This window comes from Nomascus leucogenys, chromosome 22a (assembly GCF_006542625.1).
Source record: "Nomascus leucogenys isolate Asia chromosome 22a, Asia_NLE_v1, whole genome shotgun sequence".
Classification (NCBI taxonomy): Eukaryota; Metazoa; Chordata; class Mammalia; order Primates; family Hylobatidae; genus Nomascus; species Nomascus leucogenys.
This window is the reverse complement of record NC_044402.1, coordinates 30,419,460-30,482,633: the sequence shown is the minus strand read 5'-3', so window position 1 is coordinate 30,482,633 and position 63,174 is coordinate 30,419,460. Positions and strand designations below refer to the sequence as shown.

Sequence of the window (63,174 nt, the reverse complement as noted above, 5' to 3'; positions counted from 1 at the left end):
TTTACGTATTATCCCACATTATTATGTATTATCCTGTGTATTATGTATTATCCTAACATTCCCATTTTACAGAAACAGAGGTACCTAAGTAACCTGCTTAATGTGACAGACCTAGTAAGAGGCAGCTGGGAAGTTGAACCCAGAAATCTGAAAAAGCAGGATGTGATGGGGCTAAGAGAAAGCCATGTGCCTAGCCGGGCGTGGTGGCTCACACCTGTAATCCCAGCACTTTGGGAGGCCGAGGTGGGCCGATCACTTGAAGCCTGGAGTTCGAGTTCAGCCTGGCCAACATGGTGAAACCCCGTGTCCACTAAAAATACAAAAATTAGCCGGGTGTGCAGACACCTGTAATCCCAGCTACTTGGGACGCTGAGGCACGAGAATTGCTTGAACTGGGGAGGCGGAGGTTGCGGTGAGCCAAGATCATGCCACTGCACTCGAGCCTGGGCAACACAGTGAGAACCCGTCTCAAATAAATACATAAAAATAAATTGTGTCATATGGATTTGTGAAAAGTTCCTACTTTAAGAGAGCTTCCATGTAACAGAAAACCACCAGGCAATTAAAACAGTTTCTATTAGGGCTATTAAAGTGCAAGATTCTAGAGAGGCATTTATGAGTGGCATCTGTGCAAGCCAAACTTGCTGTGTGAGTGTAGGAATATACAAAATGTTAAGTCTAAACAAAGTAGAGAGATCATTCCAGGTAGAGGCCATTCCATCTACATCCTCCTATTAATTAGAAGGCACTTTGAGGATAGGTATTGCCTCTTGTTTATCTAGATAAACTCCATAGTTTGGCTTAAATCTGTTAATTCTATTAACTGTTAATTCTGTTGTTCTCGGTTAACTCTGTTAAACAGAAAAGATGCTCAATAAATTGTTTCTCAGTTGAATGGGAAAAAAACACTTAAAATTGGGAATGCTGACTTTCAAAGAGGCTGAATAGATTTCAGCCTAAGCTTAAAAATTCGTTTTTTTCTGGCACCTTTGCAACAAGGAACTAGTTTTCTGTAACTTGGTTGGCCTGAAACTGAATTGTTCTAATGATAATGCATAGATACTACAAGCCTAGAAGAAACATGTCCTATTACAGAGCAGAGACATTCCTGCTGAATTCTTCATTATATTGGATATAACTGAAACTAATTGTCTTACCTTTGAATATTTATAAGTTCAAAAATAGTCAACATTTATTCTAATGGTATAACTTTTTTTTTTTTTTTTTTTTGGAGACAGTCTCACTCTGTCACCCAGGCTGGAGTGCAGTGGCATGATCTCAGCTCACTGCAACCTCCACCTCCCAAGTTCAAGTGATTCTCATGCCTCAGTCTCCTGAGTAGTTGGGATTACAAGCATCTGCCACCACGCCCAGCTAATTTTTGTATTTATAGTAGAGAGGGTATTCTGCCATGTTGGCCAGGCTGGTCTCGAACTCCTGACCTCAAGTGATTGGCCTGCTAAAGTGTTGGGATTACAGGCGTGAGCCACTGCACCTGGCCAAGGTGTAAAATTTTAAAGTGCCTTTGGTTGAAACCAAACTATTTTCACATTTTACTTTAACAAGTAAATGGTTCGAATGCTATTTTGCAGAAGTTTCCAATTTGTGAATGGCAAATTCCCAGGGGCTGTAGAGTCACTGTCAAGATGAAAGAATCTACCAAAGACCAACCCAAGTTTATACCCTTCACTGTCTGCCACAGTAACCATTAGCTACATATAGCTACTGAACACTTGAATTGTGGCTAGTCTAATTTTAAGCTATAGATGTGGTATAGCTTGAAATGCACACTGGATTTTCAAGATTTTATATGAAAAATGGAATGCAAAACATCTTATTAACCATTTTTATATTAACTATATGTTGAAATAATATTTTGCGTATATGAGGTTAAATATACTACTAAAAATAATTTTCGGCTGGGCACGGTGGCTCATGCCTATAATCCCAGCACTTTGGGAGGCCGAGGTGAGCAGACCACAAGGTCAGGAGTTCGAGACCATCCTGGCCAACATGGTGAAAACCCAGTCTCTACTAAAAATACAAAAATTACCTGGGCGTGGTGGCGTGTGCCTGTAATCCCAGCTACTCGGGAGGCTGGAGAATCGGCAAATTTTACCTGTTTTTTTACTTCTTTAATGTGATACTAGAAAATTTAAAATTATACATGCAGCTCAACATTTTATGAGACATCACTGCAACAGACTGAATAAATGATTTATAAAGCATGTATTGGGCCAGGTGTGCTGGCTCACGCCTGTAATCCCAGCACTTTGGGAGGCTGAGGTGGGTGGATCACGAGGTTGGGAGTTTGAGACCAGCCTGGCCAACATGATGAAACTCCATCTCTACTAAAAATACAAAATTAGCTGGGCGTGCTGGTACATGCCTGTATTCCCAGCTACTCGGGAGGCTGAGGCAGGAGAATTGCTTGAACCCGGAAGGCGGAGGTTGTGGTGAGCTGAGATCACGCCATTGTACTCCAGCCTGGGCAACAAGAGTGAAACTCCGTCTCAAAAAAAAAAAAAAGAAAAGAAAAAAAATTATACTCAAATAATGGGAACCACTACTTTACACATTATGGATTCATAATAAAATTTATTTGAGGGAGAATGGAGATAAGAGGATAAATAGGCCAGCCAGTGAGTGTGCAAAGCACTTCATATTGGCTTTTGGAAAGAAGCTTTGTGAAAAATGTTCAACTGTAAGTGAAAGGAGAGGAGAAAAGACGTTTACCTCCTGGAGTGGGGTTTTGCATTGGATATGATAGGCCTAAAAAGTGAGTCCTGAGGGTTCATATATTGGGGGGGGGTCTTTTAGGAATGAAAGGCAAGGGAGATGGCTCTCTGTAGGAGTGATTCTACGTAGTTGCAATTTTAATTGCAAAAACTGCAATTACTTTTGTGCGAACCTAATAGTAACAGTTTCCAAAAGACAAAGAGAATAAAATGCCTAGTTTACAGAACCATATTTGGTCTGAGGATGCATAATTAAGGATTCTTAATTTATATATATATATAAAATTTACATATATTACATACAAAAAATATGATAATCTTTTACTAGCTCATATAAACTATCGATCTGCAGTAACTGAAGGATAACAATAACAATATGTTTTCTCTAATTCATCAGGTATAATTTGCCATAATTTAAAACAGAGAAATATGGAAGAATTATCACCAATCCAGACATAGAAGTACTCAAGAGTAACAGAACATACACCTAAAATGGTTTCTGCTAGCCTTTATTTGAGAAAATTTACACAAAAATCCCCAATCCAACATTTACAAGTGAATCTGTATAAATCCCATATGCCTCTTTCCCAAACAAACCGAGAAATGGCTTTATGACAGGGGTCCATGACAATGGTATAACAAGGCTTACTTAAATTGCATCATTCTCATTTATATTATACAGACCATTTTGGATAATATGCTCAAAAATGGAGGAAAGCACATAACACCCCTGATTTTAAAGCTTATTTGCTCTTGTATCAGTCTTTTGTCAAAGGCAAATACTTTTACTTTTTAGATAAAACCAAAGTGTAATATCAATTAACTTTTAAACCAAAAGCACAAAATGTCCCAGTTGATAGTTTTGGCATGAGTAAAGGGAAGGGACATGAAAGAATGTCAACTCCTACAAAGCTTAAGTTTGGGGTCACATTTGGGAACAAAAGCATCAATGAAATAAAATATTCTCTTCTCCTATCTTCTTGACGTTTTGTCACATCAGAAGAACATAACTAACAGAGCAGCTTTCATTGCTCCTAAAAAGGGGAAAGGCACCAGTCAGAAATAGGAAAGAAAATCTTGTTAGGCTAACGGTACATGATAGAAATTTCACATTTAAAAGTTTAAAGATGGAGTCTGGGCATGGTGGCTCACGCGTGTAATCCCAGCACTTTGGGAGGCTGAGGCAGGCAGATCACTTGAGGTCAGGAGTTCGAGACCAACCTGGCCAATATGGTGAAACACTGCCTCTACTAAAAATATAAAAATTAGCCAGGCGTGGTGGTGTGCGCCTATATTCCTAGCTACTCAGGAGGCTGAGGCAGGAGAATTGCTTGAACCCAGGAGGTGAAGGTTGCAGCGAGCCGAGAGAGCGCCATTGCACTCCAGCCTGGGCGTTGCAGCAAGACTCCGTTCCCGAAAAAAAAAAAAAAAAAGTTTAAGGATGTATCTTAACCCACATATTATTTTCTCTACTTGGATGCATCCTCTGTAACTTAGTATATGTAATACTATAGATAGACTTTCTCAACATTTGCTGCCTATGCTAAGGATCTCAGCCAGGTTCTCAGAAGCAGTACCTACCAATTCTCAACAGCAGATGGCAATGTTGTACAAGTTAACGACAGAACTACTTTTATGCCACAGGAGAGGAAGACACAAGGAGTCAAAAGGGGGGAAAAAAAAAAGTTTGGGTTCATAGTAGCAGGAACATTAACAGAATAGCCTGAGATTTTAACAGCATAACTCATTCCCTCTTCCACCTTTGTACTTTATCGAGGTCAACACATCAGGGTTTTCTAACAATTCCAGTATTCTGTTTCTTTACTGTAAGATACATGTAATTCTTGCCACTGTGATTAAACAAGCCCTGTAATAGCAGGGTTAAAAAGAGATTACAGAAAGGATAAACTCCTACCTACTTTCTTGGGAGATGTGGGAAAGATTTCAAGTCACAGCATTTTTCATAACTGTTTATAAACATGGTCATTTATATCCACATTTTCTCTTATTTACATTAGTTTTGGCCCTTAGGCACCTCATACTCCTACAGTGATTATTGGCTTTGCTTCATAACATGTATTTTTAAGTATTTACTCTCTTAATGGCCCTCAGTGTCTATTTTATACATCATATCTCTTAATTCTCTACATGGAACACTGAAGGACAGGAATTAAGTAAGTGACTGGCCATGCAAGAGTTGGAAATTTTACTTATTTTTGCTTGGTAGAAGTTATGTTAAAAATTCAAACAACCACATATCTAACAGAGGAATTTCATCTAGGATATATAAAAAAACTCTCAAAACTCAATAGTAAAAAGAACAAATGACCTAAATAGAAAATAGACAAAAGACACGAACAGACATTTCACCAGAGGATATATAGATGGCAAATTAGCAAACGAAAAGATACTGAACATCATTAGCCATTGGAAATGCAAATTAAAACCACATGTGGTATCATTACACACATCTATGTGAATGGTTAAGATAAAAAATAGTAGTAATACCAAACGCTGGTGAGGATATGAAGAAACTGGATCAATCATACATTACTGTATGAATTGTATGAGTGGCTGTACGTAAAAAGTACAGCCACTCTGGAAAAAGAGTAGGGTAGTTTCTTACAAAAATATACGTGTTCACCATACAACCCAACAGTTACCCTTCTGAGCATTTATCCCAGAAAATGAAAATGTATGTTCACATAAAAACCTGTACATGAATGTTCACAGCAGCTTTATTAGGGCAAAAAACTGAAAACAACTCTTATGTCCTTTAGTGGGTGAATGGTTAAGCAAACTGTGGTACATCCATACCATGGAATACTACTCAGCAATCAAAAGGAACTGCCCAGACTTCACCACAATGCAATATATGCATGTAAGAAATCTGTACTTATACCCCTTAAATATATAAAACATTTTTAAAAGAAAAAAAGGAAGAAACTATTCATACATGCAACAACTTGGATGGATTTCAAGGGAATTATGCTGAATGAAAAAAGATCAGCCTCATAAGATTACATTCTGTATGATTCCATTCATACAACATTCTTGCAATGACAAAATTACAGAGATGGAGGACAGAACAGTGGTAGCCACAGGTTGGGGTGAGGTTGTAAGAAAGGGATGTGGCTGTGGCTGTAAAAGGGCAGGGCAAGGGATCCATGTGACAGAACTGTTCTGTCTCTTGTGATGGTGGTCACATGAATCTACACGTGATAATACTGCATAGAATTAAATACACATACACGAAAAAAATTCAAGCAGTTAAGCACAAATATTTTAATTGTCTAAAATGACATTTTCTTTTAAGAGTTATCTGCAGTTCAAAGCTCACTTTTATGAGGTGTCACATCCATCACCATTTTAAGACATAAAATCATGAAAAGATATCACCAGAAGCTACGTAAACATTTCAGCTAAGGGTAAAGAGAAAGTGAAGGGTGTTTTCACAAGGAAATTGAAAGAGGGCAATCCAAGTGAAGTCAACATGGTCACACAAAAATCTTGGTAAAAGAACTAGAATGGAAGCCCAAGCTGCTGAGCAAGTGAGAGAAGAAAAGAAAGCATAGTCCAAACAGATCACACAAGGGAACCCAGGACAAATGCTGACTTTGGCATTATCTAGGTAACCCCTATTTTTTTGTCATAGGTGACTCTAATAATAGACCTATTGTTGCAAAACCAGTCAAAATCCTACCAAATTAAAAAGAAGTCCCTCATTGACTTTTTGGGTGTAGGTGATACCCCATGTCCTCCCACACCAAAAGAGATCAGTTCTGGCAAGAAAGCTCCAACGTGCCTTGATGGTGCTGTTGGTAGGATGCCTTAGGCCAGGCACATCCCAGCGATGTTCTGCTGGCTGAGGTACAAGGTGGGAGGAGAATATGCCTCATTCATTACTCAATCAACTTCTTGGCCTTGAAGAAGCGTCGCAGGTAGAAGACCTGCCAGGTAGCTAGTCCAATGAGACAGAACATTGAAAAGATGCTGAAGTATAGGACCCGAGTGTTTGTTGACTCTAAAAAAAAAACAAAAGCATTGTAAACATAATGAAGTGAGCCTCCTCAGGGGGCTAAACAATGGCAGGGGAGGGGGGTAAAGGCAATTAATTAACTTCACTCTGTCCCTAGGTCTAAGAGTAGGATTTCAGATAATTTTTTTTTTTTTTAAGTTCATTATCCTGGCTGGGCATGGTGTAATCCCAGCCCGTAATCCCAGCACTCTGGGAGGCTGAGGCAGGCAGATCATGAAGTCAGGAGATCGAGACCATCCTGGCTAACTCTGTCTCTACTAAAAATACGAAAAATTAGCCAGGCATGGTGGCATGCGCCTATAGTCCCAGCTACTTGGGAGGCTGAGGCAGGAGAATCGCTTGAACCCAGGAGGCGGAGGTTGCAGTGAGCCGAGATCGCACCACCGTACTCCAGCCTGAGTGACAGAGCAAGACTACATCTCAAAAATAAGTAAATAAAAATAAAAGTTCATTATCCTATATATAAATGTTGAAAATTACAAAGATTGGTGCCATCAGTTTGATATGGGTATAGACTAATTGAGGATGCTGTCACCTGCCTATCACATTAGGAGTTTCTACTCTCTTGAAAATCTAACAAGGCTCATTTACCTTTAGCAGCAACAACTGCGAAGCAAGCAATTTCCCCTCCATATACCCGCCTTGGCAAAACTGAGAAAAGGGTACACCAGAATTGAAAGTTTGGAGACTGTCTCATTTATGGGTCACTTAAGAAGTAAGAGTCGCCTTCCCCCTCACCGTTGGTATCACGCATCTCCTCTTCTCTCTTCTTCATGTAGGCAAAATCATTAACAATAGATTCTGAAAGGTCTTCTAGGCGTCGCAGCTCTACCTCTAATGGTTTGAGCTTCTCAACTTTTGCAATCTGGAAAAGAATGGAATATTTTCAGCTCTCTGAAAACATCGCTTCAGTCAAGAACATAAAGAAGGCAACAGAGGAGTCTTTTTTAAAGTTTCACCAGATTTAAATTCTCTCCTATCAATCATCCTAACATATTTTAAAATTTGGGCTTCTTTCTTTCCCCATAGACTATATCTTTGCATTTCAGACCTTTTTTGATACTTTAATTTTGACTAAAATCTCTTTAGAAGTAATATAATAACCGTAGGCTATAAAGTAAGATATACTATTGTCTCAAGATTTTTTACTTTTTTTTTGAGACAGGGTCTTACTCTGTTGCCCAGGCTGGAGTGCAGTGGCACAGTCTTGGCTCACTGCAGGCTCGACCTCCTGGGCTCAGGCAATCCTCTCGCCTCAGCATCCCAAGTAGCTGGGACCACAGTCATGCACCGCCACACCCAGCTAATTTTTGTACTTTTTCTAGAGATGGGGGTTTTGCCATGTTGCCCAGGCTGGTCTCGAACTCCTAAGCTCAAGCAATCTGTCCGCCTTGGCCCCGCAAAGTGTTGGGACTACAAGTGTGAGCCACCATGCCCAGCTGATTTTTGACTTTAGTAAAGCACTTTACTTTGCACTTCCACTCATGTCTAAGAAGTAAACTATTGTTAATACAATAAATGTGAGAGTCATATTAGGTCAAACCTGGTTTTAGAAGAAAAACCACTAAATTCATTAAACCTTTGACAGTACATAGGAATGTGAGCATATGTTATTATAGCATTAAAGTAATAATTCAAAATACACAATTAGAGAATTCTGGTTCATATAAATCCTACAACTTTAAGGTTTAGTATCAGAGCTCAGATGTGAGAAAACTGCACTGAATTTTTTATGTATTTTTTTTCTTTTAGAATGACACAGCCAGTTATCAAAAGAAATCTACAAGGAATTCCCTGTATGCTGAGGAATAAAGGATGTGAGAAAGAAATTAACTGTCTTCTGCTCTCAAGTTAGACCCCTAAGAAAACTCTTGAGTATCTAATAACTAGAGGCATCTATCACACCAGCAAAGATGTCATTATTGTTTTTTTATCAGTCTTAGATTATGCTTTGCTTTAAAATGGGATACACCACCAGAGCTTTCCAGATCTTTTTTTTTTTGAGATGGAGTCTTGCTCTGTTGCCAGGCTAGAGTGCAGTGGTGTGATTTTGGCTCACTGCAACCTCCGCCTCCTGGGTTCAAGTGATTCTCCTGGGTTCAAGCCTCCTAAGTAGCTGGGACTACAGGTGCGCACCACCACACCCAGCTAATTTTTCGTATTTTTAGTAGAGATGGGGTTTCACCATGTTGGCCAGGATGGTCTTGATTTCTTGACCTTGTGATCCACCTGCCTCGGCCTCCCAAAGTGTTGAGATTACAGGCGTGAGCCACCATGCCCAGCCAGCTTTCCAGATCTTAAAACTTTTACATACAGTTGCTCTTAAAGTTTCCACATAGAGAATTATTTAATAATTCTGTTTCTGGCCGGGTGCGGTGGCTCACACCTGTAATCCCAGCACTTTGGGAGGCCGAGGCGGGCGGATCATGAGGTCAGGAGATTGAGACCATTCTGGCTAACAAGGTGAAACCCCGTCTACTAAAAATAAAAAACAATTAGCCGGGCGTGGTGGCGGGTGCCTGTAGTCCCAGCTACTCTGGAGGCTGAGGCAGGAGAATGGCGTGAACCCAGGAGGCAGAGCTTGCAGTGAGCTGAGATTGTGCCACTGCACTCCAGCCTGGGCAACAGAGTGAGACTCCATCTCAAAAAAAAAAAAAAAAAAATTCTCTTTCTTTTTTTTTTTTTTTTTTTTTAGGATGGAGTCTCACTCTGTTGCCCAGGCTGGAACAGTGGTATGATCTTGGCTCACTGCAACCTCTGCCTCCCATGTTCAAAAAAATCCTCCCACCTAAGCCTCCCGAGTAGCTGGGATTACAGGTGTGCACCACCACACCCGGCTAATTTTTATATGTTCAGTAGAGATGAGAGTTCACCACGTTGGCCAGGCTGGTCTTGAACTCCTGACCTCAGGTCATCCATCCACCTCGACCTCCCAAAGTGCTGGGATTACAGGCGTGAGCCACTGCACCTGGCCTTAATAATTCTGTTTATATATCTGCTTCTTTACTCCCTATTTACTGTACATTCCCTATGGCCCACTTTTTTTTCTCTCCTTTGTTCAATTCATTGTCCTTGTTCTTTCTCTTTGTGAAATGTTAACAGCAGTTAACAAGGGATGAATAGGAGGCATTTATTTTATGTTTTCTTATTATATTCCTCACTAAATGTGTGATGAACAAAAGCTATTTAAAATAAAACAAACTGCTGTTAAGATTGGGATGTAAAAATTGAGTTTATATTTAAGGTCCATAAAAATATGGTGATAGACTTGCGATGATACACCTACGTTTTCTCTCACCAGATGCACATTTTCTTGCATTTGTAAAATGTTGGCTAGAGTTAACGGTGTGACTGGTAACTGCGGAACAGCTTCTGGGTGTAAGATTTAACCAATAGTTAATGCACAGAGCTAACTTTCCTAGGTGAATGGCCAAATGCCAGGTTTTGTCATTAACCCAGAATATATATCTGTTCATTAATCTCATATAGAGCTGCAGAACAAAAATTCCCCAAGAAAAATACAGGAGCTATACAAGCTGAAACTTAGTCTAACATCTTCCCTCCTGCTCTATACTTCCCTACTCAGAGCTTCCTAAATGAGACAGTATAAAGGAAATGGCATGATACTTCTTAGAGATAAATTATTTAAAGTTCCCTAAATAGAAACTTGCAAAAGAAACTGGAAGTGAAACTATGGCTGTGCCTCTGCCAGCTGAAAACGATATTAAAAAAAATTACTTTAAAGTCTATTGAATCCCACAGCCTCTGCTTTTTTTTTGTTGTTGTTGTCGTTGTTAAAAGACAATAGTCCAGAGACCTAAAACCCGAAAAACAATGATGGAATTAAACCTGGTACTGAAGATGGCATTTGTAGATTACAGCCCCCCACAAGCTGTTCCCAATCCCTTTCCAGTAATAAAACTTATTTTTTAGTGCACAACCAACACATAAATATATTCTTTTGCTAAAAATTTAAACTATCCAGAAGCAAACAGAATATAAACCAGAAGTCTACCTTCATGGTTCCTCAATTCCCACATTGCTTTCCAGAGGTAATGACGCTTATAAACCTGATGTATATCTTTCCACACCTTTTCTTCTGAGACACTATGCTTTTGTATGTAAATGTACACAGAAAAATATAACTTAAAATATATTTATAAATGGCATACTACACACATTGTTCTACAGCTTTTTTCCATTTAATAAGCTCTCTCCAAAAATGTCAGTGCTTATCAATTCATCTTATTCTTCTTAACTGCTACATAGCATTCCACACAGCTAGTATTCCACATTGTTTAGTTAATCATTCAATCCCCAACCCGTTTTCTAGTACAGGTGCTACTTCAGACTCTACACCTCTATTCATAACCAAACAGTCAAATTCCTATCTTCAAAGTTGATTTTATTTCCTCAACAAAATCTCTGCTGAGGCCAAGCGTGGTGGCTCACACTTGTTATCTCAATACTTTGAGAGGCTGAGGCAGGAGGATCACTTGAGCCTGGGAGGTCAAGGCTGCAGTGAGCCAAGATCATGCCACTATACTCCATCCTGGGAGACAAACTGAGACTCCGACTCAAAAAAAAAAAAAAAAATCTGTTGAATCCCATCTTGCTTCCAGAAAATTATTTTCAGACCTTCATTAGTGGGATGAAGGTCTCATTTTGGTCTCATTTCCTAAAAGCCATTTTTGCCTAATAATTACCTTCACTCATGATACTAATTTAAAATCTAGAAATCTTAAATCTCAAGAGACTAAAACAGTACTGAAATCTAGCTTGCCATTTCAAACACCTAGTACACCATGGATACTCAATAGTAAAATACAACAATCATGGATATATTTCTATGTTGAATCTAAACCTAGAAATCCAAATAATATTTGAAGGAAATCAAAGAACAAAAATCTTTTCAAACCACCAAAATCTGACGGACTTAACAATTAAATGCTATTAAGGAAAGTAATTCCGCCTTCCTCCATGTGAGAACACAGTGAGAAAGCAGTATGCACTCAGAAGAGGGCCCTCACCAGAACCTGATCACACTGGCACCCTGACCTTGAACTTCCTAGACTCCAGAACTATGAGAAATAAATTTCTGTTGTTTATTCTTTTTGAGATGGAGTCTTGCTCCGTCACCCAGATTCTCCTGCCACAGCCTTCCAAGTAGCTGGGATTACAGGCACCTGCCACCACGCCCAGCTAATTTTTGTATTTTTAGTAGAGACAGGGTTTCACCATGTTGGTCAGGCTGGTCTCAAACTCCTGACCTCATGATCCGCCCTCCTCGGCCTCCCAAAGTGCTGGGATTACAGGCGTGAGCCACTGCACCTGGCCTGTTTATTTTTACGAAAGAAAAAAATTAGCCAGGTGTGGTGGCTCATGAATCCTTTGAACCTGGGAGAACCTGGCACGAGAATCCTTTGAACCTGGGAGGCAGAGGTTGCAGTGAGCTGAGACGGCACTGCTGCACTCCAGCCTGGGCTGGGTGGACTCTGTCTCAAAAAAAATAAATAAATAGATAAAGAAGAAGTAGTCAGTGGTTAAAAACAAACAAACAAAAAAAAACCCTTCACTGCAGGCTGGGCACAGTGGCTCATGCCAGTAATACCAGCACTTTGGGAAGCCAAGGCAGGTGGATTGCTTGAGACCAGGCTGGGCAACACAGCAAGACCCCATCTCTATTACAAAGTAGTAATAATAATAAAGAAAAAAAACTTTATTGCAAGAATATATAACAATAGACTTTTATTACCAGCTTAAAACAAATATAAAAAGTTTCTTGATTTTTTTTAAACATTTTAAGGCCTTAACGTTTTTTTCTGAGTTCTTATTATGTGCAAGGTACCAAGGTAAGTTATGATCTTAAGCTCTCACAGCTTACATAGTAAGTTATAACCATAATATATGGCTTTATGTAGTAACTTCTATAACAAAGATACACATTAAAAACAGAGTTCTAGTTGGGAGGACAAAGTGAAGCTTAACAGGAAGTGGGTGAGCTGGGTCTCACAAGTTGGGCGGGACTTTTTAGAGGGCATTCAAGGCTGAGGGGAACCTGTAAACCGAAACACAGAGGGAGTAAAGTGCAGGCATGTTTAGCAACTATGAATAGTCCAGACATAAGTCGTCTGGTGTGCTAGAAACTAGACTATAGGGTATGTGTGCATGTACACACATAACTGCCACACACTTGTGCTTGGGGAGGGTAGGGGATAATAGCAAATAAAAGGCTCAAAAGTTAGGCTGAGACGAAATTGGGGAAGGGGATGAAAAAGGTAGTATAATGAATCAGAGTCATTCATATATGCTCACAATGTGGTATATTTTGTAATCTCATTTAATCCTCATAACCCTATAAGGTGAATATTTTTATCCTTAAATTTTGCAGATGAGGAAACTAAGGCTCTGAGGTATTAAATAACTTGCCCAAAGTATCACAGCTTGGTGCAGTTGGCATTAGAATCCAAGTCTATGTGAGTTTATTCTGTAAGTACTAGAAATTTAATAAAGAAAACCAGATGAGTATACTAAGATTTTCCTGAATCAAAGGTGAAATGAACAAGCTATATTAGGCCACAAGGATCTATATAAGTTGTCCTGTTTGCTTGACTAATAAAGTTTGACTAATAAACTTCCTGGGTTTCCCATTGCTATTATTTTTGCAGGGCAACAGAGTAAAATTTTAAAAGAAATCATGGTAAGTATTCTCAAGAAGACGCTCTTTACTTGCTCAGGACTAAGCATTCAATAAATAGCATTGAGACTTTATATCACAGTACAAAAAGCTAAAAAAGAAATCCTCAATATCAAAATTCCCACTTTCTGTTGTTCTGCTCTTGTAAACAGTTGATTGAACTGTTCAAAGTATCTGTAAAAATGCCAAATTATACATGTTTCATGAAGGCAGGCTGGTATTCTGTTCTACTTTCCTTCATCGCTGGAAGCATGAGGTATGTTTTGCCAAGTCTGTAAGACCATGTGCACCACAGGTTCTCCAATAGGGGGTGACATTCCCCTGGCAAGCTGCATGTAGTTGTTAAATAATCAAAGGATGTTATAGCTACAAGGTACTTCATTTTGCAGTGAGTCCCTCATTTTTCAAATGGGAAAACTAAAGATTCCATAAAGTTACTCAGCCCTTTGGGTGTCCAACCAAAATTAACAGTACCATGGTCTCTTAACTCCCTGCCCAGGGTGATCACAGCATTTAAACTGCCGAACTCTGCTGTAAAATTCGAGAACAGAATCCCTGACTTCCAAAAGCATTTATGCTCTCTGTACCCAAATCTGACCTATCTTTCAAGCCTCCTTGAAAGCCTCCTTCAGCCACTCCTGTCCACACTGTCTTCCCTGAAGCCCTACAACACTTACTGTGTCACACAGTTAACACTCAATCATATATTGTCATATTCACAAATTGTTTTATTTTTATCCTATCCCTCCACACTAGTTTGGCTCCTGAACTCAAGGAAATTAAAATGATTTATAGTTTATATAGTCTTAAAGACCTGATATATAGTAAACACTTGTAATTGACCTGTTCTGCCCACTCTATGCCTTCTTCAAAGAAGCCAACTTTCTCAAAGTAGCTAAGTGCTGCTTAGCTACTGGTCCCCTGAAGCAAGTGTTTCTTGTATACTAAAAGCACTCTGCATTGATTTTTTTTCTTTTTTCTTTTTTTTTTTGAGATAGAGTTTTGCTTTGTCACCCATGCTGGAGTGCAGTGGCATGATCTCGGCTCACTGCAACCTCCACCTCCCAGGTTCAAACGATTCTCCTGCCTCAGCTTCCCGAGTAGCTGGGATTACAGGCGCCTGCCATCACACCCAGCTAATTTTTGTATTTTTAGTAGAGACGGGATTTCACCATGTTGGCCAGGTTGGTCTTGCACTCCTGACCTCAGGTGATCCACCTGCCTCAGCCTTCCAAAGTGCTGGGATTACAGGTGTGAGCCACTGTGCCCGGCCTGCATCTATTTTCATGAGGCCCACCGCCTAGGAGAAAGCCTTCTCTACCACCGTATCTATTAACATCATTCTTACTGGTCATGGTAGGTACCGTTTGGAAAAGCTACAAGTTACAAAGCCTTTTCCTGTATAACACCTCCAAAATACCAGTAAAATTAAACTCTTCTAAAACCATATCCAAATCTTCCATTATAATGAAGATTTGAATCTAAAGAGTTTACAGAGTTATACGTAACTGTACCAAGAAAAGGTATTAATTCTCTGAAAAAACTGCTTCTTAAGACAGGTGTTAATCTAACCTCTAGGGAATCTCTAAATTCTTTTCCTTGGTGGAGCATCAAGATCCAAGAGAGAAGCTTCTTGTGACAAGACAAATTCAGTTTGCTGCCTCCATGCCTCCCACCACAGCCCCCACCAACTCCAGGAGCACAGCAATAAATGTGAAGACCATCTAGTCTAACACAGCAAGATAAACATAACAGAGCTGGCACAGTGGCTCATGCCTGTAATCCCAGCATTTTGGGAGGCTGAGGTGGCCAGATCTCTTGAGGTCAGGGAGTTCGAGACCAGCCTGGCCTACATGGTGAAACCCTGTCTCTACTAAAAATACAAAAATTAGCTGGGTGTGGTGGTGCACACTTGTAATCCCAGCTACTCGAGAGGCTGAGGCAGGATAATTGTTTGAACCTGGGAGGCAGACGTTGCAGTGAGCTAAGATTGCACCACTGCACTACAGCCTGGACGACTGGGCGAGACTCTTGTCTCAAAAAAAAAAAAGGACTTTGGATCTAGTACATGGAATCAGAGTTCCTCCTTCCTGAGAGCACTCAGAGAAACAGAACTTTTGGAAAGTCTTCAGCTGTTGCTCCAACCAGAGCAGCTGTGTTTTTGGTATATATGTTGATAGCAAATGACAGACAAATAGAATTGCCTAGGCAAAATGGTATTTTACTCGTGGGACACACAGCCCAGGAGTTAGAAGATGTGTCAGATAGCTCCTTCTTTGTCGGACAGTAATTGCCTGCATTCTCCCAACTGCACAGACAGTAAGTCCCTACAAACAACTGCTCTAGTTCACAGATGACAAACTAAAAAGAAGTGGCTCGGTTCACATCCTCAATCTACAAAGATACACCCTCTGAAGGGCAGAAGCGAGACAGTGGTCAGAGGTTCATAAAATACAATACAGGAAATCAAAATCAAAAGTGCTTTATTTCTGAGGACAGAGGCATTCTTTCTCTTTAAAGAATGCAAACAACAAGACTTAATGCTTCTTCACAGTATGACAAGCATTCTGTCTTCCAAATAATATCATCTTACATTTGTATTGTGTTACATAGCAATTTCACATGGATTAACTAATAACAATTTAGGTAGGTAGTGTGGTACAATTACTATTCAATCTTACAGGACCACATGGGATTTCAGAATTATGAGTCCACAGATATGAGGGAGAGATGTGTTGGACATGAAGAAAATTAAAGAAGTGTGCCACATTCCCAAATCTTAATACTGATGCCAAAGATTCCAAATCCTCTGGAGATAAAGCCTCTCCATTATCTCAAGGGCCTGAAATTAAATTGTTCAAGTGATTCTCTTGCTTCAGCCTCCCGAGTAGTTGGGACTACAGGTGCCCGCCACCATGCCCGGCTAATTTTTGTATTTTTAGTAGAGACGGGGGATGGGGTTTTCGCCAGGCTGGCCAGGCTGGTCTCCAACTCCTGACCTTGGGTGACCCACCCACCTTGGCCTCCCAAAGTGCTGGGATTACAGGTGTGAGCCACCGTGCCCTGCCAGCTAACAGCCATTTCTAAGCAAGGTTCAAGGGAGCCTTGCTGCAGAATGAAGAAAGGGCTGGTCTTTGGACTGTGTCATAGCCATTCCTCCTCTACATCAATCTGGTCTGCTGCTGGGGAGCAGGGGTGAATGGTAGGAGGGTGGGGACAGATGTTAAAGAAAGTAGTGGGGAGGAGTTTCTTGGTTAAGAAGCAGAACCTTGGAGCTGTGTTGTAACTACATGCGTAAAGAAAGGCTTAGGACATGTCAGACATCTGAAGCAGGAAGCAGGCAAAGGAAACACCGTGGTTTTCTTTGGGCTAGGGATTCCCCTCTTGGGTTAAGCAAAAGGTCAGGAAAGATAAAGCCCCTTTCCTAATGTCTATAAAGTCCAAGGATGATGGAAATTCCAGGAGGTATAGGGGTTCTAAAATGCTATACGACAGCTGTGTCCAAAGCATTCTTTATATAAACCCACAATAATGTCATCTTTGAGGGGAACTAGCTATGTTTACTGTCTAATAGGGCATTGATGTGTTGTTATTTAATAAATACCCTTGGGCTGGGCGCGGTGGCTCACGCCTGTAATCCGCCAGCACTTTGGGAGGCCGAGACAGGCAGATCACAAGGTCAGGAGATGGAGACCATCCTGGCTAACATGGCGAAACCCCGTCTCTACTAAAAATACAAAAAATTAGCTGGGCGTGGTGGTGGGCGCCTGTAGTCCCAGCTACTCAGGAGGCTGAGGCAGGAGAATGGTATGAACCCGGGAGGCAGAGCTTGCAGTGAGCCAAGATCCCGCCACTGCACTCCAGCCTGGGCAACAAAGTGAGACTCCATCTCAATAAATAAATAAATAAATAAATACCCTTAATGACAGCCATCATGTTGGAGAAAAAGATTACAATAGGTAAAATTCCACAGGGTACAAATTCAACTGAGAATGGTCCACAGTTTGGGAACAGAAGCAGTAACCACAAACTGGAAATCATTACCTATTCTTCCACCTTATAATAATGACAACATTTTCCCTAGTGTTTTATATCTTATAAAAGCACTTTAACATAATCTTTTTTTTTTTTTTTTTGAAACAGAGTCTTGCTCTGTTGTCTAGGCTGGAGTGCAGTGGCGTGATCTTGGCTCACTGCAAGCTCCGACTCCCAGGTTCATGCCATTCTCCTGCCTCAGCCTCCCGAGCAGCCGGGACCACAGGCGCCCACCACCATGCCCAGCTAATTTTTTGTATTTTTAGTAGAGGTGGGGTTTCACCATGTTAGCCAGGATGGTCTCGATCTTCTGACCTTGTGATCCGCCTGCCTCGGCCTCCCAAAGTGCTGGGATTACAAGCGTGAGCCACCGTGCCCGGCCTACATAATCTTATTTAAATATAATTAGATTCTCCTGAATCATGAAGATTTAAAAAATTTTTTCAATTTACTCTTAAGTTCATCAAATAAAGAGGTTTTCTTGTTTTATTTATTTAAATTAAACTAGCCTGGAAACAGAAACAAAAAATTGAAAAGTCTCTACGGGAAACTGTCTCCCATTCACAACTGTACCACTTGCTCCTATTTACTGCCTCTAAATAATGCTACCTAGTTTCATTCAATTGAAGATTTGAACAAGGAAGGAGCTGCAATTGTTGTACTACTTCCTGTTGCAGAATTAACCAGTCATTTCCAATCTTCTTCCATTTTAAGATATTTCCTGTCCAAAGTCCTGTCCAAAGAGAGAGCAAATTCTGTTCCACTATTCCTAGACAATTTTCCTAAATCACTTAAACCAATTTTCCTTCATTTACTTAGTTTGCATTCTTCAAGAGCCCATTCTATTTCCTGTACCCCACTCCTCCTTCATGCCCTTACGTACTGTTTTGCTGGGTAAAAATACTCTTATCTTTCTGTAAAGATCAATTCTCTAGTCTTAAATAGTTCTTGTGGTTTTTCGAAGGTGCCCTTCGTTTGAATAACCCTTTTTGTGCTGCCCCCAAAGTCTCGCAGAGATGAAAAAGGCTGTTGTCCTTCTCCTTATTCTGTGCACACCTCCATCTCCCTGTCACCCAAATAAATGTCAGTTTTTATTACTCTATAATAAATCCTATCAGCATCAAATTTCTATTATCACCATTCCTAGTCTCTTGCAGTTTTTTCCTCCATCCTGCCCTCTTCCTTGAAAGTTTGAAATTATTTTAACTAAAAACTATCTTTGACTATTGTTATTTCCCAAAGACAAAACAGTTGTTCAAGACTAAACAGCACTGAATCCATGCCCTAGATATAGATAGATAGATAGATAGATAGATAGACAGATAGACAGATAGATATAGATATAGATATACACAACTGTTGGTCTTGGGGGAAAAGTCTTAGGAATTAAAAACAAATCACTTTTCTTAACCTTAGGCATTAACAAATAACTGAATTCCAGCTTTAAAAAATTTAAAATCTCTCTCTCTACACACACACACACACACACACACACACACACACACGCACACACACACACACGGTTTCTGCCTCAAGAGAACTAATGCCATATACTTCAGTGTTTTATCAAACCAACATTCTGTGGGACAGTTAGTTCAGTCTTTGGCTGACAGCATAGCCAGAATTATTCTTCAAGGCTGTTTTTTTTTTTTTTTTTTTGAGATGGAGCCTTGCCCTGTCACCCAGGCTGGAGTGCAGTGGTGTGATCTCGGCTCACTGCAGCCTCTGCCTCCCAGGTTCCAGCAATTCTCCTGCCTCAGCCTCCCGAGTAGACTAGCTGGGATTACAGGCACACGCCACCACGCCTGGCTAATTTTTGTATTTTTATTAGAGACGTGGTTTCACCATGTTGACCTGGCTGGTCTCGAACTCCTGACCTCAGGTGATCCACCCGCCTCGGCCTCCCAAAGTGCTGGGATTACAGGAGTGAGCCACTGCGCCCGGCCAAGGCTGTTAATACAACTTTTTGTATCAGTAAGATCATGGCTGGCTGTCACAAGACTGCTAAGAAAGCACAGCCTTTTGGGCAAAGCACAGCCTGTTGGCCTGCCGAGGTCACAGAAACCTCACAGCATAGCACACTGCTGCCTCCTCTGGCTGTTACAGCAGGACATACCTCTTCGTAATTTTTTGCCTCCACTCCATGCTTCATGTCTAGGATCACGAGTTGGTCAGGTATCCGCCCTGTTCCTGAGAAAGAAATCAAAGGAATCATTGTGTGGAATACTTAAAATTCCGGGAAATTACCCACCCACCCGCCCGCCCTCCCTCTCCAGAACCCCTACCCTCTCAATAGAGGGAAACAGCCACAACTCCTCCCCCTGCTCAGTTGCAGAAAATTCCTGGCTCTGGCTAAAATCACAAACATTCCAGACAAAGCCTCTATCTGTGTGGGGTGCCGGAAAGCAACAAGAACATGCTGCTGGCAAACATCTCTGAGCAGGCAAGGACACAAGATACTGCAACTGGTACTACAGAGGAACAGAACAGAAGGGAAACCACACAGGCTTATTGAATTGAGAAATAAAACTCAAAAATCAAAACAGTGTGAAATTGAGTGGCATATAAATTAAGAGATAGTGGGCAACAGCTTCGGCTGAAAATGCGTATTTCCACATCTGAAAAGGCTGCCCTGTCAAATTTTGAGGGAAGGCCACGATGAATTAGGATTATTGGGTATGTGCTAAGCTTGGATTTACTTAATATAAGTCTGAGTACTGCAAAGAACATAAGTTTTATCTAATATTCCACTTTAATTCAAACATTTTGATCAATGTATGGCCTATTTCAGTAGGAGTACAATGTTATAGAGCTATTCCCACTAAGACCTTAAAAGAGTTAAAACAGCTCAAGGAAAAAAAAACTTTAAGCGTTCAAATCTCAGGGATGCTTCTTATAATAGAGTTCATGTTAGAAGAGTCAATCTGATTCAGCTGGATCAAAGAGGCATTCTAATCTTAAATCATCAAGTAGGAGAAAGGAAAAGACCCAAAGAGCCCCAGAAAACTGTTCAGCCCCAATCCCCTGGAATTCACCTAGTTATAAGATTTACAACTGCCTGCGTGAAATTAGAAGTTCTGGGAAACAGTGCCACTGAAGCGTTGGGGTTCCTGAAACCATAAGCCACATTGAATGGTACTGTACCCTCTGATGCCTGAGAGACACTGGAAGTTTTCTGAAATGAACTGAAGTCAATTCAATAACTACTCATTGAAAACTCACTAAGTACTAAAACTGTGCTGGAGATTTTAAAGAGCTATGCTACGGCTTAAATGTGCCCCTCTCAAAGTTCATGTGTTGGAAACTTAATCCCCAGTGCAAGAGTGCTGAGAGGTAGAACCTTTAATTTTATTTATTTATTTAATTAAAAAAAATTCTGAGACAGGTTCTTACTCTGTCTTCCAAGCTGGAGTGCAATGGCATACACCATCATGGCTCACTGTAGCCTCGAACTCCTGGGCTCAAGCGATCCTCCCACTTCAGCCTCTCAAGTAGCTGGGACTACAGGCGTGAGCCACCACACCCAGGTAATTTTTGTATTTTTTGTAGAGACAGGGTCTCGCTATACTGTCCAAGCTGATCTGGAACTCCTGGGCTCAAGCGATCCTCCTGCCTCAGCCTCCTAAAGTGCTGGGATTACAGGCATGAGCCACTGTGCCCGGCCGAGTAGGACCTTTAAGAATTGATTAGGTCATGGGGCTCTGCCCTCATCAATAGATTTAATGTCATTATCATAGAAGCAGGTTTGTTATAAAAGTGAGTTCAGCCCCTTCTTGCTCTCCTGTGCATTCTCTTGCCATGTGATACCTTCTGCCATGTTATTGTGACACAGCAAAAAGGCGCTCACCAGATCTGGCCCCTCGATCTTGGACTTTCCAGACTACAGAACCACGAACCAAATAAATTTCTACTGTTTATAAATTACCCACTCTGTGATGTTCTGTTATAGCAGCACAAAATGGACTAAGCCAGGATACAATCCCTGCCTTCAAATAATTCAATTGGGATCTAAGACATATACACAAAACAACTATGGTGAAAATGCAAAGCACTGTAAAATTTTAAGCCAATGGAATTGGTTCAGACAATTCCAATACGGAGCAAAGGGAAGAGGAAAGAAGACAGTAGCTGTGGACAGACTTCACTAAAAAGGGAACACCTAAAGGCAGGACTTAGGCAAAGTACTCTAGGCAGATGGCAAAGCATGAGCAAAGGCTCAGATATTAAAATCGGAGTATGGCATGTTTGAAAGACAGTAAACAACTTCTTTTGGGATGGGTGCAGTGGCTCATGCCTTTAATCCCAGCACTTTGGGAGGCCAAGGCAGGTGGATCTCTTGAGGTTCGAGTTCGAGAACAGCTTGGCCAACATGACAAAACCCGTCTCTACTAAAAATACACAAATTAGCCAGGCTCAGTGGTGCGTGCCTGTAGTTCCAGCTACTCCGGAGGCTGAGGCATGAGAATCGCTTGAACCCAGGAAAGTTGCAGTGAGCCAAGATCGCGCCACTGCACTCCAGCCTGGGTGACAGAGCAAGACTCTTGTTTCACACACAAAAAAAGAACTTCTTTTGGATGGACTGGAAAGATTAACTTGAAAGCAACAGAAATATAAATAAGACTGCATAGGGTAAGACTGAAAACAAAGTAAGACAAGTCACATGTGTCTTCTGAGCATGAAAACAAACAAGTTTTCAAACAAAACAAAACAAAATGTGGCACCCAGAATGTTCTGTTCTCCCAAATCCAATGTGTAATCCTGATTACGACATTGTCCATGGAAGATGTAAAGCAAATTTTTGCTTTTCCTTCCTCATTGAAAAAGTTGTGAAACTTAAGCAGTTCACAGCCCCACCTGGTCCAAATGATCAGGATATCTTCTTTCTTAGAGTCTTCCAACTACCTCCCTGCTTGTCATAGCACAGTACAGTCATGCACTGCATGAAGACAGTTCAGTTGAGGACGGACTGCATATATGAAGGTGGTCCCATAAGATTATTATAATACTGTATTTTTACTATATCTTTTCTATGTTTAGATACACAAATAGCATTGTGTTCCAACTGCCTACAGTATTCAGTACAGTCACATGATTTACAGGTTTGTAGCCTAGGAGCAGTAACAGGCTATATACGATATAGCCAAGGTGGGTAGTAGGCTATACCATCTAGGTTTGTGTAAGTACACTTGATATTTGCACAACAAAATCACCTAACTACCATTTCTCAGAATGGTTGAGTCCAGACTATACAGTCTCTTGCATAGAACTGTCAGCCTATCCTCTTAGCCGACATCATAGCCCTAAAGAGTCTCCTTTGTAAAAAGACCCTTTGTAATTTTTCTCTCTGCATTTGCCTGGCAAACAGACATCCTTTTTGTTTGTTTTGAGACAGAGTCTCGCTCTGTCACCCAGGCTGCAGTGCAGTGGTACGATCTTGGCTCACTGCAATCTCTGCCTCCTGGCAGAGATTGTTCAAACAATTCTCCTGTCTCAGCCTCCCGAGTAGCTGGGATTACAGGCATGTGCCACCACCACATCTGGCTAATTTTTGTATTTTTAGTAGAGATGGGGTTTTGCCATGTTGGCCAGGCTGGTCTCGAACTCCTGGCCTCAGGTGATCCGCCTGCCTCGGCCTCCCAACTGCTGGGATTACAGGTGTGAGTTACTGCGTCTGGTCAGTTTTTTGTTGTTGTTGTTTATTTATTTGAGAGGGAGTCTCACTCTGTCACCCAGGCTGGAGTGTAGTGACACAATCTTGCTCACTGCAACCTCTGCCTCCTGGGTTTAAGTGATTCTCCTGCGTCAGCCTCCCGAGTAGCTAGGGTTACAGGCACAAGCCACCACGCCCAGCTAATTTTGTATTTTTAGTAGAGACAGGGTTTCACTATGTTGGCCAGGCTGGTCTCAAACTCCTAACCTTCAGTGATCTGCCCGCCTTGGCCTCCCAAAGTTCTGGGATTACAGGCATGAGCCACCGTGCCCAGCCTTTTTTTTTTAAGACTTCACTTTGTTAGAGCAGTTTTAGGTTCACAACAAAACTGGGAGGTAGGCACAAAGATTTCCCATATCCCCCTTCCCCTTACATATGCATAGCCTCCCCCATTATCACCATTTCCCACCAGAGTGGTACATTTGTTACAAATGATGAAACTACACGGACACATCACTATCCACCAAAGTCCATAGTTTGCATTAGGATTCACTCTTTGTGTACATTCCAAATGTAATGTTTGGACAACCATATAATGACATGTATCCACTATTACAGTATCATACAGAATATTTTTACTGCCCTAAAAATTCTCTCTGTTCCACCTATTCAATCTTTTATTCCACGTAGTTGACCTTTTAAAAGGTGCTCCAAAGACTACAAGGTAACAGGTCTCCAAATCAGAATAAATAAAGAATACAAATGAAACTAGATATTAAGTGCTGACTGTATTAAGGAGCACTAGAGTTGGAGAAGATTCTTAATCCAGAGAAACACTCTTGATTACTCACCCTTGCTCTCAAAACACACTTCAAACATGTCATAATCTTCAGTGGTAAAGGCAAATTTCCCCTTGGTTGCATCCTCTTTGGAGTAGAGAATATGGCCAGCAGAATCTGTGATCTAAAATAAGAAAAGTAGTAAGAATAGGCAGCAAATAACACTTAGGAAAAGAACTTACAGAAACTGGGAAGATAGAGACACTATCTATGAAAGACAATTGATAGTTCTCATTATGATGACTATGTTCCAACCATCCCCAAAGACAAAAACTGGATTAGAAGATTAAATCCAAATACAGCAAATTTCATTCATTCAAATAGCCTAATCACATTGTGGGCTAAAATCTGTTGCTGCTATAGGATATCTTATCATACCAAAAAGTTAATCTAGCGAATGCTCCAAGTTACATACATTGGATTTACTGGCAAAAACTCACTAGTATCATTCCGCATAGATGAACATGTCACAAAAATGAAAGTAGACAATTATCAAAAGATTATACAAGAGGGATAAAGATATATAAAAACACATTTATTCTATAAAACAAATTTGATAGGGAAGGGGTGTGGGTGGAGAATAAAATTAGGACACACAATACAAGGACAGCAGGAAAAAAAGCATACGTAGAGAAGACAATCCAGGAGATGTATTCCTGCAAATTTCATGTTAATTATCTCAACGGCCAGGTAGAGTGGGAACAAAACACAGGAAACAAACAAGAAGTTTCTGGCCAGGCATGGTGGCTCACTCCTGTAATCCTAAACTTTGGAACGCCGAGGCAGGAGGATCACTTGAGCTCAAGAGTTCAAGACCTGGCCAGGCGCTGTGGCTCACGCCTGTAATCCCAGAACTTTGGGAAGTCGAGGCGGACGGATCACGAGGTCAAGAGATCGAGACCATCCTGGCCAACCAACATGGAGAAACCTCATCTCTACTAAAAATACCAAAATTAGCTGGGCGCAGTGGCATATGCCTGTAGTCCCAGCTACTTGGGAGGCTGAGGCAGGAGAATCGCTTGAACCCGGGAGGCGGAGGTTGCAGTGAGCCAAGATTGCGCCACTGCACTCCAGCCCAGATGAGAGTGAGATTCCGTCTCAAAAAAAAAAAAAAAAAAAAAAAAGAGTTCAAGACCAATATGGCAAAACCCCATCTCTACAAAAAATACAAAAATTAGCCAGGCATGGCGGTGCGCACCTACAGTCCCAGGTACTGGGAAGCTTGCTCTGTCACTGCAGCCTGGGTGACAGAGCAAGACTCTGTCTCAAAAAAACAAAAACAAAAAAAAAGAGAAATTTATCCAAAAAAAAAAAAAAAGATATCCTTGGCTTCCATAAATGATTATTCCTTTCTTCTAGGTCCTTAGCTTTAGTTCTTCAGACTTAAGCTGCTCTATTACCAAAGAATGGCCTATCAGCACAGAAGAAAGGGCATATGCTGGTAAGTAAACAGCCACATACAAAGCAAGGGAATTCCATGGTAATTTAACAGCCTGGATCTCAGCCTTCATTTCTAGAGCACGTGGCTGTCTTAGTAGAAAGCACATTTCATCACTTAAGACTGGAAGCTACTTTGCAATGTGGAACACAAAAGTAGTGGCTTAATTACATTAAACTGGATGTTCTAATGCTATTTGTTAAAACATAATTCTTTTAAGGGGAAATTTTAAGCAGGAAAATTAAGTAGCACACATTTAAGCTTATATATTTAAAAGTACTTTATAACAGTAGTTATTTCTGAGGGGTGAGACTTTCTCTTTATATTTTTAATTTTTTTTCCTTTTTTTTTTTTTTTGAAATGGAGTCTCACTCTGTCCCCAGACTGCAGTGCAGTGGCGTGATCTCGGCTCTCTGCAACCTCCACCTCCTGGGTTCACACCATTCTCCTGCCTCAGCCTCCCAAGTAGCTGGGACTACAGGCACCCACCACCATGCCCAGCTAATTTTTTTGTATTTTTAGTAGAGACAGGGTTTCCCCGTGTTGGCCAGGATGGTCTCGATCTCCTGACCTCATGATCCAACTCGCCTTGGCTTCCCAAAGTGCTGGGGTTACAGGCGTGAGCCACCACGCCTGGCCTTTTTTTCCATTTTTAAAAATGACATGTAGCCGGGCATGGTAGCTCATCCAGGTGCAGTGGCTCATGCCTGTAATCCCAGCACTTTGGGAGGCAGAGGCAGGAGGATCACCTGAGGTCAGGAGTTTGAGACCAGCCTGGCCAACATGGTGAAACTCCGTCTCTACTAAAAATACAAAAAAAAATTAGCCAGGCATGGTATTGGGCGCCTGTAATCCCAGCTACTTTGGAGGCTGAGGCAGGATAATTGCTTGAACCCGGGAGGCGGAAGTTGTGGTGAGCCGAGACTGTGCCACTGCACTCCAGCCTGGGCAACACAGCGAGATTCTGTCTCAAAAGTCATGTATTACTGGATCACTTATATTCAAAAATAATAATAAAGCTATTTTATTTTGGAAAAAATTGATAATAACTAAAGAAAAGTTATCACTACTAGATAAATTTGAAATGACAGATTAACTAAAAAAAGTTTTATGGCACATCTTCTAAATTCTCTAATAAACAGTAGTATTAGTCAACCGTCTTCTGCCATCCAGCACCATTTGCTAATTTGTCAAACTTTTATTTTTATTATTTATTTATTTATTTATTTTTGAGACAGAGTCTCACTCTGTCACCCAGGCTGGAATGCAGTGATCCGATCTCGGCTCACTGCAACCTCCGCCTCCCGGGTTCAAGCAACTCTCCTGCCTCAGCCTCCCGGGTGGCTGGGATTACAGGCTCATGCCACCACACCCGGCTAATTTTTTGTATTTTTAGTAGAGACGGGGTTTCACCGTGTTAGCCAGGATAGTCTTGATCTCCTGACCTTGTGATCCACCGCCTTGGCCTCTGAAAGTGCTGGGATTACAAGTGTAAGCCATCTCACCTGGCCTTTTTTTTTTTTTGAGACGGAGTCTCACTGTGTCACTCAGGCTACAGCGCAGTGGTGCAATCTCGGCTCACTGCACTGCAACCTCCGCCTTCCAGATTCAAGTGATTCTCCTGCCTCAGCCTTCCAAGTAGCTGGGACTACAGGCATGTGCCCCTAAGCCTAGCTAATTTTTATGTTTTTAGTAGAGATGGGGTTTCACCATGTTGGCCAGACTGGTCTCCAACTCCTGACCTCAAGTGATCCACCTGCCTTGGCTTTCCCAAACTGCTGGGATTACAGGTGTGAGCCACCACGCCCGGCCTAATTTGTCAAACATTTAAGATACCTAGACCTGTGCTGGTCACTGGGATACAAGTATGAGTAAGATAGTTCCTGTCTTCAAAGGGCTTATGAGTCTAAATGAGGAGAGGAGGGTGATAAGAAATGAGATGCCTTCATAGTGGTTTTGGTTTGCATTTCCCTGATGGTTAGTGATACTGGGGAACTTTTAATGTATTTGTTAGACATTTGTATGGGGTGATAAAATATGTTAATTAGCTTGATTGTGGTATTCACTTCACAATGTATATGTATTCCAAAACATCACATTATATATCTTGAATAGAAACAATTTTTATTTGCCAATTATACCTCAATAAAGCTAAGAGAGAGAGATAGCACTTCACTGCCATGTGCAAGGCATGCTACCAGAGGTATGCACAATTGCCATGGGATTATGGAGGGTCAGGGAGTGTATCTAGGAGTGGGTAACACATGAGCTGAGTCCTAAAGGATGAATTTCAATCAAGGGAAAGAGGGGTAAAGACATTCAGGGTAGAAGAGACAGCAAATATGAAGGCCTGGGTCCAGAAAAACATAAAACAAAAATATGGCATTATCATATTACTAATAGCTAGTATTTACTGAATACTTACTAAGTGTCAAATACTGTGTTGCTGCTTTATAAGTATTTTAAATTTAATCCTCACTATAACCCTACTGGCAAGAATTATTTTCCCCGTGTTCCATGGGAGGAAACTGAGTGCCTGGAGAGGTACTGGCCCGATCATGTAGAACTAGAATAGCATGCTAAGGAGTTTAAGCTTCATTTAGTACAAAGTGGAAGGGCAATAAGGAATTTGAAACAGAATGATGTGAGTCAATGACAATTCAGAAAGATGAAGCCACCAGTACTATGAAGACAGACTAGAGAAAGACAACCCTAGAGATAAGGAGGTGGGTTGGGACACTATTCCAGTACTCCAGGTAAGAAAGGAGAAGGGCCTTCAGTATAGAGAGAACGAGACAGATTTTATTTAATTAAAATAATTTTAAATTTTATTTAATTTTATTAAGGTTTATTAAATTATATTTGATTAAATAATTTAATTAAAAAAAAGTTTAGTAACCCATGAACTGAAGAGTTTGAGGGATTTTAAGGAGGTAGAGTCTACAGGACAAAACCAAAAAGTAAGTGCCCACAGAGATCAAGTGAGAAACATACTGAGTCTACTGGACCAGCACAAGCCATACATAGCAAACTAGAAAAGATGGCCTGTGTCACAGGAAAAGCCAATGACTGCCATGGCACTCCAGGTTTTCAGATCATCCAGTTTTTCAAGAGAAGGTAGACATTTTAAATTTCATTTGAAATCTCCTAATTTTTAAATCTTTACAACCAATCCCAACATTTGAAAAACTATCTCAGGCCGGGTGTGGTGGCTCACACCTGTAATCCCAGCACTTTGGGAGGCCGAGGTGGGTGGATCATGAGGTCAAGAGATGGAGACCATCCTATCCTGTCTCTACTAAAAATACAAAAATTAGCTGGGCATGGTGATGCACGCCTGTAGTCCCAGCTACTTGGGAGGCTGAGGCAGGAGAATCGTTTGAAACCAGGGTGAGAGAGATCGCGCCACTGCATTCCAGCCTGGTGACAGAGCAAGACTCCGTCTCAAAAAAAAAAAAAAAAAAAGAAAAGAAAAACTATCTCAAGGAAAAACAAAACATGTCTATAGAACCAAGTTCTTCTGGGCCAACAATTTTGCCCTCTCTACAGGACAGAAAGAAAGCTGACTAACATCACACAGAATGACTGCTGAGTAGCACTGAGATCTCAGCTAAGATAATGAACCACACATTTCTAGTGGTACAACCTAGCAGCCAGGATGCAGAAGCAAAGAAAAGGCACATGCATGAACTGATCGGAGCTTGGGGTTCTGCAACTGAGTGGTTTGGAAAGATAAAAGGATTAAAGAATCATGCTATATACTTTACAAACATAAAGAATCATGCTATATACTTTACAAACATAATCTTTAATCAACAACTCCATGGAAACTGGTCTTGTTATCCCCATTTTACTGATGAGGAAACTTAGTAACTTGTCCATTATAGCAGTTAATAAATAAATTGTGTTGGCCAGGTGCAGTGGCTCACACTTGTAATACCAGCACTCTGGGAAGCCAAGGTGGGAGGATCACTTGAGCCCAGGAGTTTGAGACCAGCCTGGGCAATATAGTGGGATCCCATCTCTACAAAAAATAAAATTAGCTGGGTGTGGTTGACATGCACCTGTGGTCCCAGCTACTCAGGAGGCTGAGATGGGAGGACTGCTTGATCCCATGAGGTCGAGGCTGCAGTGAGCTGTGATTGTGCCACTGCACTCCAGCGTGGGCAACAGAGTGAGAACATGTCTCAATAAATAGCCAGGTGCAGTGGCTCACACCTGTAATCCCAGCACTTTTGGGAGGCTGAGGCGGGTGCATCACCTGAGGTCAGGCGTTTCAGACCAGCCTGGCCAACATGGCAAAACCCCGTCTCTACTAAAAATAACAAAAATTAGTTGGGCATGGTGGCAGGTGCCTGTAATCCCAGCTATTCAGGAGGCCGAGGCAGGAGAATTGCTTGAACCTGGGAGGCGGAGGTTGCAGTGAGCCGAGATCGCACCACTGCACTCCACCCTGAGTGACAAGAGCAAAACTCCATCTCAAAATAAAAAAGTAAAAATAAATAAAAATAAATAAACACTGTTACGTGGATATGAGAAACGTCTAAAACCCACTCTCTTTCCACATCCCATGCTGCCTTCCCCCAAAAGGAATGTCTGAATGAAGAGGAATGTACAGAGGCCAAGAAAGACTAATAGAATCTTTGCATCAGTGCAAATCAGAGTTGAGAGTCCTCTCAAGTGTTAACACAGCACTCATCAGTCTGCATTCTCCACCTTAGAGAGATCAGCAGGCAGCCACAAGGTGAAGACCTTGAAGTTAGCATCAGCTAAACAATCAAGGGAAATTTAGCCTTGAAGATTCTTAAAGGTTTCTTGTGATAATTTTTCTGAATCATAAACTGAAAGAAGCAAAATAAAAAAGGACTACTTTATTTTTATTTATTTTTGAGAGGGGGCCTCACTCTGTTGCCCAGGTTGGAGTGCAGCTGCACAATCACAGCCTACTGCAGCCTCAACCTTGTAGGCTCAAGCCATCCTTCTGCCTCAGTCTTCCACGTAGCTGGGACTACAGGTGTGCAGCACTACACCCAACTAATTGTCTTATTTTTTGTAGAGACAGGGTCTCCCTATGTTGCCCAGGCTGGTCTCGAACCCTTGAGCTCAAGTGATCCTCCCACCTTGGCCTCCCAAATGCTGAAATTACAGGCATGAGCCACCGTGCCCAGCCAAAAAGTACTTCAGAGGGCTGGGGGCGGTGGCTCACGCCTGTAATCCCAGCACTTTGGGAGGCCAAGGCGGGCAGATCACCTGAGGTCGGGAGTTCGAGACCAGCCTGACCAACATGGAGAAACCCCCATCTCTACTAAAAATACAAAATTAGCCAGGCATGGTGGCGCATGCCTGTAATCCCAGCTACTCGGGAGGCTGAGGCAGGAGAATTGCTTGAACCTGGGAGACAGAGGTTGTAGTGAGCCGCGATCGTGCCATTGCGCTCCAGCCTGGGCAACAAGAGTGAAATTCCGTCTCAAAATAAATAAATAAATAAATAAGTAAGTAAGTAAGTACCTTAGAACCTTGGATACACACATGTAAGTCAAAAAGGTCTGAGAACTAACCAAATCACAAAGTAATGTGTAGTCATTAGTGTGATGCCTCTCTTCCTTTCTTCAGAATCAGTTGACCCACAAAGATACTCACTTCCCCAAGATTCTCACTTTATAAAGCATAAAGACAAAATTTAAGAGCAAAGAAGAAGTTCAAAAAGGTAGACAGCAGGAATAACAGATTTTTCACATTCCAAGCCAATCTAGAAACTCTAATTTGGATTTGGACTTTTCTCCTATGAATAAAGTTGCAGACAACATAGAACTTGGCTAACATAACTTTCCAGATTTGCTCATTGCATTGGCTTAATTCTGAAGGAAGAAGGTTAAGAATTACAGGTTGCTGAAAATGTCTAAATGTTAAGTGAAACTGGTAGAGGACAGCCTGGAATAAGCATCAAGGTGAAAGTACTGAAAAGAGTCATCACAGACTTCATCATCTCCATGCTAAGGCAAGGAAAGAGACTAAGTCATTGGCCTAGGACAAGTAACTGAATTTAACAGTGCTTGCAGGATTTGCATACATTTGCCCAACCACTTTATTTCCTGGAAGAATAATCTCTTAATTTTCCTCCAAGATATGAACGGTGTCCTTCAAAAACTTTTTTTTCTTTTAATTTAAGGAGAGGAGTCTCTCTACATCATAAAGGAGCTTAAATGCAGGTCATAAAACTCTTAAGGCATTGCTAAAAGTACCTTACAAAATGAGTTAAGAAATCTGCTATGTTTTTCTGAAAGACTCCAGGAAAATCACATCTCTAACTGGTACTCCAAAGGGGTAAATACTATTTAAATTGTCCTCTACCACATTGTACTGAGGAACTGCAATCACAGAAGAAACATTTGCATCGTCTCTTCTATGACATCCGAAGATTATTAAAGACTCACTTTAAGGCAAAAACTGAAATTCATTTCAAGAGGCTGAAGGCAAAGGGTCCGCCACTGCAGCCTGCACCTTTTATCAACATGAAATTTACCTCCCAGAAATAGTGTGTGATGATGCTGGAAGTTCCCCCAGGGTCTCCACATGTCTACACTCCCTATAACCTTCAGATGACACAACTACATGAGGTTATTTATCTGGATATTTGGAAATCCAGGCAGGCAACCTGATAACTGAACTTTCAGGTGGGGCTCACTCATATGGACTGTTTGAGCATTCTAAAACATCTCAGGATTTTTCTGAAAATCAGTAGGTTTCCTATCTAGTTCATATAACTTTGTAGTTATTTAGGAGCCAAGTCATCAGTCTTAAAGAAAAACAGAACAAAACAAAAATCACATCTTCCAACTCCAACATCATTACATAAACCAGGTAGCTAAAATTAGGGAATAGGAAACTGGGCCAAGCTCAATGACTAACCAGAGCCAGCAAAGTCTAATAGGCTAAAATGATAGCTTAATTTCCTTTCATTAAAATGTTCTAATTACAGATCACCTTAAAAGGTCATCTGGTTTCTCAAGAATTGAGAAGTTTTTTTTTTCTTCTTAAATTGTCCTAGAGAACCACCTTGGTGAATCAATAACTGCTACTTTTACCTACTATAATAGCAAGACCTTAAAAGGATTCTTTTCTTCCCTTTTAACAATAAATACTTATAATAGTAAACATAAAGTTCTTTAATTAAACAAAGGTAATACCAAGCTATAAAATTTGCCCATATGACATCAAGGAATAGGAAGTAATAAAGATTTGTTTCTAGATATCACCTTCTGAAGAAAAGCAAAACAAAGTTCACAACTTAAAAAGTAGGGGGGATGGGCACGGTGGCTCATGCCTGTAATCCCAGCACTTTGGGAGGCTAAGGTGGCGGGTCATTTGAGGTCAGGAGTTTGAGACCGGCCTGACCAACATGGCGAAACCCTGTCTCTGCTAAAAATAAAAAATTAGCCGGGCATGGTGGCAGGTGCATGTAATCCCAGCTGCTCAGGAGGCTGAGGCAGGAGAATCGCTTGAACCTGGGAGGCGGAGGTTGCAGTGACCCGAGATCATGCCACTGCATTCCAGCCTAGGCGACAAGCTAGACTCCATCTCAAAAAAAAAAAAAAAGAAGGAAAAAAAAGTGTTAATTTTATATGCAGAGTAGGTGATGTCAAGAATATGTGAATACTCACACTGAGCCTGTGAGAAGTGCGAAAACAGGTAACTGGGAAGATAAACTCATTTAAAATTGGATTTTCTTGGACCATGCTAGGCAGTGGCTGGAAACAGATTTTTGAGCAGGTCCTGCTACTGAAGCCTGCTCTCATTCCTTTACCAAACATTCAAAATAAAACTTCAAAAGGATCTATAAGTAGCTTAGGTCAATAAGGCAATTAGGAATAAAATGGAATAGAGTTCACCTGAGGGAAGAAAAAAGTCTTATCAAGAACCTGAACTGAGCAAATGATATCTGTATAATAAATTTGGTTCTAAGTTTTCTGGAAGCCAAAATTAAAAGACTAAAGAGACATTTGTTTTCTGATGAAAGCTCACAAATTTATCTAAGGGACAATTTTCCTGGAAGTAACCATGAACAACAATTTATCAGGAAGATCCTCGTAAAAGGACTGTAACTAACAGACTCTTCATTTTCAACCACGATCTTGCTAAAGATACAAGTACAGTTCAAATGAGTTCTTTTAGTGACCCTCCGTAACAATGAATGACCTGATCTAATGCAGAAGTGAGACCTGGTTCTCTGCCCTGCTCCTAAGCACTACATCCTAGCCCACCCCTGCTGCTCACAGAATTCCACCCTTACTCTAAAGTTGCAGGAAGGATGGGACTACTTTTGGCCACTTGCTAGCACAACTGCGTTTAAAAAAAAAAAAAAGGTTCCAGAAAAAGATGCCTTAAAAATAACACTATCCACCCAGACTTAATTCCCTTCTCCAATAAAGGCAACTAGGGCTCCTTGGAGAAATGATCCTAAGACTGAGGAAGGAAATGTACAAAATGAGCCTAGAGCATCTTATAGTGCCAGAAAGTAAGAAAGTGCTCAAAAACAAAAACCAGAGGTTGAGGGGGGCAGATCATTTAAGGTCAGGAGTTCAAGACCAGCCTGGCCAACATGGAGAAACCACATCTCTACTAAAAATACAAAAATTAGCCAGGCATGGTGGCACCCACCTGTAATTGCAGCTACTTGGGAGGCTGAGGCATGACAATCACTTGAACCCAGGAGGCAGAGGTTGCAATGAGAGGAGATTACGCCACTGCACTCCAGCCTGGGTGACAGAGCGAGACTCTGTCTCAAAACAAACAAACAAAAATCAAAATCCAAAAAATACAAGAATGGGGGTATGTCAAAAGGACACAGGAGCCTAAAGAGCTCCCAATAGCTAAAGCTGTAACAATTAGGGCAACAAAATATAGTACTGGTTTATAATCCAAAGTACACAGTAAACATCCATGAATCTACACTTACATATAAATGATTGATTAAATAAATAAATAAGGAAGAGAGACAAATCTTCCGTGAAGATTCTCAAATAATTTAGGCACCTGTAAGGAGTATGAAGCATAACTCCCCACTCCTTAAGTGTGGGCTACATAAAGTGACTTCCTTCTAAAGAACACAGAATAGAAAGGGGGAAAAAAGAGTAACTCTGTAGTGGACTGACCAAAACATCATTAAGGGGGAAAAAAGGAAAGAAAAGAATATTGTATAGTGAAGAAACCTGACAAACACTAATTCATCCAAATGATCAAGGGCAGTATCAACGTGACAAATCATGTTGATATGATGTGATGAAAATGACACTTTACAAGTGAATCCTGGTTTTGACAAGAAAAAAAATGACATTTTATTTCTGTGGTCTTCCTCCCCAAAACCCATAACCTCAGCTTATCATGAGAAAAACATCTGACAAATGCCCAATAGAGGGCATCCTACAAAATACTTGGCCAGGGTCCTCAAAACTCACAAGGTCCGCCAGGCCCACTGGCTCACACCTTGTAATACCAGCACTTTAGGAGGCCGAAAGGGGAGGATCACTTGAGTCCAGGAATTTGAGACCAGCCTGGGCAACACAGGAAGACCCTGCCTCTACAAATAATTAAAAAAAAAAAAATTAGTTGGGTGTGGTGGTGCATACCTGTGGTCCCAGCTACTCAGAAGCCTCAGGGAGGAGGACTGCCTGATCCCAGGTCAAGGCTGCAGTGAGTTGTGATCATGTCATTGCACTTCAGCCTGGGTGACAGAGCAAGACCCTGTCTCAAAACAAACACACAAACAAAAAACTCACAGGCCAGGAGCGGTGGCTCATGCCTGTAATCCCAGCACTTTGGGGGGCCCGGGCAGGCAGATCACTTGAGGTCAGGAGTTCGAGACCATCTTGGCTAACACGGTGAAACCCCGTCTCTACTAAATATACAAAAACTAGCCGGGCATGGTGGCACGCGCCTGTAGTCCCAGCTACTCAGGCAGCTGAGGCAGGAGAATCCCTTGAACCCGGGAGGCAGAGGTTGCCGTGAGCCGAGATCTCTCCACTGCACTCCAGCCTGGGCAACAGAGCGAGCCTCTGTCTCAAAAAAAAAGAAAAGAAAAGAACAGAAACAGGAATATCTAGCCTCTTTTCTCTCTGAGAGACCATACAACATAGTACTTTTAAGATGGAAGGTTCTAGAGTCAGACTTTCTGGTCCGTGCTCAAATCACAGGTGTGCCATTTACCAGCTGTAAACACTTGGGCATGTTCCTTAACTCCTCTACCTCATTTGTAAAATAAGGACAACAGTTGTACATACATCATAAGGTTATTGTGAGGATTTTGTTTTTTAGATAGGGTCTCACTGTGTTGCCCAGGCTGGTCATGTACTCCTGGGCTCAAGAGATCCTCTTGTGCCAGCCTCCTGAGTAGCTGAGATTACAAGGACATACCGCCATGCCCAGCTACTGTGAGGATTAAATGTTATACAGGTAAACTGCCTGGAACAGTGTTTGTCACATAGCAGGCATTCAATAGGTGTTATATTATTGTTATAACTGTTTGTTGGTGATAACTCAGAACTCCATAAATATTTAGGTCATTAACCATATTTTCTTTTTTTTTTTTGAGACAGTTTTGCTCTGTCGTAAAGGCTGGAGTGAAGTGGCACTATCTCGGCTCCCTGCAACTTCTGCCTCCCGGGTTCAAGCAATTCTCATGCCTCAGCCTCCAGAGTAGCTGGGACTACAGGTGTGTGCCACCACGCCCGGCTTTTATTTTATTTTATTTTTTTGAGACAGAGACTCGCACTGTTGCTCAGGCTGGAGTGCAGTGGCACGATCTCAGCTCACTGCAACCTCCACCTCCTGGGTTCAAGCAATTCTCCTGCCTCAGCCTCCCCTAGTAGCTGGGACTACAGGTGCACGCCACCAGGCCCGGCTAATTTTTTATTTTTTAAGTAGAGACAGGGTTTCACCATGTTGGCCAGGCTGGTCCCAAACTCCTGACCTTGTGATCCGCCCGCCTCGGCCTCCCAAAGTGCTGGGATTACAGCGTGAGCCACTGCACCTGGCTATATAAATATATATATATATATATATATATATATATATATATATATATATATAAAAATATATATATATATATAAAATATATATATATATATATATAATATATATATATATATATATATATTTTTTTTTTTTTGTATTTTTAGAAGAGGCGGGGTTTTGTCATGTTGGCCAGGCTAGTCTCAAACTCCTGAGCTCAGGCAATCTGCCTGCCTCAGCCTCCCAAAGTGCTAGGATTACAGATGTAAGCCACCATGTCTGGCCCATTAACCATATGTTCTAACCTAACAGTACTAATGGATGGCAAACTAGATAAATTATGCTATGTTCACTAAATCCAGAGATGATTAGGGCCCAAATGGCTCTTGCATGGAAACGGAGAGAAAGGGGTAGTCAGGTACACTCTCAAGGAAGCAGCAGCAAGATTTAGAAAATGAAAGGATACAAAATGCCTAACAAAGCAGATGTTTGATCCTTTTAGCTGGTAAAAAGACAGTAAGGAATCCAAGATGATGCCAGCTTTTCCTGTATGTGGTTTTTAACTTAATAAGGAATAAACTACATGAAGAATCCAACATTAGATATGAGGGAAAGAGAGGATTGAGGTTGCATATATAATTATCTCTACTCTTCATAAGAATTCACAAGTGAATACTGAGCCAAAGGGTCTATTCCCCTAAGATATAAAAAAGCAGAAAGAACACCAACTCATTAAAGATGCTATGGCTTTAGATAGAAAAATATACCAGAAACATGTTCTTTTTCTTTCTTTCTTTTTTTTTTAGACAGTCTCACACTGTTGCCCAGGCTGGAGTGCAGTGGCATGATCTTGGCTCACCACAACCTCCACCTCTCAGGTTCAAGCAATTCTCCTGCCTCGGCCTCCCGAGTAAGCTGGGAATACAGGCATACGCCACCATGCACGGCTAATTTTTGTATTTTTAGTAGAGACAGGGTTTCACCATGTTGGCCAGGCTGGTCTCGAACTCCTGACCTCATGATCCTCCCGCCTCGGCCTCCCAAAGTGTTGGGATTACAGGCGTGAGCCACCGTGCCCAGCCTCAGAAACACTTTCAAAAGGGACCACTGTATCTCAAAAACGAAAAACATAAACTCTGATGGCTTAGGTGCTATATTTAATGGGCATAAAATGAATTTAAGCTGATCTTTTAAACAAAAGCATGTACAAAGTCTATCAAGTAGATTCACTGTATCACATGGGAGGGGGGAAGAGGAGATCGAACATCTAAGGTAATTTCAAAAAAAAAAAATTAGATGTGCCCAGCACGGAACAAAAGTAACAAGGACATAAAAAAAAAAAAAAAAAAAAAAAAAAAAAAATAAAAAAAAGATCACATCTAGATTTTGCCCAGAACAAAGTCAAACTTAGCCCACAAGCAGCATTTGGCAACACTAAATTCTTTCAAATTTCTAGTACAGTTCACTGATAGTATAACATAGTACATAAGTATTGCTTAAGCTAAAATATGATCAAGGAGGCTAGGAGGCTTTCTCTAGAAGTGCTGAAAACCAGAAATAGCAAATTTCCAGGCACTGGCATGATAATGGATAGATGCTCTCTTCCTGCTTCTATCAGCATTTGCTACATTAACTTAACATAGGCAACACGTCATGCTTACTTGGGGGAGGAGTGGAGGGGGGAAGAAAAGGGGAGAAAGAGAGGGAGGAAAGGAGGGGAACAAGAACGAAAGACCCGTTGCTGCCCTAACAATACTACTGTGGGGGTGAAGCCAGATCAAATGTTTTTTTTCATACTGTTCCAAAGTTATTTACGGTAAAAACCTCCAGCGTGACCCTTTTATTATGGGCACAAACAAAGCCTTGTTCTTTCTTAACAACTATTCCCTTGATTTCCCACATTTCATGTTGAACAATGAGGTTGGGAGCACAGGATAAAGCAGATGACATCAACCTCCCTCAAGTTGGAGACTTGTTTGGGAGCCCAAGTTCGGGTCTATGGCCAGCTGGCTGATTTCACAGAGGGCTCTACTGTCCAGGCTGCCAGGCTCTATATGCATATGGGGGCAATGGCTCAGGATCAAACTACCAGTCAGCAATTCACACAAGAAACAGCATAGAAGTCACTGCACCCCTACTGGGTTACCTTTATATATTTGTTCCACTTTCCTAGAAACCAGACTCAGTCTTCAGAAGTCAGCATAAAGATATGGTGTAGCAATTTCAAACTGGAAGCAGCCCCCTTCTCTAGATCAGTTCAAAACAGGGAAGGCTGTAGACAACTGTTTACTGAATAAGAGAGATTTAAATGAAGCAATGTATCCTTTAACTTTTATGGAGAAGGAAGCACAAGGTCAAGTTATAATTAAAAGCTAGGAACTTTGTATATAATACAAAAAGAAATTCGATTTATATTATTAAATGTTAATGTACCAATTAGCCTTCTGTACTGAACCATCTGTTTATTGACCTGTTTCTAACCCAGTGGACAACAGTCACATTAAATTCATGCTGAAGCGGGGAGGGATAGCATTAGGAGATATATCTAATGCTAAATGACGAGTTAATGGGTGCAGCACACCAACATGGCACATGTATACATATGTAACAAACCTGCATACTGTGCACATGTACCCTAAAACTTTAAGTATAATAATAATAATAAAAAAAAATTCACGCTGAAAGGGCCATATTTTTCCCTACAGAAAAAGTCTGGCGTAAGTAAGAGTTCATGGGATCGTTATTGATAAAAAGGATGGTTCATTTTGATGACTGAGCAACATGCATCCTATTCCTTTTTTTTTTTTTTTTTTTTTTTTTGAGACGGAGTTTCACTCTGTTGCCCAGGCTGGAGTGCAGTGGCGTGATCTCAGCTCACTGCAACCTCCACCTCCCCGGTTCAAGAGATTCTCCTGCCTCAGCCTCCTGAGTAGCTGGGACTACAGGCGCACACCACCACACCTGGCTAATTTTTGTATTTTCAGTAGAGACAGGGTTTCACCATGTTGGCCAGGATGGCCTCATTCTCCTGACCTCGTGATCCACCCACCTCAGCTTCCCAAAGTGCTGGGATTACAGGCGTGAGCCACCATGCCCAGCCAAAGCATCCTATTCTTTCTTCTTGTCAGCACAGAACAGACCTCAGTACAGATACCAGTAATAAAAAAGCTGAAATACAGTAACTCCAAACAAAATAATCTGAAAACTATGGCATATATACCATCTTTTCCTTCCTTCCTCCCTCCCCTGCCTTTTCTCCCCTCTGCCTCTCTCTCTTTCTCCTCCGCACCCCCACCCCCACCACTGCCCTTCTGTCCTCCCTCCTCCCTCTCCTCTCTCTCATCATGCCTGGCCTATAGTATCTTTTCATACAGCTTTTGGTGAGGGAAAAAAGAAGTTATAAGCCAATAGTTTCCCAATTGCCAAGTTACTTCTTCATAATCTTTAGGCTTAAGTTATGGTAGGCCTGTGACTCAAGGCTGAACTCTTTAAGGGATCTGTTTGGCTTTCTTATCTATAAGCTAGTTGGGAAGGACAGAAATCATAACTTGGTATAAGATCCAAATTTTCAGCCAGGTGTGGGGGTTCATGCCTGTAATCTCAGCGCTTTGGGAGGTAGAGGTGGGAGGATCACTTGAGGCCAGGAGTTCGAGGTTGCAGCGAGCTATGATCATGCCATTGCACTCCAGCCAGAGCAAAATAATAATAAAAATATTACTCAAATTTCTGAGTCCCTACAACAGGCTTTTATTATGGACCTGAAGTAATGGAGGAAACTTCTATATTCACTGTAAATGATGAGTTGATACTTCCTGCTTCAATTATGTGCAGCAAAGTCTTTATACCTGACACTAGTTAGCTTGATTTGGCCTCACTTTATGAAATGAGTAGGGAAGTATGGAATAGACTCAGTTTGGAAATCTTAACACAAAATGCATCTCAATATAGGTCTGAAGTAGAAATATTTGCAGGAGAGGACCACCCATCATTTCAATCCATTTATCTCTCTCTGTTCAGAAAGGCCTCCCCTGACCACTCAAACACCCTTTAACCCATCAGTCACCCCCTACACCCTAGTGCCTGAACTTCCATTATAGTGCTTATCACTACCTGAAATTCTATTATTTTAACTTGTTTGTTGTCTTTGTTCCCCATGACAGCTTGAGGACCTTGTCCCCTGTTTATCCCCATATTCTCAGCCAGGTCTGACACATACTAAATATTATATAAATATTTGTTGAATGAATGAAAGAATCACAAACTACTCCTAATTCCTCTCATTAAAATACTCCATATCTAGTTATTTCAATGACATATAGCATGAGGGGCTCTGAGAAGCAATTCAATTTTCATTCAATACAGAGGAAAGAAAAGAGTACTAATATCTATGGAGCACCATAATGGGCCCTGCACAATAAAAACCTCACCCATCTCAATCAGTCCTAACAAGTTTATGAGCTCTACGATTCCCATATTACAGAAACAGGACCAGAGAAGAAGGGTTAAGTAATCCCTGCAAGACCCACATAAACTTTAAGTGGTGGAGCTGCTGGGATCTGAACCAAATCTATCTTCAGATCTAGTCTCTACTATACCACAAGGCTTCTCAAGAAGACTAAGATGTTTAACTCAGTTATACAACAATATATGTGTTAAAGACACGAAGATGAATAAGACATTAAAGAGTTCACAAAGTAAACACTACACTACATGAAAAGTGTCATGTAAAACAGGATGTAATGGTACTATAGTATCTTTTCATACAGCTTTTGGTGAGAGGTAAAAAAGAAGTTATAAGCCAATGGGGCATATAGGGGACACAGAAAGTCAAAGATTGATCCAGGTTAAGAGAACATTATATTCAAAGAACTGTAAGGTGTTCAGTATAGCTAGAGTCAGAGTGGGAGGAAGGAAATAAAGAGAATGGAAGAGGGAAAGATCAGAGATGAGGCAAGGACAGTGCTTGCTCATCTGTTCACTAATTCCTTAGGATGAGGTCCTACTATGTGCCAGGCCTTATTTTAGACAAGCATTGCAATGATGAATGAAACCTAGTCTCTGTTCAAGCAGCTTATAGTTTATCCCAGGAGATGGGCAAATACACAACTGCAACACAGAGTGGTATATGATAACACAGGCGCATTCACTGGATACTAAGATGTTCCTAGACAGAAAGAAGGTGAATCAGTCAGATTAACCAAGGCACTATATTCACAGAGACCCTTATAAGAAAGACTGCCTCAGGCTGGGCACAGTGGCTCACGCCTATAATCCCAGCACTTTGGGAGACGGGCGGATCACCTGAGGTCGGGAGTTTGAGACCAACCTGGACAACACTGTGAAACCCCATCTCTACTAAAAATACAAAAATTAGCTGGGAGTAGTGGTACATGCCTATAATCCCAGCTACTTGGGAGGCTGAGGCAGGAGAATTGCTTGAACCTGGGAGGCAGAGGTTGCAGTGAGCCAAGATCACGCCATTGCACTCCAGCCTGGGCAGAAAGAGCGTAGCTCCATCTCAAAAAATAGACTGCCTCATTCAGCACAACCACCAAATGTTAAGCTCAGCTGGCCAGGTTCTGCACCAGTCTCCAGTTCTCCTCCTACCTCAAATCAAACCACAGCTGCCCTAAAGCAGGGGTGGAAATATGACCAAAGACAAGACAATCCATTGGCTGATCTGAGACCTACAATGTGGCCTACTATATGAAAAGGAGCTCTGGCACTGAGGAGCTGCACTTCAGAAGCTAAAATGATGCATAGAGAGAATCCTTGAAGCAGTCGTCAAAATATAAGAAAAGGTGGAACGGCTGGGCACGGTGGCTCAAGCCTGTAATCCCAGCACTTCGGGAGGCCGAGGCAGGTGGATCACGAGGTCAGGAGATCGAGACCATCCTGGCTAACATGGTGAAACCCCGTCTCTACTAAAAATACAAAAAATTAGCCAGGCGTGGTGGCAGGCGCCTGTAGTCCCAGCTACTCGGGAGGCTGAGGCAGGAGAATGGCGTGAACCCCGGGGGGCAGAGCCTGCAGTGAGCCAAGATAGCGTCACTGCACTCCAGCCTGGGCAACAGCGAGACTCCATCTCAACAAAAAAAGAAAAAGTGGAACTAAGTGAACGGACACTATGAAAAAGATTGAAAGCTGCTACGGGCTGCATCTGCTCACAAATGTGTTCTGTGGCTTGCATGGTATATTACATTTTCAAAAATGACACCTAGCTTGTGGTCTCCAAATACCAATCCCCACAAAAAGGAACTAGAATTCTTTAGAGAAACAGTTGTTCTGAGGTCAGAGGATAGACATATACAATATAAGCCTAGAACACTTTGTTGTGCCAGAAAACAAGGATGCTATCAAAACCTAACAGGATTATGTTGAAAAAATACAGGAGCCAATATGAAGGAACCAAAGGGACAAATTGGGCATAAAGAATGGAAACAACTGCCTAAAACACAATGATTCTGAAAGTTGAAACCAACAATTAAAAAGAGTTTAGTAAAATACTTAAAAAAAACCCCAAAAACTCTTGGACAACAATGAAAATGACAAGGGCAACAATTCCTTACTCTGACAATTATCAATTAGAATAAATAAATTCTGCATTTATCCCACCAACATGAATGATAAATTTTAGGATAATCAGATGATATTAATTCCTTAAGAACAATTTCAGCTAATAAATATGGAAGGAGTAACAGAATTAGAAAGTCATCATTTCACAACCTTAATGAAATAATAAATTCACACAGTAGTCATCAGCAGATTCCTAAGTGAAAGGTTAATGGGAAACTTTACAATGAAGGCTTCGGGCTATTACCACCCGGGTAGAGAGAAAAATGCCTCCCCCACACAAAGATGTCCACATCCTAATCCCTAGAACCCATGAATGTGTTATCTTACATGGCAAAAGGGATTGTGCAGATGTGATTAAATCAGATTAAGGGTCTTGAGGTGGAGAAGATTATCACAAGGGTCCTTATAAGGGAACGAGGGAGGCAGGTGAGTAAGAGAATGATATGAGATGATGATAGCCAGGCAGGGAGGGAGGAAGAGAGGGAGAAGGATTGGTGAGGAACAAAGCAGAGGATGGAAAAGGGAAGGAGAGGGAGAGAGTTAAAGATACTATGCTACTGGCTTTAATTTTTTTTTTTTTTTTTTTTGAGACAGTCTCGCTCTGTCACCCAGGCTGGAGTGCTGTGGCACGATCTCAGCTCACTACAACCTCCGCCTCCCAGGTTCAAGCGATTCCCCCTGCCTCAGTCTCCCGAGTAGCTGGGACTACAGGTGTGCACCACCATGCCCAGCTAATTTTTGTATGTTTGGTGAAAATGGGGTTTCACCACGTTGGCCAGGCTGGTCTCAAACTCCTAACCTTCAGTGATTTGCCCACCTTGGCCTCCCAAAGTGTTGGGATTACAGGCGAGAGCCACTGCATCCAGCCTGGCTTTAAAGATGGAGGAAGGAGATATGAGCCAAAGAACACAAATGGCTTCTAGAAGCTAGAAAGGGCAAGAAAACTGATCCCCACCCCACTCCCAAAAAGTCTCCAGAAGAAACGTGGCTCTGCCAAAACCTTGATTTTAGGACTTCTGACCTTCAGAACGATTAAGACAAATCCCTGATGTTTTAGGCCATAAATCTGTGGTAATTTGTTACAGCAGCAGTAGGACACTAAGACACACCTTAATCTACTTATCAATCTTAGCAGCAGCAATAAGGGGCACAAAAAGTACTGTGTGTTCCTGCAGTGACACCCTCGACAGAAAGATAAACCTGAATCTGGTTACATCCTTTTTTTTTTTTTTACACTTTAAGTTCTGGAGGGGTACATGTGCAGAACGTGCAGGTTTGTTACATAGGTATACATGTGCCATGGTGGTTTGCTGCACCTCTGCTTACATCTTTACAGCTGATTCCTTTTACAAAAACTATAGGGGAAGAACTGGTTAAAAGACACCTCTAGGAAGCAAATAGACAACTCCGAAATGCTGTACATTCTTTTAAGAGCAATTGACTCCAACAATTCAATTGCAAGGATAAAAAAGGAGGTGAGAGGAAGAGGAGACTGCTCTAGATTAGACACTTGAGAGAGACAACAAATTAACTTTCAAAAGATATTTTTGAGGTAAGTGGGATCATACTATACGGACTGGGTATTAAGGAATCATTGTTCTTTTTTTTTTTTTTTTTGGAGAGAGTCTCACTCTGTAGCCCAGGTAGGAGTGCAGTGGCACAATCTTAGCTCACTGCAACCTCCGCCTCCCAGGTTCAAGCGATTCTCCTGCCTCAGCCTAGAGTAGCTGGGATTACAGATGTGTGCCACCACGCCCAGCTAATTTTTTTTTTTTAATTTTTAGTAGAGACCGGGGTTTCACCGTGTTGGTCAGGCTAGTCTCGAACTCCTGACCTCGTGATTTGCCCACCTCGGCCTCCCAAAGTGCTGGGATTACAGGCGTGAGCCACCGTGCCTGGACATCATTGTTCATTCTGTGAGGTGTGATTAGCCACGTAATATTGTGGTTTATATTTTTAAAGAGATGCATGCTGAAGTAGGCAGGACTGAAATACATGACATCTGGGATTTACTTCAATACAATTTAGCATGAAATGATATGGCGGAAGCAGTTAAGATGACACGTGTGGAAAGATCCTGATAATTGCTGAATATGGGTAATGGGTAGAAAGGTGAACTCAATATACTATTCTCTATAACACTGAAAACAAATCAATGCCCAAACCAATCTGAATTGGCTGGTGAAATTTTTTTTTTTTTAATTTTTAGGGGGCCAAATCATTTTATTGAGGAAAATGGAGTGGCAGAGCAGTGGTGAGGACAATGAGATCCATGGCCCTCGGGTGGGCCGGGAGCTCCCAGGCTCTGCAGTGCTGAAACCTGGTTGATGAAATTTAAAAGTCTGGAGCCTTCACATCAAAATCTGGTGTTCCTATTTCATTTGAAAAATCAGATGTGGGCTGGGTGCAATGGCTCATTCCTGTAATCCGAGCACTTTGGGAGGCCGAGGTGGGCGGATCACTTGAGCCCAGGAGTTCAAGACCAGCCTGGGTAACATGGCGAAACTCCATTTCTACAAAAAAATATGAAAACTAGCCGGATATGGTGGCATGTGCCTGTAATCCCAGCTACTCAGGAGGCTGAGGTAGGAGGATCACCTGGGCCCTGAGGAGGTCAAGGCTACAGTGAGCCGTGATGGTGCCACTGGAGGGAGGGAGGGAGGGAGGGAGGGAGGAAGGAAGGAAGGAAGGAAGGTAGGGAAGGAAGAGGGGAGTGAAGGGGAGGGGATGGTAAGGGAGGGGAGGGGAGGGGAAGGGAAAAATCAGATGTGGCAAAAGGGCCCACATGCTTGCATGGCAAGTCTCATCAAGAACTGAGTATTGGTCACCCCTAATTAACAGTTTCCACTATGTCCAATTATTCTCCCATTTATCATCACTGCTTTTTAAAAATACCTGGTCCAATTTATTCAACGATATTACCTATTTGGCATTTGGGTTTAGGACCCTTGTGGTTCTATTAAGCTGGTTAGTAGCAAAAGAACAGAGCAGACACAGGAGAGCAACTGAGTGATGGTAAAATGCTACGGTGTATGCATAAAGTCCTGCTGGTTTATGTTTTGTTTTGTTTTGTTTTGTTTTGAGACCGAGTCTTGTTCTGTTGCCCAGGCTGGAGTGCAGTGACATGGTCTCAGCTCACTGCAGCCACCGCCTCCCAGGTTCTAGTGATTCTCCCGCCTCTGCCTCCCGGGTAGCTGGGATTATAGGCACGTGCCACCATGCCCAGCTACTTTTTGTATTTTTAGTAGAGACCGGGTTTTACCATGTTGCTGAGGCTGGTATTGAACTCCTGACCTCAGGTGATCCACTCGCCTCAGCCTCCCAAAGTGTTAGGGTTACAGGTGTGAGCCACCAAGCCCGGCCTAAAGTCCTGCTGTTGAGGTGCCTTCAGCAGCCCTAGATTCAATGTAATTCCCATAAGACCATGCTAAACTACGGTTCCTGTTATTTAGTACTTACTAGAAGCAAGGTAACATGCTTGGCATTCTAGAAAAGATGAACCTGAAAATAGTTCCTACCCTGAGGATACTAACAGTCTAATAAGTAGGTCAAGGCATAAACAAAAACAGTTCAGAAAATAAGTGAGTTCAGGGTACCGTTCAGGGTGGCTCCATGTAGAATGCAAAGTGGGAAGTGACCACACGTATAGCTCAGAAACAGATCATGAAGAGTACAACAAAGCACGTTGAGAAATTTAAACTATCAATAAGCAATAGTGAGCCACTGAAGGGCTTTAAAATATAAGAACAAATCAGACAGCAACACTGGAGATGAGAGCAAGGTCTCTTTCATTGCTGAAATTCCCTGAGTCCATGAACATCCTCTGAAGAGTTGGAAGCATGATCTCCCACCCCGGAAACACTATATCTAAGCTTCTAAAATCATGCCATCACTATTTTCCTGGGTTGAGAGAAGTTTGGTACCCAAAGAGAATAATAAAAGGAAGGGTTACAGATTAATTGCCCTGAAAATAGTTTCTCTCTCCCAAATAAAGTAGAAATAAATTACATGTATTATTACACTACTGAGTTCCACTACTTTAACATAAGTTATGGTCTTATTATATCTGAAACCCTTTTAAAAAGTACAAACGAGGCCAGGCGCGGTGTCTTACGGCTGTAATCCCAGCACTTTGGGAGGCCGAGGCGGGCAGATCACGAGGTCAAGAGATAGAGACCATCTTGGCCAACATGGTGAACTGTCATCTCTACTAAAAATACAAAAATTAGCTGGGTGTGGTGGCGGGCGCCTGTAGTCCCAGCTACTCGGAAGGCTGAGGCAGGAGAATCACTTGAACCCGGGGGGCAGAGGCTGCAGTGAGCCGAGATCGCGCCACAGCACTCCAGCCTGGACGACAGAGCGAGACTCCGTCTCAAAAAAAAAAAAGTAAAAATGTTTCTTACTATTTAGTATAACAAAAGCCCCACTGTGTTACAAACAAAAAAAAAAGGCACTTTGCTTATTGTGAATGAATAAAATTACCTAAAATGCAACCAAATACTGACAGTTATCAAATTATATTAATGTCTCAAAGACCAGGCCAGGCTACTCTAAGCTACAAAATAGGACCAAACTGGTATTATGGCAGTAGTTGTCACCATCTAAGAGCATAGCTGGTATTTACATAAAAGTAGCCAAGTCCAGATTCTGGCATACCAAAGAAAAAGGACTAGAGACTGAGACCATTTTGTAACCAATAATCGACTTTAATCAATTACAGAAATTACAAATTTAAAACAAGGAAGGAATAAGGTTGCAGCGCTTTTCCCTCAACATACTTAACTACCAAACTAAGTAAGAATCTATTCCATCGCAAGGACAGAAAACCAAACACCGCATGTTCTCACTCATAGGTGGGAATTGAACAGTGAGAACACTTGGACACAGGGTGGGGAACATCACACACCAGGGCCTGTCGTGGGGTGGGGAGAGGGGGGAGGGATAGCATTAGGAGAAATACCTAATGTAAATGACGAGTTAATGGGTGCAGCACACCAACACGGCACATGTATACATATGTAACAAACCTGCACGTTGTGCGCATGTACCCTAGAACTTAAAGTATAATAATAATTAAGAAAAAAAAAAGAATCTATTCCATCTGTGACACTTACTAGTTTATCCTACCTCTGAGTCTGTTTCCTCATTTGTAAAATGGGGCTAACAGTACCTACCTACTTCATAGGGTAGTGCATGAACCAAATGGTAATATATGCAAAGTAGCACAGTAACTGACACAGCAGATGCTCAATAAATAACATTTTATTAATCACAGTTTTGTCTCCTTTACTTTCCCGCAGGTATCGCGGTATCTTATGATGCCAATCCCCATAAATATTCAACATCCCAACACTTATTTGGAGAACCAAATTACGGTTCAAGGTATCTGAGACCAAAACTGGTACAGAACGTTGACAATCGCCCCAGCTCAGGTGTCACCACATCCGCCAAAGCCTCGCAGCCCTTCTTGGGGTTCCCAGGCGTTGGTGCCCCGCCCAGCCCCGCTAAAGGCAACCAGCCGGGTGAGGGGGCGGGCTCCACCGCACGTCTTTTGCGCTCCCGAGAGGCCAGAACAACTCCCAGGCCTCCGCCGGCCCGACTCCCCCGAACCCGAGCCTCCCCTCGCCTAAGCCTGCCGTCTTCCCTCCCGGCCCCACGTCGCCCAATGCCGCACCTTGAGGTGGCTGCGGAGGCCGCCAGCGCCCCCAGACTGGTCGGAGATCTCGTACGCGCCAGTCACTAGCAGGTCCTTGTGGATCTCCTCACGGAGGCACTTGCGAGAGTTAATAGGCAGGTGGAAGGAGATGGCGAGGACCAAGCTGGGGCCGAGCAGGAACAAAAGCAGCAACGCCAACGGAAAAGGGCCACGCCGGGCTGGTGGGCCAGACAAACCAGACATGGTGCTGGAGATTCGTTCACCACCCAAGGCCTCAACCGCGCCGGAACCGGGAGGACCCACGTGACTCACCTCTGACCTACTGATGCCGTCCGCGCCATTTTGGAGACTGGCAAATGGAGAAAGACCCTATAGCGAATCTTTTGAAAAGGGAAGAAAGGATAGGTACCATGTCAAAACCTCAAGTTTAAGCGGTTAGAGAAGCTTTAATAGATACTATTGCAAAAGTTTTATTTTTGTTGAAGTTAGTGACGACTGAGTCGGCCATGGCAAGTATGGGCAGCCCTGGAAGTAATTCTCCTTTAACTTCCCAAAGATGTACCCACGAGTTTAAAGGCGAGTGACACCATAGCAACCAAGCCCCAATAGGAAACAGCCACAAGGCCCTTCGCTGGGCCCGCCCACCGGCCGCCTAGGCGCGCGGGCGGGGAAATGAGCCAGTGTCTCCGGGGATGGGGCGGTTTGCAGGCACTCCCAAGCGCCTTTGACACCTTGATGACACCTGGGGCACTGAGACACTAGAGAGGAAAGATTTCGACTTGGCTATTAGAGAGTGTGGACCTTAGAGAAGAAGTTGTAGGGGTCACCTGATGAATGTGGGCCGGGCAGACATCCAGTTCATGTCCCAGAGCAGGGTATTTGGGCTGGAGTAATTGGCTAACTGAATGTACATGGTATTATTATTATTATTGTTATTATTATTATTATTATTTTAGCAAACACTGCATGCCTTCTAAGCTATATTCAAAACAAATTTGAATTTGGTATTTAAGTTGAATAAAACAACATGTTTTGGTCCAGTCTCAGATGAACATAATTAAGGGGTTAGCAGATAAGCGTTGTCAGGGAAAGTGAGTATGTGTGTGTTTTAAGTTCACAAACACTTTAGGGATCAAATTAACTTTAATATTTGCAAATAGACAAGCAAATTGACGTGGTAATAATTCATGCATTCATTCAATGGAGTACCTACTGTGTGCCAGACATTATACTATGCATGTATGTCAACACGTTTATTGATTTAACAAACTATTACTGGGATGCTATCAAATATTCAGAGCTGAAGAATATATGAAAATAAACTGCCGGGCATGGTGGCTCACACCTGTAATCCCAGCACTTTGGGAGGCTGAGGCAGGTGGATCACGAGGTCAGGAGTTCAAGACCAGCCTGGCCAAGATGGTGAAACCCTGTCTCTACTAAAAATACAAAAAAATTAGCTGGGCGTGGTGGCGGGCGCCTGTAATCCCAGCCACTCAGGAGGCTGAGGCAGAGAATTGCTTGAACCCGGGAGGCGGAGGTTGAAGTGAGCTGAGATGGCGCCACTGCACTCCAGCCTGGGCGACGGTGTGAGACTTGTCTCAAAAAAGAAAGAAGGAAAGAAAGAAAATGGAATTGCTTCTTGGCCTTTTGGCTAAGATCAAGTGTAGAAAATGAACGTGGAAGATACAATAGCCCATGTTGGGAATCATTACCTACTTTGATTAACGTTTATTGAGCATCTTCAGAAATATCCAGAAGATGGACTGTCTGCCCTTAGTAATGTACATGATTGGTGTTTTTTTATTTTTTTTAAACTTAGTCCATTTAGTTATTTTCCTAGAAACGAAATCCCACAAACAAAACAAGAACAAACAAAGGAGCTGTAAAGCATTTAAAATTTTGACAAATGCCATACAATAATTATTTTATGAGGTGTCCACTTAGGAACATTTAGTTTGATTGTTGTATCACTGATCTAAGATAAGATTGCTAGTCCACACAGTACATCCTGATAATTTGCATTGGCCTTTTCCCTGCCAATGCAGGGAATCAGTATAAGCAGTTATCTAATTCATTGTCTACTTGCATTCCTGAGGCTCTGCTGACCAATAGCAAGAGATCTGCAACCCATGAAAAAACTGTGTATGTGTTTTCTTTAAATTTCCATCTTACATTTACATAATAGATAATGCAATTTAAAATATTTTCACATAATGACCTCCTTTGACATTTTCAAAAACTCTGTGAAATAGTCTGGACAATCTGTTCATTTTACAGATGAGGAAACTGAGGTTCTGAGAGGCCAAAGAATTACACCGTTAAAGAAAAAATACTTCATGACATTTGTTAAAGAACTGTAAAGCAGGCCAGAGGCCGTGACTCATGCCTGTAATCCTAGCACTTTGGGAGGCCGAGGCGGGTGGATCACTTGAGGTCAGGAGTTCGAAACCAGCCTGGCCAACATGATGAAATCTTGTCTCTACTAAAAATACAAAAAATTAGCCGGGCATGGTGATGGATGCCTGTAATCTCAGCTACTTGGGAGGCTGAGACAGGAGAATTGCTTGAACCCAGGAGGCAGAGGTTACAGTGAGCCAAGATCACACCATTGCCCTCCAGCCTGGATGACAGAGCGAGACTCCTTCTCAAAAAAAAAACACACAAAAAAAACACATTGTAAAGCAAATCTTTATTCAAGGGGGACTGCCAAGATAAGTAATACAGGGGCCTACGACAATGTGGTTTTGTAGTAGGAGGGAGAGATCGGGCTCAATTCCAAATACAAGGAAAAGTAGAGATTTACAGCCAGGAGTCAGGGTCAGTGGATGGAAAATTACTAAAAGGAAATATTGGAAGTAAGGGAAGATTGTGGCTAAACTAACTTAGCATGATTCTTCCTAAAATTGGACAATGCAGAGTCATGGAAGTCCGAAAGTCAGAGCCTATTGAGAAGACAGATCAGAACAGCCTGGGTAGAGTTTGGTCAAGGAGAGAATCTTTGTCAGTGCCCCAAACCTCATAAACTTAAAAGTGACAAAAGCAGTCTGGGGGCATGAGCTATCCTCAGGAAGATGCTGTTATTCCTTATTTTAAAGATGAAGAAACTCAGATGCAGAGCAGTTACTTTTCTGTGTCACAGCTCTCAAGTCCTTTCTTTTCTTTTTTGAGATGGAGTCTGGCTCTGTTGCCCAGGCTGGAGTGCAGTGGTGCGATCTCAGCTCACCACAACCTATGCCTCCTGGGTTCAAGTGATTCTCCTGCCTCAGCCTCCTGAGTAGCTGGGATTACAGGCGCTCACCACCATGCCCGGCTAATTTTTGTATTTTTAGAAGAGACGGGGTTTCACCATGTTGGTCAGGCTGGTCTTGAACTCCTGACCTTGCGATCTGCCCACCTCAGCCCCCAAAGTGCTGGGATTACAGGTGTGAGCCACTGCGCCCGGCTTCCAGTCCTTTCTTGTCCTGTAGTCTCACTTATCCCCATCCTCCAACAACTCCTGTCTTTCTTCCCTCCTTTATGGTTTTCCCCTTAGCACTCATTACTATCAAATAAAGCATATATTTTACTTATTTATTGTGTTTATTAGTCTGTCTCCCTAACTAGAATGTCTGTTCTGTGAGGGCAGGGTTTTTTATCTATTTTTTCACAGTTTTATCTTCTGAACCTAAAACAGTGCCTAGCACTTAGGTACAATAAATAATGGTGCAATGAATTTAAGGCTGGTACCTTAGAAAGCGCAAGTGCAAATTTCTCCCATTATTCTTTAGCTGTTTTCACATAAATTTGTTTAATCCGTAATGTATCTAAGTCGTAGGTACAGTTTCAGTGTCACCAACAACATGTCTGTCTTTTCTTTAAAAAAAAATGGAAAATACACTCTTGTTTCTATATAAGGACACAGAAAAACAAACAAACAAAAACACAATTCTCCTCTGTATGCTGTGGAATGGAACCAAGACTTTTAAACCTGCACCTGTGTTAAAGAAGTTACTGGCTGGGCGCGGTGGCTGACGCCTGTAATCCCAGCACTTTGGGAGGCTGAGGCAGGCGGATCATGAGGTCAGGAGAGGGAGACCATCCTGGCCAACATGGTGAAACCCCGTCTCTACTAAAATACAAAAAATTAGCCCAGCGTGGTGACACGTGCCTGTAGTCCTAGCTACTCGGGAGGCTGAGGCAGGGGAATTGCTTGAACCTGGGAGGTGGAGGTTGCAGTGAGCCGAGATTGCACCATGGCACTCCAGCCTGGCGAAAGAGTGAGACTCGTCTCAAGAAAAAAAAAAAAAAGAAGTTACCATTGGGCCAGACGCGGTGGCTCACGCCTATGATCCCAACATTTTGGGAGGCTGAGGCAGGCAGATCACTTGAGGTCAGGAGTTCGAGACCAGCCTGGCCAACATGGTGAAACCCCATCTCAACTAGAAATACAAAAATTGGCCAGGTGTGGTGGCTCACGCCTGTATCCCAGCCACTTGGGAAGCTGTGGCACGAGATTCACTTGAACCCAGGAGGCAGAGTTTACAGTGAACTGAGATTGCGCCACTGCACTCCAGCCTGGGCGACAGAGTGAGACCCCAACTCAAAAAAAAAAAAAAAAAAGATACCGTTTTACATCTGCATGGTAGAAAGGCCTCATTTGGCTTGGAGAGCAAATGGAAACTGTCCCATAACTACAGTAAATGCTTCTGTCTCTGGCTGGCAGTCCTCTGCCATCCTGTCATCCTGAAACTTCCCCAGCCAAATCCACCTAAGATTCCTGAGCCACTGGAGCCTCTGGAGGTGAAGAAATATCATGAAGACACCCCCTGCCAATCTATCCCTAAGCCATATGTTTCTCAACTTTTCCGTTGTGTAAGAGGGGGCATGTTTAAAATACACCTCACCCCAGATGGTGAATCAGAAGCTCTTACTAAAAACTTGCATTTGGGCTGGGCGCAGTGGCTCACGCTTATAATCCCAGCACTTTGGGAGGCTGAGGCAGGCAGATTGCTTGAGTCCAGGAGTTCCAGACCAGCCTGGGTGACATGGCAAAACCCCATCTCTACAAAAAATACCAATAATTAGCTGGACATGGTGGTGTACGCCTGTAGTCTCAGCTACTCTGGAGGCTGAAGTGGAAGATTGCTTAAGCCCAGAAGGCAGAGGTTGCAGTGAGCCGAGATCACACCACTGCACTTCCAGCCTGGGTGACAGAGTGGGACCATGTCTCAAAAAAAAAAAAAAAAAAAAAAAGAAAAGAAAAAAGAAAAATCTGCATTTGTAACAAGCTTGCTTAGTGATTCTGTGGTTGGGAGTGCTTAGACCCTTTCCTGACACCTCTTTGCACCAGCCTAATCCTGCAGTGTGGCTTGAGACTCCCCAGCTCCATGTAAAAGCCATCAAGGATTCCTGACTTGGTTGTTCCTGCCTACTCATGTGTATAGCCCCACATGGAGTGTGTGTTTACATAGCTAAGACAAGATGGGTTCTGTGAGGATACAAAAGACCTCTTTGGAGAGCAATTTGGCAGTATTTGCCACATGCCATACTCTTTGACCCAGAGAGTGATTCCAAGGGCCTCTTTAATGGGTCTTCTAAATGTTGGAGTCCCCCAGGACCTGGTCCTGGAAACTTCTGCTGCATTCAAGGTGACGTCATCCAATCCCATGATTTTATTTTTATATATTTTTTTATTTTTATTTTTTTGAGACAGGATTTCACTCTTGTTGCCCAGGCTGGAGTGCAATGGTGCAATCTCAGCTCACAGCAACCTCCGCCTCCAGGGTTCAAGCGATTTTCCTGCCTTAGCCTTCTGAGTAGCTGGGATTACATGCATGCACTACCACATCTGGCTAATTGTGTATTTCTAGTGGAGACGGGGTTACTCCATGTTGGTCAGGCTGGTCTCGAATTCCTGACCTCAGGTGATCTGCCCACCTCAGCCTCCCAAAGTGCTGGGATTACAGGTGTGAGCCACTGCGCCCGGCCTTAGATTTTTTTTTTTTTTGAGATGGAATTGTGCTCTGTCCCCCGGCTGGAGTGTAGTGGCGCAATGTCAGCTCGCTGCAACCTCCACCTCTCGGATTCAAGCACTTCTGCTGTCTCAGCCTCCCGAGTAGCTGGGACTTGGGACTACAGGCACATAACACCACGCCCAGCTAATTTTTGTATTTTTAGTAGAGATGGTGTTTCACCATATTGGTCAGGCTGGTCTCGAACTCCTGACCTCAGGTGATTCACCCTCCTTGGCCTCCCAAAGTGCTAGGATTACAGGCGTGAGCCACCACCCCTAGCCCAATCCCATGACTTTAAATGTATCTGTAGACCGATAATTCCCAAACATGGATCTCCTGACCTCTCCCATAAGCTCCAGAGTCTATATCGAGCCCCCTACTTGACGTCTCCACTTGAAGGACTAATAGGCAATTCATACTTAACTCCTGATTTCTCTTCTCCCCTCTTCCCCCATCCCTGCTGCCAAATCTACTTCTTCTGCATCTCAGTAAATGGCACCACCTTCTGCCTAGTCAATGACACCATTCTTGTTTCCTCTTTAACTAACCTTCTCCCCAGACAGAGTCAGTTCATCAAGTCCCATCAGTTCTGGATTGGGTCCTAAAATGTATGCTGGTCAGTTTCTACTTCTCTGTAAGCTAGGGGTCCATAAACTGCTGCCTAGCTAGGCAGGCCAAATCTGGCATGCAACCTCCTGTTTTTTATTGTGCAAGAGCTAAGAATGGCTTTTACATTTTTTGAGGGCAGTTAAAAAAAAAAAGGAGGAGGAGAAAGAAGAGAAGAATGTGCGATAGAGAGCTCAAGTGACCTGCAAGCCTGAAATATTTGTTATCTGACCTTTTACAGAAAAATTTATTTCTGTCAGTTAAGCAAACAAGACAATAGCCTCCTTAATGGTTATCTCTGCTTTTATTATTGCCTGACAATAATCATACTCATTAATGTACCCAGAATGATTTTTTTTTTTTAAGTAAAGCAGATCAACTAAATTAAAATCCAAACACCCAGCCACAGCCTGAAGGCTGAAGGCCACTGTGCTCTGGCTCATGCCTGCCTCTCTGTGATCATCCCACCCATTAATATCTTACCTGGCCTTCCAAACAGTTTAAGCCCCTACCTGCATCAGAGCCTTGGACCTTGCTGCCTACCTGGAGCTCTCCTTCTCAGCTGTTGTCTCATAGACTCTGCTGACTGCTCCTCATCATTTAGGTCCCAACTGAATGTCCCCACCCCACATAAGTATCCCCGCCCTTGGGTTACTTTCTATCACGTTATCTGGTTTTATTATCTTTATTTTTCTTTTTTTTTCTTTTTTGAGATGGAGTCTCCCTCTGTTGCCCAAGCTAGAGTGCAGTGGCATGATCTCGGCTCTCTGCAACCTCCGCCTCCTGGGTTAAAACGATTCTCGTGCCACAGCCTTCCGAGTAGCTGGGAGTACAGGCACTTGCCACTGTGCCTGGATAATTTTTGTATTTTTAGTAGAGATGGGGTTTCACCACATTGGCCAAGCTGGTCTTGAATTCCTGACCTCAAGTGATCTGCCTGCCTTGGCCTCCCAAAGTGCAGAAATTACAGGTGTGAGCCACCGCGCCCGGCTCTTTTTTTTTTTTTTTTTTTTTTAGAGACAGGGTCTTGCTCTGTAACCCAGGCTGGAGTGCAGTGGCGCCATCATAGCTCAGTGCTGCCTCCATCTCCCTGGCTCAAGCGATTCTCCCACCTCAGCCTCCCCTGCTGGGGACTACAGGCACATGTCACCACACCTGGCTAAATTTTTTCTTTTAGTAGAGATGAGGTCTCACTATGTTGCCCAGGCTGGTCTCAGACTCCTGAGCTCCAGCCTCTGCCTCCCAAAGTGCTGGGATTACGGGTGTGAGCTACTGCACTCGGCCCTGGTTTTATTATCTACGTGGCTCTTGTCACTGTTTGAAAGTATCTTCTATATATCTTTCTTGTTTGTTATCACCCCACCCCACTGGAATTTAAGCTCAGAAGAGCAAGGGCTTTGATTTTTGCCTGATCTTTCCCTGAGATCAGGCACCATATCCTGTCCATAGTTGGTGCTCAACAAATACTTACTGAATAAATGAAACACAACATAATATAAAGCTCCTAGCACGAGATGAACATAGAGCAGTTGCTCCATAAATGCTAGTTCCTCTATCTAGTAGGTACAATATTTTAATTGCCATTTTTTATACGGAGAAGCTGAGGTCTGAAACTGCTTAGTGACTTGCCTCAAGTCATACAATGAGTCAGTGTTAGAGCTGAAAATAGAAATGAGAGTTCCTAACTGCAGACCAATTTTTGTCATTACATTTGATAAAACTTGGTATTTACGATTTAGTTTCCACTCTACTAAGAAGTTTTAAATTCTTGGGCCATCTTTCTCTACTTTCACTTAGAGGCTAGTATAAGATCCACTAGCCTCTCCCAACTCATTTTACTTGAAAAAACAAGATTTTATTGGTCGGGTGTGGTGGCTCATGCCTGTAATCCCAGCACTTTGGGAGGCTGAGGCATGTGGATCACGTGAGATCAGGAGTTCGAGACCAGCCTGGCCAACATGGTGAAACCTCTCTCTACTAAAAATACAAAAAATTAGGCGTGGTGGCGGGAGCCTGTAATCTCAGGTACTTGGGAGGCTGAGGCAGGAGAATCGCTTGAACCCGGGAGGTGGAGGCTGCAGTGAGCCAAGACTGTGCCACTGCACTTCAGCCTGGGCAACAAGAGTGAAACCTGAAACTCCCTCTCAAAAAAAAGAAAAAAGAAAAGAAAAAACGAGATTTATTTTCTTTTCCAGATTCTCATGGTATGGTGCTATATTTTTATCTGCCTAGGTGGGAAACATGAACCCTGTGGTATACATACGATTTTTCTCCCAAGTTTCTGGCTCATAACTCCCATAGCCCTTGTTACAGTTTTTGTTGTAATGTTGGGTGTGTCAGTCCTCAGAGGCAGGCCTCAGGTAATAGAATCTTGCTGACCTTCTTCTGCTCTCCTTTCACCTGCCCCAAGGCAGGACTCTAATTTTCCCCCACCTTTCTGATTGTGGGTCCTAAGACTTTCCCCAGAGACGGTCCTTCCCTGTTCCCTGGGGGAAGGAATGTTGACATCATGAAGTTTCCGTAAAAGCCCAAGAGGACTGGTTTTGGGAGCTCCCAGATAACTGAACACATGGAGGCTCCCGGAAGGTAGAGCACCCAGGGGGGGTGTAGAAGCTTCCTGCTCCTTCCCCTACACCTCTTCCTACACATCTTTTATCTGTATCCTTTGTAATATCCTTTATAATAAGCCAAAAAACTTAAGTGTTTCCCTGAGTTCTATGAGCCTTTCCAGCAAATTAATCAAACTCAAAGAGGGAGTTGTGGGAACCCTACTTAAAGCCCATTGGTTAGAAGTTCCGAAGGCCTGGACTTTGGTTTGGTTGGGGGCGGAGTTGGGGGAAGTCTTGGGGACAGAGCCCTCATCCTGTAGGATCTGATGCTATCTCTAGGTAGATGGTGTTGCAGTTGAATCAGAGGATGCCCCGCTGCTTGGTATGTGAGGAAAAACTTTCATACATTTGAACTCAAAAGTCTTCTTCTGGGCCAGGCAGGGTGGCTCATGCCTGTAATCCTAGCACTCTGGAAGGCTGAGATGGGAGGATCACTTGAGGTCAGGAGTTCGTTCGAGACCAGCCTGGCCAACATGGTGAAACCTCTTCTCTACTAAAAATACAAAAATTAGCCAGGCATGGTGGTGGGTGCCTGTAATCCCAGCTACTCAGGAGGCTGAGGCAGGCGAATTGCTTGAACCTAGGAAGCGAAGGTTGCAGTGAGCCAAGATCATACCACTGTACTCCAGAAAAAAAAAAAAAAAAAAAGTCTTTTTCTGTGTTGATTGTTATGTTCCTGTGAGAGGAGGGCAAAAAAACAGTTTGAGAAAGTTTTTTTCAGAACAACCCCCACCAGCTTCTCGTGAAAGTTATTGCCCTTTATCAATGTTTTCTACAGGATATTGTTGAGATAAACAATTAGAACCCTGTCTTAGATGCTATTATATAACCTGTAAGTCCGATTGCCAGGACCAAAGTTCTTCTAGTGATTGATATAAGTGGGCTGGATTTAACAACAACAACAAAATTTATTAGGAAGAATTTTAGAGATGATGCAAGCAAAATTTATAAGATGTGTCTCAAAAGAACAAGTTCAGAAAATGTAAGAACCGTTACATGAACCATCACCGATCTACTCATATTCTTTGAAAATAAACCAAAGTTGAAAAGAACAGGACTAAAAGAAGAGAGGCATCTCCTCTGCCCCATAAGCATTACTTGCTTATGAAGAGCTTTGGCCCCGGGTCCTGGTGCAGAGAGATGAAGTCCTAGAGGCCAGGAAGACAATATCCCAAGGAAGGAATGAGGGAAAAAGAAATCCACTGAACTAGTCTGAGTGGAGGAACCAAGAGACAAAAAGAAAAATGGAATTGTAAAGATGAGACTCTATGGGAGAAAGAGGTGGGGTAAGGGAGGACCAGTGGGAACTGCGGGGGCCCTAGTTTACCTTATGTCTGTAGACCTACAAAGGAAGGGGAAAAAATATTGAGAAAGAAAGAAATGGGAAAGTTGCTCAGAGCTTTGAGAAATAGCTCCAGAGTTGAGGCCTCCAAAGGAAGATTAATGGAGAGTCAAAATGCATCCATCTCCAAACACTAGCTACATTCAGCACGTGGACACAGCTGTGCCTGAAGCCTGAGTACAAGAAGATTCTCAGAGGGCTTGGGATTACTTCAAAAGGGTTCTGAAACCTTAAAGTTCTGTGGTCTAGAGTGAAGAACTACACCGTTATAGATCTTCATTCCTGGTTCTGAGAAAGTTTTGGTTTTCCTCTCCAGGCCATTAAGTGGTCAGTATCTGGCATCCACCATCACTGGTTGGCTCTGAAATCTGCCAAAACTCATTATCCTTCAACAAAAGCTCCAACCTGTGAGAGAGATGGACCATATAGATGGAAAAAGAGTACCAGCTGCAGGCATCTTGATATTGCCTGTATGACTGCATTCTTTTTTTTTTGAAATCCAGTTTCACTCTTTTTGCCCAGGCTGAAGTGCAATGGCACAATCTGGCCTCACCGCGACTTCTGCCTCCCCAGTTCAAGCGATTCTCCTGCTTCGGCCTCCCGAGTAGCTGGGATTACAGGTGCCCGCCACCACACCCGGCTAATTTTTTGTATATTTAGTAGAGACGGGGTTTCACCATGTTGGCCAGGCTGGTCTCGAACTCCTGACCTTAGGTGATCCGCCCACCTCAGCCTCCTAAAGTTCTGGGATTACAGGTGTGAGCCACCGTGCCTGGCCTATATTCTTTTTATTATCTACTGGAATGAATAGTCTCTGAGTATCACCTGAGCAGTTTTTAAAAACTACCAACTTAGATGAATGAAAACAAAACATCTGGGTATGGCACATGGAAATAGTATATTTCAGTGGTTCCCTAACTTTGCTGCACATTGGAAATCACCTGGGGATCTTTAGACACTACTGATGCTGGCTGGGTGCGGTGGCTCACGCCTGTAATCCCAGCACTTTGTGAGGCCAAGGCGGGTGGATCATCCGAGGTCAGGAGTTCCAGACCAGCCTGGCCAACATGGCGAAACTCCATCTGTACTGAAAATACAAAAATTAGTCAGGCGTGGTGGCATGCACCTGTGACCCTAGCTACTTGGGAGGCTAAGGCAGGAGAATAGCTTGAACCCAGAAGGTGGAGGTTGCAGTGAGCCGAGATTGTGCCACCATACTCCAGCCTGGGTGACAAAGCGAGGCCTTGTCTCAACAACAACAACAACAACAACAACAAAAAACCGCAGAAAATACCGATGCCTGTCTCCCATTCCCGGACATTCTGATGTAATTGATGTGGGATGTAACCTGGGCATCAGTATTTTTTTAAAAACTCCCTTGTGACTCAGCGTACATCCATAGTTGAAAACCAATGCTCCAAAGTAATGCTTGCCCATTCCTATCTCAGCACCTAACCTTTCAATGCCTTTCATGTAGCATACTCTCAATAAATATTGCTCAGTTTGATGTACATTCCTGTTTCCCCTACTGAAGCACTGCCACCCTTTCACCTGGAACACTATGTGAATTTGTCCTCTGGTAAGTAGAGTACCTGCAATACCAGCTTGAGGACAAGGTTCATTCCTCTGCTGGCCACGTGCTACCAGCTCAAGTTTTAGCAAAGAGGGAGGAATGGGAAGCTAGGAGGACTCAGACGAGGAGGAAGCTCTCTGCACAGGCACATGGGGGAGCCTTTTTCTTTTCCCTTACAGAAAGTCATCGTGGCACGTGGACAAAGGAAGTATTAATAACCTTTCTAAAGACGCACTTCTCCAACATTTGGTGTTTCAAAACCGCAACCAGTGCTGTCAGTTCTACAGATGGCTAACTTCTGCATTTTGGATGACGGCTTCCAAAGATAGCTCAGCTTGTATCCCTAAAGCAGAAGACACAACTATGGGGAAGAAGACCATCCTCGTTTCTAAGCCAGAGGTCAAAAGCCACTACCCACATGTTGGTCAGAGACAAGAAGACTGACCACCAAGCAAAGTCATTAGAGGCAATCAACTTTTTTTGGAGTAAAATTAAAATAACATTATTAATCATTATCACAACCAGACCTTAATGATACAGACTGGGCATCCCATAGGAATGTGCTCTGGACAGAGGCTTTGCCTTTGCCACCCACTTGCTGGGTGACCTTGGGCTGATAGTTACCCTTTCTAGGTGTTGACTTCCTCCTTTGTAAAATGTGAAGCCAGAAACTGAGAACAGAGCCTTTCTTTGACTTCTTCCAATCTGCATCCAAAGAGAAGTGAAGAAGTATCAAGTTCACAAGGACGATGATACTGCATCACTAACAGTTGTGCTTCACCATCCTCCTTTAGGGTCTGGGGTCCCAGCCAGGGATTTGGCAAGCACAGCTCAAGTGTCTGCAGGCTCTGACCTCCATGGGGCGAGTGTAGTTGCAAAGACCTCCCCAGAGCAGCTTTTGGGACTAGGATGAAAGACTGTATTCATTTCCTCCCAAAGTGCCGGTTGCTGTAACAAATGAACACAGACTGGGTAGCTGAAAACAACAGAAAATATTTTCTTTCACAGATCCGGAAGCCAGAAGTCTGAAATCAAGGTGTTGGCAGGGATGCAATCCCTCTGAAGGCTCTAAGGGAGAATCCTTCCTTGCCTCTTCGGTGGTTCCAGGCATTCCTTGGCTTGTGGCTGCATCATTGCAATCTCTGCTTCTGTCTTCACATGGCCTTCTGTCTTCTGTCTGTGTCTCTTCTCTCTGTGTCTCATAAAGACACTTTTCATTGGACTTAGGACCCATCCAGAGAATCCAGGATGATTTCAAGATCCTTAACTTAATTACGTCTGCAAAGACTCTTTTGCCAAGTAAGGTTACCTTCACAGGTTCCAGAAATTAGGACTTCAACATGTCTTTGGGGATTAGGGGAGAGGGGGTGGGCACCCAATCAGCCTCCAAATGGAAAAGTGTAGAAGAATGTATAAAATCCTTCCCATCCTTAAAGCCCAGGTCGAATGCTACCTTGTCCAGGAGGCCTTGCCAGTTCCTGCCACATAGACGTGATCTTTTCCACCAAGCCATTTAGTTACGCCCATATTGTACATGTCTTTTCCTCTTGCCTCTAGACCACCTGCATCAGAATCTTCTCAGGAATTGGTTAAAAATATACATGTCTGTCCTTTCTGCCCTAGCCCCCACTGTCACTGCTTTCAATAAATCAGGCCTTCTAGGGATGGGGCTCAAGAGTGTGCATTTTAGGCCAGGCATGATGGCTCACGCCTGTAATCCCAGCACTTTTGGAGGCCAAGGTGGGCAGATCTTGAGGTCAGGAGTTCGAAACCAGCCAGGCCAACATGGTGAAACCCCATCTCTACTAAAAAAACACAAAAATTAGGCTGGGCGTGGTGACTCACACCTGTAATCCCAGCACTTTGGGAGGCCAAGGCAGGCGGATCACCTGAGGTCAGGAGTTCGAGACCAGCCTGACTGACATGGAGAAACCTCATCTCTACTAAAAATACAAAAGTAGCCAGGCATGGTGGCGCATGCCTGTAATCCCAGCTACTCGGGAGGCTGAGTCAGGAGAATCGTTTGAACCCGGGAGGCAGAGGTTGTGGTGAGCCAAGATCATGCCATTGCACTCCAGGCCTGGGTAACAAGAGCGAAACTCCATCTAAAAAAAAAAAAATGTTGGGTGCGGTGGCTCACGCCTGTAATCCCAGCACTTTGGGAGGCTGAGGCGGGTGGATCACTATATCAGGAGTTCGAGACTAGCTTGGCCAGTATGGTGAAACCCTGTCTCTATTAAAAAAACAAAAATTAGCCGGGCATGGTGGTGTGTGCCTGTAGCTCCAGCTACTCTGTTGGCTGAGGCAGAAGAATTGCTTGAACCCAGGAGGCAGAGGTTGCAGTGAGCCGAGATTGCACCACTGAACTCCAGC

The 63,174-nt window shown here is 42.6% G+C and overlaps 1 protein-coding gene across 1 annotated transcript; it reads right to left on the bottom strand.

Annotated features, from left to right (window-relative positions):
* Positions 1–3,231: 3,231 nt before the first annotated feature.
* TMED10 (transmembrane p24 trafficking protein 10) lies at positions 3,232–48,985 on the bottom strand. The gene is made up of 5 exons (XM_030803449.1): positions 48,694–48,985; positions 24,011–24,122; positions 19,626–19,699; positions 7,516–7,642; positions 3,232–6,762 (listed from the first exon to the last, which is right to left on the bottom strand). Exons 1-5 carry the CDS (start codon positions 48,916–48,918, stop codon positions 6,641–6,643), a joined length of 660 nt encoding a protein of 219 aa, XP_030659309.1. The 5' UTR covers positions 48,919–48,985; the 3' UTR covers positions 3,232–6,640.
* Between the last annotated feature and the right edge of the window lie 14,189 nt (positions 48,986–63,174).

Coding starts and splice junctions, on each gene's coding strand:
- TMED10 (XM_030803449.1), bottom strand. CDS start 48,918: ATGTCTGGTTTGTCTGGCCCACCAGCCCGGCGTGGCCCTTTTCCGTTG. Junction 7,643..19,625: donor AGGCAAAAAATTACGAAGAG/GTATGTCCTGCT, acceptor ATTCTTTTCCAG/ATTGCAAAAGTTGAGAAGCT. Junction 6,763..7,515: donor GGAGATGCGTGATACCAACG/GTGAGGGGGAAG, acceptor TTTTTTTTTTAG/AGTCAACAAACACTCGGGTC.